Below are 72,089 nucleotides of genomic sequence, written 5' to 3'. Positions count from 1 at the left end.
GTCCGTCTGTCTGTCTGTTTCTACGCAAACTAGTCTCTGAGTTTTAAAGCTATCGAGTTGAAACTTTGCACACACCCTTCTTTCTGTTTCAGGCAGTACATTAGTCGGAACGGCCGGGATCGGTCGACTATATCCTATAGCTGCCATATAACTGATTGATCGGAAATGCTATAACTTCGTTGTTTTCCAAGTTGAAGGACTTTCTATGCATTCTAATTTGGGCAAACTTATACGATCTGCCAAATTTCGTAAGGATCGGCCGTTTATATCCTATAGGTGCCATATAACTGATTGATCGGGAATGCCATAACTTGGTTGGTTTTTAAGTTAGAAGGATGGGAGTTTCAATGGATTCCTCTTCGGGCAAAATAATTCGATATGCCAAATTTCATAAGGATCGGCTCACTATATACGATTCGCTATATATCTAATAATATAAGATGCGTGTCGCCACCTAGCGGACTGCGACTCAACTGCAAGGGTATATAAGCTTCGGCTCCGTCCGAAGTTAGATTTCCCTTCTTGTTTTTATTTAAAAAATCAGGAAATCAGAAATATCAAAAATAATCATTAAAAACTGAGCGTAAAAATAAAAATAAAAAAAATCATTATTTTTGAATTTAATTTTTTTTCGCTCAAAAATATCACTCAACTCATAATTTCGGGCTATGTATTCAATTTTTTGGAAATATGAGTGCATAAATCTATAGACCAGGTATATAGGTCCAAATTAACACCATTTTTCCGCGATCACTTCTCCAAACCATTAACAAATAAGAAAAAACAGAAAATCAAGCAAACTTTTCAAATATATTTTCCAAGTTGAAAAATATATCAACGTCGTGACCAGACCAACTTGATGGCTAGCTTTAGGGTCATAGTCAAACCTATTTTTATACCATTTACCATTTATACTATTTATTCTTGATCAGGATCACCTCCTGAGTCGATATGAGCATGTCCGTCTGTCCGTCTGTCCGTCGGTCCGTCTGTCTGTCGGTTTCTACGCAAACTAGTCTCTCAGTTTTAGAGCTATCGAGTTGAAACTTTGCACACATCCTTCTTTTCCTTGCAGGTAGTACATAAGTCGGAACAGCCGGGATCGGTCGACTATATCCTATAGCTGCCATATAACTGATTGATCGGAAATGCCATAACTTTGGTGTTTTTTAAGTTGGAGGGTTGAGACTTTCCACACATGTTATATTTGACCAACATATCTTATGTAAAAAATTTCATAAGGATCGGCCGACTATATCCTATAGCTGTCATACAACGATCGGAATTGGCATAACTTTGGTGTTTTTTAAGTTAGAAAGATGGGACTTGGTACAGATTCTATTTTGGACAAAATAATCTGATTTGCCAAATTTTATAAGGATCGGCCGACTATATACGATCTTCTATATATCTAATAATATAAGATGCGTGGCGCCACCTAGCGGACTGCGACTGAACTGCAAGGGTATATCAACTTCGGCTCCGCCCGAAGTTAGCTTTCCTTTCTTGTTTTTCCTTTAAACATTTCTTCATTAATTTAGTTAAGGATTTGGGGTGTCTATCGATAGTCCTCAAATGTTAAAAGTTTTCTCAGCATCTGGTAGTTGAACACCACCGTGTGGACACATCGTATACTGGTTGCGGGAGAGATTAATTTTCTATTATATACCTACTGAAAAAATTGAGTCAAATAATTTAACTTATATGTAAGAAGAAGGAATAATTTGATTACTTTGCTTGATTTATCCAAAATCTCTGAGGATTCTATGCTTTGCATGTAATTTTTAATTGCGAGCTTACACACTTTTATGTTTAAAGCAAATCATTGATTTAGTTTTTTCTAATTTTTAGTGGTTTTGAGGAGTGATCGCGGAAAAATCATGGTCTTAATTTGGACCTACATACTTGGTCTATGCAGACATGCACTTATATGTCCAAAAACTTTAATACTTAGCCCGGAATCATGAATTAAGTGATATTTTTGAGCGAAAAAAAAATCAGAAATAATGATTAATAATAATTATTTAATTAAAAATAACGAGTATGTAATGTTAAGGGTTTAAAATACTTAACCTTCTAACATTCCACTGAACTTCATTGGGTATCTTTCTGCAAAATAAATCTTTTCTCATTCTTGAACCGTCCTCAACTATATATATATATATATTTTTTTTTTTTTTGTCTGTACATATATTAATAGCAGCGTTTGATTTGAGTATAAATAGTAGCATCCTCAGTTTGTGGCGAACAGTTTGGTTTCCAACGGGCATGCGTGAAGTACGCTCATATCGGTTCGGAATAAACAGCGCTAATCAAATATTTTTTAAGGAGCTGAGTGAGTGTGAGTGTCAAATGATGGGGCTTAAAGGCGTACGTTCTAGAATTTTGCGGCAGGGTAAAATTACGAAACTTATTTCAAATACACATTAACTTAACTGCTAAGCCCGATCATTGTCACTAATCAATGGGGTTTTGTGTGTGAACGTGAAATGAATAAATAATGCAACTCACTTGAGAATACACAAATCCATTGAAGTTTATGAATTTTTTTTTATTAAATTAAAAAGTCTACACAAGTCTCAGCCAAAAGTGTTTAACCTCGGAGAGTTTTGTATTTATGTATCTTACCAGGGCCAATAAATCTAAAGCGGACGTCGCATTTCTTAACGTGGGAGGAAAGTTTTAAAACCGGCCGCACATATTGAGGACCAGAGTGATAGCAGAGTTCTTAGCGTTCAATGAACTCCTACTAGCTTTGAGAACCCGACCAGTTTCGACAACCCATCCATGTTGAATATTTCTCCACTTGCTCTACAGCTTTAATCACAATTTGCTTTTGTCTGTTTTTGACGGTTACTCTTTGTATACACTTGCAAAATATATAACTTATTTTTAATATAAGCATATATTTCAAAAGGGCGGCAGTTTAATTTTATCTAAGCTATATTTACATATGTCTTATAAAGTTATATAAATTTATATTAAACTTCCCTATAGATGTTTTAAAAGGGTGTATAATATTCAGGTAGGCCTAAAAAAATTCCTTATTCCTTTTGGTTCTTATAATGTTTGCCATGTTACGTATTCTTTATTTTTTGGACAATGACCGGGAAGACTGAAAAATAAAAACCTGTTATCATCAGTATACTCTTAACCCAATTAAAAGAATATTTGCATATTTGTCTTAAGGGTAAAACAAATTTCCAACTGATTCAATAAAACGACTTCTTATTGTGCAAGCTTCTCTTGCGACTTTATATTTGACTTTTTTTTATATTTTATATTAATATTGTAGGAGGAATTATATAAAAGTTTGCAACTTGTAAACTTACACCTTGTAACTTCGTACAGAGATTGCAGAAAACTGTTGCTCATTTCAGAGTGTCCGAAAAATGTACCATGGGCCATTAAAACGTGTTGACGGTTATTTACAAGCTCTAAAAGCTTATTTGCATCGCTAACTGCAAATTATATATATTGTCTTTTAATCTTGTTTTAACAAAAGCTCACAAAAGTATTTAATTGCTCACAAAATGAATTGAATTGACAAATCAGGAGATTTTGTTTCAAAAATTTAAAAGTTGGCAGGAATTTTTTATTGGATTGGCTTTTTTCTAAGCCTGGGAAAGGTAACTTGTTTCTGGGTCTGTGATGTAAATATATATGTGATGTATATATATTTGGTACGAACCAAGTCGCTGCCATAAACCTAATTGATCAGAAATGGCATAACTTTGGGTTGGGACTATATACAGCTTTTTTTTGTTGAAAAACTTTTACCAAATTTCATAAGAATCGACCGACTGTATCCTATAGCTACCATATAACTTAAGGATCGGAAATAACCAACTTTGGTGATTTTGAGGATAGAAAATTGAAACTTTCTAAAGATTCTTTATTGTGTCAATTGATCAATATTTCACATAGATCGGACGACGATCGGAACGCTTGGGACTTTTTGATTAAATAATCTCAAATTTTCTTGTATATATAATAATAATTATATTGCGGTACCGGCCAAATTAATTGATATTTCCGATATACATATTTATTTCATCCGATGTATAAACTGTATAACTATAAAGATAAATCAACTTCGGCTCAAAGCGAAAGGGCGTTCCAAAATTTTGACACAAACTTAATCAGCGTGGGTATTAATTATAGAAGCCTTTGTGTCAAATCCCAATCTCATAAAGTATTTGAAATTCACGCGTTCAAACAGACTGCCAGACACACAGACGGACATGTATATTTAGACTCGGATGTTGATTCTTATCATGAATGTATATACTTCATGAGGTCGGAGATAATTCCTTCTCCCTGTTACATTCATTCGTGTCGATCCTGACGGCATTTTTTCAAAAACTTGTTCGTAACTGGTGATACAGATAAATTTTAGGCATTTTTAAGCAGGGAAGGGGATACAGATTAGTTTTCAGATTTTTACTAGTTTTCAGCAAATCTTTGTTTCTTTCTAAAAATTTTTTAAAAGTATCGATTAAATCAAAAATTATTTCCATAAAAATTGGTGCTTTGTGGATTTAAAAAATCAAATTATAGATTTATTTTTAAGATTGTTTTTAATTTTCTTTACCTTTGAATTTTGTAAGAAAACAAAAATGTTTCGTTTTTATAAAAAGTAAAACATTTTGGCGTTACCTGTTCACCAGTGCTCATCAATAAAATTAAAGTTAATAATAAATTAAATTAAATAAAAATGTAAGCCATTGCTTTTGATTGGTTTTCAGCTTTATTGCCCAGTCCCATTGCTTTTTGATATTGGAGGAGCAAAGTCATATAAGCAACGCATAAACAAAGGCATAAACAAAGGCAAAGGCTGGCTCTATTGCCGAGCTGAACAGCACCACTTCCAGAGTCCCTTTGATTTTTAAGCTAATCGTTTTTTGTTTTCGTTGCAAGCATTATGGTCAGAAAATGTACTTGTGCGCACACAAAATTGATATAATATTTTTGAGTGTATTGAAATGCACACTTATACGGTTGTGTTAAGAAAACAAAATATTTATAAACTTGAATTTATAAAAAAAAACGGTAAAAAAATGTATAACTGTGAATATTTCTTATAACTGTGAATATTTCTTATAACTGTGAATATTTTTTACCTGGGTGATAGATCATATGATTGTTTTGGACTTTGGTTCAGGGGAGCCTAAAAGTTATGGAGCAGGTAAAATTATGCGTGGAGATATTTTGCTGTTGGCCTGTATAATTTATCACATAGTGAAGCTCTCATAAGGATCGGCCTCTCATCTGTTTATTTGTTTAAACAATTTGGCTTCCCACAAGTTCGAAACAATTTTGGATTTTTAATAAAAGTTTGGGCATTTTTATTATTAAAATTTTTAAACTAACCAATTTTCAAAACCTTTGTAAATTAAAAATAGGTGTAACTTCAGAACCCCTGAAGCTATCAAAGACTCTTTACATTTTTGAAAAGATTTTGAATTATTCCACTTTCTTTTATGTCAAAATTTATAGAGTAAAAAAAAAGAGTTTTGGTGTTTATCCTTACTCTTAAAGTATTGCTAACTCTTGATTGGCAGAATTCGAAGCGACAAAATTTAAACACCGTGTGTATGCTTCGGAACTTTATTTGTGACTGAGAAAAAAATATACATATTTTCTTATTCTCTATTTCTTAGAGTGGGACAATTATAACTACTCAAAGATCTCTTTCTCCTTCCTATATCTATAAAAGCGTGCATTGTAACATACCAAACTATACAGGGTACCTTATTTTCTACACTAACTGTGTGAATGCCTGTCCAGAGGATACTTTAATATTCTAAATATTATGTGCTCTTTTTAAAGGTCTATATATACAACAAAAAAAACTGATATCATATAAAAAATCTCTTGACGTGGTAAAACACCGGTGACGAACCTGCATGCTAAGCCCAACATATCTGATACCAATTTTTGTGACGAAATTATGCTATATAGGGGTACAAAATTGCAAATAAAAAATATTCCTATTTGGCACGTTCCTGATATTTTTTTGTTTTTCTTGTTTTCTTTTCTTTTGTCACCAAAATTGTTATAATATATTTTGGATTCGTCACCGGTATTTTACTTCGTCAAGAGTTTTTTTATATGATTTAAATTGGCTCTTAGGTTTTTATTGCATGGGAAAAGTTTTGCGATTTGCTTTTTACAATTTTCTCACAAAAAAATTAAAAAATTAATAGAAAAATTAATTAAATTTACTTTAATTAAATAAGATGTTCTTTGTTAAGAACTGACCAATGGCCGCGACCGCAATACAAAAAAAATATCCCAAGCAACTTTGAGTTCCTTATTTTTACTTGTGGTGGCGCTTTGCCACTGTTCGCTACCGCACTCCGAGAAAAATATCCCAAGCAATTTGCAGTTTCTATTTTCACCGCCAGAGGCGCTTTTCGAAAAATGAACGACTAATGAATCTCGGTTACAAATTTTAATCAATCGACATTTTTTCTCCATAATAAACGGTAACACTCGGAAGCTCTTTCAAAATCGAAATAAATATCTTTCAATGAAAAAAAATATTTTTTCGTTGGAAAAAAATTCCTTTACTAAACCCTCCCCAAAGATGCCGACTGCCGGAAATGTCACTACAGTGCCTGGGGTGGAATGCGGGTTCGCCACCGTTATTTTACCTTACAAGGTATTTTTTATTTGATAAAAATCAATTAAATATAAAAGTCCATCCAATAAATCGAATCAAAATTTTCACCATCGAATAAATTTTCTAATAAAAATGTGGGAAACAGCCCCAAGCATCTTTAGAAATAGCAAGGTTGTGAAATTTCCGATCGTTCTGTTTTTTAGAGGGTTTTGTTATGTTTGCTCAAAATATTTTATGTACAAAATTTCATTGGGATTGGCCAACTTTATCTTATAGCTGTCATATAACTGAACGATCGGAATTGGCTTCGCTTTTCTTTAAGGGCTGTTTCCAACATTTTTATTAGAAAATTTATTCGATGGTGAAATTCTGATGAGGATCGGCCAACTATATACGATCCGATATATATATAATAATATAAGCTGCTATTTAACTGTTTATATTATTACTAATTTTCTTAACTAATTTTTCAAAATGAATATATTAGAACCGAAGATAAAGATTTTAGAATTATTCGGATTAATCTAAATATGTATTTGTCTCACAAATTCATATATGCATATGTCGATTTACCTCAGTCATATTTTCGTCACAGAGTAGTTTGTCAACAATACATTGGCAACAAAAAGGAAAAACAAAAATATTTATTTAACTATTGGTGTTGATAGAGCTTGCTTCAAATTTAACAATTTTAAAGTGTATATATTAATATTTTTGCTAAATAATTTTTAAAATTTTTTTACAGGTTATATACAAAGGCATGTGGGGGCTTACAGCGCTTACTACAACCTGGCGATTGGTAAGTCAAAACTTAAAGGTTTCTCAAATAACTATAAACTTGAAATGTATAATACAGCTGATGCAGCGAATCGCTAATACCGATGTCCTGCATGAACGTTTAAATTTCAGAGACCTAAATGATTTTTTTTTAAACTTCATTTTTTGAACATCAAATATTAAAAGATTTAAGTCGGAGCGCGAATATATATTTCATATAGTTGGCCAATCCTTATGAGAATTTTTTAAATTAATGGATACAAAAAGAGTCCCAAAAATACCAGAGATATGTAATTTCCGACCGTTTTATTATATGGATTATAACATTTTTTAGATGGGATAAGATGGATAAAATAAAATCATTAGAAAGTCCCATTCACCTTACTCAAAAAAACAACAAATCTGTGACATTTCCGAACAAACAGCTATATCGAATGAGGTTGGGAGGCTGACCAAGAATATATATACTGTATATGGTGGGAAGTGATCCCTGCGTTTAATACGTTTTTCTTAACTTAGAATGCGCTTTACAAATGTATACAATTTTCATCAAAATGTTGGTTCTACGAAAACTAGTCTCTCACTTTTTAAGCTATCAAGTTGAAACTTTGCACATATCCTTCTTTCCCTTGCAGGTAGTATATAAGTTGGAACGGGATCGGCCGACTATATCCTATAGCTGTCATAAAACGATCGGAATTGGCATAACTTTTTTTAAGCTAGAATGATGGGATTTTCTACGGTTTCCATTTGAGGCAAAATAATCTGCAAAATAAATTGAAGAAATTTATGTTTACTGTCTGGAAACTGGAGCAGGGCGCCAGCCCTTGTGATAGATTTTCTCTTTGATTTTGAAAGTTGGCATGAATTGGTGAGTTACAACTTTCACACCAAATGACGTCATTTGGAAGCAAGAATTATATCTCCTAATGTTTGATAGAATATGCTTCGATTCAGCAGTGGTTTAAGCGAGCAGAGTTCGCAGTGGCTTTGGTGGTGTTTCAAGTTGAGATAATTTGATTTTTCCGCCAGAACAACACATTCCTTTCGTTTCATTATTGAACTTTAGATCAAGTGCAGACATGGCTCATCTGGCCAATGACGACATGGCGACTGGAGCTATAATCAACAGCTGGATTATATCGAAATGCAAGAAATTGCTGATTTCGATCTACTGTTATCTGTGCACAGAATTCAACAGACCTTGCCCTATCGTGTTCATGTCTTTGCGAGCGAATTAAATCTGTGGCTGCCGAACGCGACTGTCGTGCTCGCAATCGTTGATCCTCAAGCCTGTCTACACGCCTTTCTGCTGGTTCCATCATATTCCTCTGCCTTTGTCTTAACCGATCCGTCTCTTGCACCAATTCCTGCTGTTGCTCAGTCCTAGTAGAAACCTTCCTTCTTATTGTTACTGCGTTGCGAGTAGGACGACCCGAATTCGATTTTTGGGAGGCATTATTTCGTTTGTGACTGAAACTTTAGGACAAAAACTGTCAATAATATTTTTATATATGAAAAGCATTCTGCGGTCGGTGCATAGAGAATCGTAAAAATTATTGTATTCGCGACCGCGGGTATATAATTACCATGAAAATTAGATAAAAACCAAGCCCAACCTGACTCTATAGTGTGTCAAAATTTGAGCTTGAATAGTTCAGTATTTTTTAAATGTATAGAGGTCGGAGATCGGAGGCCGAAGAATCGGCCGACTATATACGATCCGCTATATATCTAATAATATAAGATGCGTGTCGACACCTAGCGGACTGCGACTCAACTGAAAGGGTATATAACTTCGGCTCCCCCCGAAGTTAGCTTTCGTTTCTTGTTATATATATAGATTGATTCGAGGGTGAAATTCTGATAAGGATCGGCCAACTATATACCCAATATATATATAATAATATAAGCTGCTACTTACCTGCAAGGGTATATAAACTTCGGCTCCGCCCGATGTTAGCTTTGCTTTCTTGTTTATTTTTATTCCCTATTGGTCCCTATTGGTTATTCCCCAGGTATCATATAGTCGGAAAAATATACTACAAACGTTCTCTTTTGTTTCACATCTAGGTTTTAAAGAATACTTTTATATATATGACATGGATTTTTGATTTTATCACATAAAAGTAATGCTTTCGTCTCCGTTTAGGTGCTAGGAATATTGTATTTGGCACCAATACTCCAGGCGCATATTCGTTTCGAAGCACCGGAAATTCATGTGGGACCAAAGTTTCAACCAGCGTTCGTTCGATCAGCAGTTGAGAGTATGCCTTTAGAAGAAAACACTGAAGTTCATAGTCGCTTTAGTATTCAACCTGTCCCTGGAAACATGTTCATACCTATTCGAAGCGCTGTAGAGAGTGTGCCAACAGTAAATGAGGAAAACGCGGCGCAGTTAAGAAAAACAAGCGAGCATCGTTTTTTTGTGAGAGACTCGGTTGAAGCACCGCCAAGTGAGGAAGAAGAAGAAAACAAAATTAAAAACTATGTGTCAAATGTAGCAAACCACAATCATATATTTGAGGCAGATCCATGGACCGTTTCCGATAAATATGCCGCCTTTATTGCATCCAAGAAATCTCATAATAACGACCCACAGCCGTACCGAGAGGGCTCTCCCAATCAAGAACTACTTAAAACCGTTGATATCGAACAGTTGGAACACATCGAAGAGTTAGAATCTTATACAGAGCAGAAACCGTATGGCGCACTATCACACCTAGGCCAACAAAATCTTGAACAATCTTATGGAGCTCTATCGCATAAAAATCTTAATTTATCTCCCATGGTTCTCTGTTATATGTCAAATTGGGCTTTTTACCGCAAAGGCGATGGTCATTTTGTGCCCGAGAATATTGACAAAAAGCTTTGTTCAACCATAATTTACTCATTTGCTTCGCTTGACCCTGACCTCTTGACTATTCGCGAGTTTGATCCGTGGGTGGATTTGGAAAACCAGTTATATCGCCGCGTAACTTCACTTGATATTCCTGTTATGATTGCAATGGGGGGCTGGACGGACTCTAGCGGCGACAAGTATTCACGTCTAGCCGGCGACGAAATCAAACGAAAGGTATTTGCCTCTAGTGTGGTAAGTTTTTTGCAGCGTCACGGATTTAGTGGCTTGCACTTTGATTGGAACTATCCAAAGTGTTGGCAAAGCGATTGCGCCAAGGGACCTGCAAGCGATCGTCCAAATTTTACTTTGTTGCTCCGTGAAGTGCGAACTGAATTCCAAAGAGTAAATAAAAAACTAAAACTCGGAGTGGCGATTTCGGGATACAAAGAAATTATTTCGGAAGCCTATGAACTTCCTGTGCTCTCAGACATTGTAGATTACTTGACGGTCATGACTTATGATTACCATGGTTCTTGGGAGCGGCAAACTGGGCATGTTAGTCCGCTATACGGATCTAAATCAGATAAGTACCCACAATACAATACAGACTACACTATGCAGCTATTAATGAAGATGGGCGCAAGCCGTAACAAGTTAATTTTGAGCATACCATTTTATGGACAAAGCTTTACTCTAGAAAAAAGTCACGAAAACCGGGTAGGCGAAGGAATTCCAACAACTGGACCAGGTGAAGCTGGCGAGCTGACAAAACAGCCAGGAATGCTGGCTTATTACGAGATTTGTCAACGTATAAGAAAATCAAAGTGGTTGAGCGGTAGGGACCCCACCAAGAAGTCTGGTCCTTATGCTATGTTCAAAGACCAATGGGTAGGGTATGAGGATCCTTCGAGTATTGAAGCAAAGGCTCGCTATGCCGCCAATAACAATTTTGCTGGTGTAGCAGCCTGGACCATTGACTTAGACGACTTTCACAATCGCTGCTGCAGTGAGTCTTTTCCGCTTTTAAAAGCTATTAATCGTGGTCTAGGTCGATTAGATTCAGAGCCGCCCACTCAAGTTAATTGTGACCGTCCGTCGCCAGTATCAACCCCAAAACCTCCCCAAATGACCACTATTAGTAATGATGGATCAGCTGGTGTAGAACAAAATCACGAACACACTACCACTAGGCCAAGCGGTAATAATAGTACTACGAGGGCTCCAAAAAATACCACTAAAAGACCTACCTCCACCACTAATAATCCCATCCCCACATCTTGGTGGGTGTCTACTACAACTCGTCGGCCTTCCAAGCCAACTAAAACAACCACTATCCCAGTTCATACAACTTTACCATATCCAGCAGTTATTTATCCCATACCGCAGACGTTTGTATGTACTCCCGGTGAATTTTATGCTGACAAAAAGAATTGTAATGCTTATTACCACTGCATAATTTCTGGTGAGCTACGCCAAAAGTTCTGTCCAGGCGGCCTACACTGGAATAACAATACAAAAGCCTGTGACTGGCCGTCCTCAGCCAACTGTTTAATTAAAAGTGAGCAGGAAACAAGTTCCACTCAGCCTAGTTCCAAAACAACAGAAAAGCCCAGCATAAATCTAATAACATCAGCTCAGCCACAAATTAGCACAATTTCTACTAAACGACCAAACCACTCTACTGATCGTCCACATCATCCACGTCCGACCTTATCAAACCAATGTAACGAAGCGGAATACTATACACATAGAAACTGTGGAAAATATTATATTTGTGTAAATGGCGTCCTTGTGCCCAGCGAATGTGGTGGCAATCTTCATTGGGATGCTATTCGCAAAATATGCGACTGGCCAAAAAATGTCCAGTGTGTAACATCTAAAAAATATCTTAAAATAATTCAGGAAAGCCGTGCCAATGAAGAAGATCCGTGCAACGGCGAGGAAAGAGTGCCCTATCCCGGTGACTGCTCAAAGTATCTGTTTTGTCTATGGAACCGCTTGCAAGGCGCAGATTGTCCACCTGGGCTGCACTACAATGAGGCTATTGGTAATTGCGACTGGCCGACTGCTTCAATGTGCCTTCTAAATCAGCAAAGCTCTAAGCCACAGGCTCCCGCTAAACCTGCACCCACCACCCAAAGCCCGATGACAACTACAGCGGCTACTTATCCTACTGATAAACCAGATCTGGACGCCTTAAATGGTTACTTTAAAGTGGTTTGTTACTTTACGAATTGGGCTTGGTACCGTAAGGGACTAGGCCGCTTTACTCCCGATGATATAAACACAGATCTATGTACGCACGTGGTTTACGGATTTGCTGTACTAGACTATTCAGAATTAATTTTGCGCACCCATGACTCCTGGGCAGATATCGACAATAAATTCTATACACGTGTAAGCAGTTTAAAAAAAAAAGGCATCAAAGTGAGTTTGGCACTTGGTGGCTGGAACGATTCACAGGGAGATAAGTATAGTCGACTTGTAAGAAGTCCTTCGGCACGAGCTCGATTTATCAGTCACGCCATCGAGTTCATAGAAAAGTATGGATTCGAAGGACTCGATTTAGACTGGGAATATCCAGTGTGTTGGCAAACCGAATGCAATAAGGGACTCGTAGAAGAAAAGGACGCATTCACTGCGTGGGTTCGGGAACTCTCTGAGGCATTCCACCCACGGGGATTATTGCTGTCTACGGCTGTCTCACCTAGTAAAAAAATAATTGATGCTGGTTATGACGTGCCGCAGATTTCTCGCTACTTTGATTGGATAGCTGTGATGACTTATGACTTCCATGGACAATGGGACAAGAAGACTGGTCATGTAGCACCCCTTTATTATCATCCTGATGATGACGTCGACTATTTTAACGCGGTAGGAATTTGAAAATGAAAATAGTGAATATAATTTAAAGTCTTGTTCTCTAATTTGTAATAGAACTTTTCACTAAACTATTGGATCGAAAAGGGAGCGCCTTCTCGAAAAATCATTATGGGTATGCCTTTATATGGCCAATCCTTCACTCTGGAAAGTGCTAGCAACAACGGCTTAAATGCTAAAGCACCGGGCCCCGGTCAGGCTGGTGAGTTTACGAAAGCTGCAGGATTTCTGGCCTTTTATGAGGTAAGAATTGTGAAATAAATGCATACATCATGTGACTAACAATAGTTTGCGGCTTACTTTTTTTTAGATTTGCGATCGAGTTAAGAATCAAGGTTGGGAAGTTGTTCAAGATAATCTTAAGCGCATGGGCCCGTATGCACGAAAGGGTACTCAATGGGTATCCTACGACGATCCTGCTATGATTCGCAGAAAATCGGAATTAGTAAGAACCTTAAACCTAGGCGGCGGCATGGTATGGGCTCTGGATCTCGATGACTTTCATAATAGATGTGGCTATGGAGTGTATCCTCTTCTACGGGAAATTCACGATGTGCTAAAATATCCTCCAGGGGTCTTCAAGCCATCAGGTAAGTTTCGAGATGTTAAATATAATACTTAATAATTAATTCATTTATAATTTATCCAGAATCTGTGGAAGAAAATATTTCGGATGAAATAGAGACATCATCGAATATCGAATTTTTAGAAGCTCATATTGATGTGCAAGCTCTTGATTGGGAAAGTGAGAATTCAACTGAAGAGGTTTTAAATAACAACGAAGAGGCCTTAGAACACATCGAAGGGGATCCCGATTATGATGTCGAAGAAACCAATTTAGAATTTGGACCGGACGTCCCCCTAACAAATATTAGTGGGAGACCGGACTATAAAATCATTTGTTATTTCACAAATTGGGCGTGGTACCGTCAGGGTGGTGGAAAGTACCTTCCCGAGGATATCGATTCAGACCTGTGTACACATATTATTTATGGTTTCGCAGTACTTAACCGTGACAATCTGACTATTCAGCCCCACGATTCCTGGGCTGACTTGGACAATAAGTTTTACGAGAGAGTTGTGGCCCATCGAAGTAATGGTGTGAAAGTTACAGTTGCCATTGGAGGCTGGAATGAATCGGCAGGTGATAAATACGCCCGTTTAGTGAGAAGTTCGAAGGCGCGAGCCGTGTTTATTGCTCACCTTTTAAAGTTTATTGAACAGTATGGATTTGATGGGTTGGACTTGGACTGGGAATACCCAGTATGCTGGCAGGTTGACTGTAAAAGAGGGACCTCTGATGAAAAACAAGGATTCACTGCCTTAGTGCGAGAACTGTCTCAAGCTTTCCGACCAAGAGGCCTCCTTCTCTCAGCAGCGGTATCCCCAAATAAAAAGATTATTGATTCTGGATATGAAGTGCCTGAACTGTCTAAATATTTTGACTGGATTGCAGTGATGGCTTACGATTATCATGGGCAGTGGGACGGGAAAACCGGTCATGTGGCACCAATGTATGATCATCCTGAGGGTACTTCCACCTTTAACGTCAACTTTTCAATGAATTATTGGATAAGAAGTGGAGCTGACCGAAGAAAACTGGTGATGGGAATGCCAATGTATGGGCAATCTTTCTCTTTAGCTCAAATAAGTGATAATCAACTAAATGCTCCTACTTATGGTGGGGGCGAAGCTGGTATGGCTACAAGAGCCCGGGGATTTCTATCCTATTATGAAATTTGTTCGTATATCCGACAGCGAGGATGGACCGTCGTACGGGACAATCGAGGCCGCATGGGGCCATTTGCTTATTCTCGGGACCAATGGGTTTCTTTTGATGATGCACCTATGATTCGGCATAAAAGCGAGTATGTGAAGGCAATGGGTCTGGGAGGAGCCATGATCTGGGCCCTAGACCTGGACGACTTTGAAAATCGCTGCGATTGTGAATCTTATCCTTTACTTAAAACTATTAATCGTGTACTGCGTGGAAATGGAGGACCGCCAACAAAGTGCACACTTGAAAGGACTGAAAAAACAATGAGTAAGTAATCAATGGCTTTCAAATATTTATACTTTTAGTTATTAGAATTTAAGCTATAGTTAATCAAAGAAAAACCCTCTTGACGAAGTAAATTACCAGTGACTAACCCGCATGGCACGCCCAAAGTATCTTATATCATGACGAAAAGCCTACACCTACACCTTCATTGCATTTTTTGTTATGATGACGACAATAAAGGTGTAGGTGTTTAGGTTATTTACTTTTAAGTAATGAACAAAAAAATTTTTTTTAGAACTAGAGCAAACAAACTAGGATAACAGGACAACTCACACATTTTAATTCATTTGTTAAGAGGAAGAGAAAATCGAATTTCTAGAATATATTATGAACAATGTGTCAGGATGTAAAGTTTACAGTCTCTTTCGAAGTTTGGGCAATAAGCAAAATTACAATAAGTTTTAGCTCAACGTTTTCTTTAATTAGATATTAATTAGAAACAGTTGCAAAATTGAAAATTTCTAATAAAAAAATTAAAATACACACATAGTCTTAAAAAAGATGAAACGTTTTTTTCAGTAAAAGCAAAAAAAAAAATGCTTACAGTTAAGAAGAATCTTATATTATTAGATATATATCACATCGCATATTCTTTGCCGATCCTTATGAAATTAGGACAGCTCCGATAAGTTTTCCAAACTATTATTATCATATAAAAAAACCTCTTGACGAGGTAAAATACCGATGACGAATCTGCATGCGAAAAACCAAAATATTGTGACTATATATGTAGGGGTAAAAAATTGCATATAAAAAATATTCATATAAAATCTATTATTCGGCACGTCCCTGATTTTTTGTTTGTTTTTCTTGCACGTGCCATACAAGAATATTTTTTATGCCATATTACCATATTATATTCACGACCAATTGACAAATAAAGTAAAAGTTGAAAGAATTTACTGCATATTTTTAAGCTTATTGCACACATACATGCACAAGCTCACATAAAATATTCCCCATTAAATATACACATCCATGTATGTATGTACATATGTATGTATCTTTGTGCACGTAACACCCAGCTTTACAGGTGGCTGCACAAAATTGTTAGCTGCACTTATAGGACTACATATATCTTGAGTTAACGAATTTTGCCAGATATATCAAAAGTTGCAATGAGCCAATTTTAAACAAACTAATTTTTTTTCTTAAAAAAATTTGTTTTCAGTGTATTTTTTTCGGTCTACTATTTGGTCACATTTGGTCTTAAAGAAACTGAAATAAATATTTAAAAAAACCTTTTCAACGGTGTAAAGCACCGTGAAATAGTCATTTAATATCTTTTTTGATTATAAAGTTATACATTTTTTAATTAACAAACTTTTTTTAAATTTTTTTACGTTAGCTTAAGGTATTTAAAAAAAAATGCCTTTTTTTGCACGTCGTCACCTCGTGGACTGCCGTCCACAGTGATGTATGTATAATATTATATTTTTATACCCTTGCAGAGGGTATTATAATTTTGGTCAAAATTGTGCAATGCAGTGAAGGAGACATCTCCGACCCTATAAAGTATATATATTCTTGATCACCTCCTGATCGGATTGATCGGAAATGCCACAACTTTGGTTTTTTTTAAGTTAGAGGGTTGGGACTTTCCACACATGTTATATTTATCTTATCCAAAATATCTTATGTACAAAATTTTATAAGGATCGGCCGACTATATCCTATAGCCGCCATATAACTGAACGATCGGAAATGGCACAACTGCAAGGGTATATTAACTTCGGCTCCGCCCGAAGTTAGCTTTCCTTTCTTGTTATATATAATTGTCGCAGCTTGGCCGATCACGGGGAATGCCTTTAAACACTTTAAACACTTTAAACACTAGTGCTGGACAACAGTTGGAGTTCTGTGTTTGTTGATGGTTTTATTCTGGAAAAGTTACATTAATTTCTTATCTTTTACAACTACATATTCTTTAACCTACCGCAGTTTCTCTTCCCTCTTATTGTGATGGCGCAAATCGGTCTAATTCCGCCAAATTGTTTCCCTCTGTTTACACTTTTTTTCGTGGGACCAAATAACCTAAACTTAAATACCAAAGCTATATAATACTGCGGCGCTAAGTTTAAACTTGACTAACTATCGATAACCCTAATCCGTTCCGCGACATCCCCACCACCGTAAAGCAGCCGCATTCACCACATCCAGGACAGCTAACTTCGAAGCGGGACGCATTATAGTCTTGGCTCGATCGTTAGTCCGCACTGCCGCTCGACGAGGTACTCCATCTCTCCCGGTGAACACCTCTTTCACGACGCCTCGTTTCCACTCCCTTCGTGGTATGGCAGGATCACAGATGAACACCAGGTCTCCTCGGCGAATTGGCTTGACGTGCTTGCACCATCTCTCCCTGCGCACAAGTGTAGGCAGGTACTCATGCACCCATCTCTTCCAGAAACGATCCCGCATCATCCTCGCTATGCGCCACTGCTTCCTGATAGCGCATCTCACGAACTCCTGTCTGTCATCCTTGGGAAGGTCTGGAACATCGGGTGCTCCCTTCAGCAAGTCGTTGGGTGTCAGTGGAGCCTCCTGGTCCACCGTCACTGGTAGATGAGTGAGCGGACGAGAGTTCACTATGCTCTCCGCCTCAACGTGCTCCTTGGGCGCAAGTTCTTTCATCGTGTGCGCCAGCACCTTCTTCACACACTGCACCATCCTTTCCCAGGCGCCACCCTCAGCTGGGTTCGCCGGGCAATTGAAGACCCATTGGACTCCTTTGGACGACAGCTCGCCCTGGATCTGTGCAGGCTCCAAGTGGATAGCTCTTCCAAGTGGATAGCTCTTGTGGTTAGACACGTAAACAGTGCCACCCACCTCTTCTCCGTGCGTCGTCCAACCGTCACAAATAGCGGTCCAAAATAGTCCAATCCGGTGAACTTAAAAGGCCATCCGTTGGCCTCCAGCCGGTCCTCTGGTAGGGGATCCATCTCGGGCTGAGTTGGTCGTGCCCTTCGCAGCTTGCAAACGTTGCATTTGCTCACCACCCTTCGTAGCAGCCTCCGTAAGTTCGTAATCCAGAACTTCTGCCGGATCGCTCCGATGGTTGCCTCCGTGTTTTGGTGGCACATCCTCTCGTGGTGATGCTGCACGATCATCTCCGCCAGTGCCTCATCGTGACACAGTATGATCGGTCGACGTGCGCTGTATGGCACACACGTCGCGTCGTCGATCCTTCCGCTGGCTTGCATTACTCCGTCCTCGTCGAAGTATGGGGACAGTCTATGCAATCGGCTGCCCTTGGCGGCCTTTCCTTGGTCGTTCTCAGCAAACGCTTCTCGCTGCGATTGCCGTACTAGTGCGCGCTTAGCTTCAGCGCACTCCATCGACGTCAGTCCGTGATCCTCTCCATCGTATCGTAGTCCACGGCACCGACGAATAAATCTGAGCACCCAGCGGTGCTCCTCAACAGTCGATTGTAGTTGGAGAATCTCTGCAGGGATATGAAATTTACCATGACCAAAGCAAACTCACATTTCATTCCAGCTCTCCTCTGGTCCTTGTAGAAATGGTGGACCGCTTAGCCATCTCGAACCGATGCTCAGGTCCACGGCCTTGCGCGGCCTCGTCGCGTCGTCTGCCACGTTTTCGCCAGACGGAATCCATCTCCACTGGGACGCCTTCGTGGATTCCAAGATCTCCGCCACTCGATTACCGACGAACTGTTTGTATCTCCGGTGGGTGCTGCTTATCCAGTGCAACACAGTCTTAGAGTCCGTCCATAATACGCAGCTGCTGATCGCCACACCGTGCTCGATGCGTCAAATCGTGGCGGTCACACGTCGATCTCCTTTCACCCTGCTCACGCCCCGCGTCAATAACTGCGGCTGACGTTTGACGGCTCCTCTCGTTGGAATCCACTGGTCGTGGCATTCCACTCCGTTTGCTGCTGCTTCTCTGGTCGCTCCTGCAGCCTCCCTCTGCGACGTACGGCTGTCTAGGATGTCCAGGTGACTCGTGGAGAAGGTAGTGATGCCTCATTTGGCATCCGTGGACGTTGCATCCGCGGCTCTTCCTGCAGAACCGGGACATGTGTCCGGGCTCCAGACACGAGAAGCATAGTCTCAACTTCCTCGCTGACTCGATCCGCGTCGTCGTAGAAACGCCGTTGAATTCCTTGCAGTCCCTGATCTGGTGTTGTCCCTCGCATATAGGGCAACATCTGGGGCGGTCGGCATACCGCTCCTTCTCGCGAACACTATTCGCGTGCAGGATCCTTCGCTTCGGTTGCTCCTTGGCTCCAACGTCCGTGACAGTGCACACCAGTCTTGCGAATTCATGAAGCCATTCGCTCAGGTGCACCACTGTCGGATACGGTTGTGTCGTGACCGCGTGCCTCGCCCAGTCCAACCTCTTGCTCAGCGGCAACTTGGCGATCAGCTCCTCCATTAGGGTTGGGTTCCCTAGGTGCTGGCTGCCGATAGTGGTTGACTGCAGGAACGCTGCCAGGTTGCTCACTTTCGTTGCGAACGGGACGATCTTTTCGATGTTGGCCTCCTGAATTGGCTGCACATCGCACACGCTATCCAGTTGGCTACGGATGAGTAGCTCCGGACGTCCATACCGAAATTGAAGCTGCTCCATAACAGCTTCTACGTTGCTGGGATGGATGAGCAACGACTTCACTGTCTCTCGGGCGTCGCCTTTCAGGGCTTTCACTAGCCGCTGGTTGTTTTCCAGTTGTGTACGCCGGTAGGCTGCCGTTGTCTCCGTGAACGCGTACAGGAATATTGGCCATTCCTCTGGCTGACCCTCGAAGTCGGGAAGATCAGGCAATCTACGTGGCGTCCATCCAGGTATGCTCGCCGTCGCCACTTCATATGGCAGGTGCGATGGTGCAGATACCTCCAAATTGTGTGTCGGCTCCCGTGGCGGATGGACATAACCTAGCCCAGGCTGCGCCGTGGCGGTCACACAAAATGGCGTAGAATAGCCCACTGTTGTTGTTGGTGTGTATGTCCGTGTGACAGGTTGCCCGTTTGCATAATGGCCGCCCAGCGTCGGCGCCATGTTTCCACTCAATTGTGGAGGCAAACTTGCACTCAATTGTGCCGGCAACTGCAGCGATAACGTCACTTCAAGCTCCGTTTGCAGGTTTCCACTAAAACTCTGCTGTTTAACCCTAATCCGTTCCGCGACAATAATAATAATATATAATAAGTAAATATATAATATAATTATGTAATTATAATAAAAAAAAAATTTTTATTAATATCAGCATAAGATAATTATCGTATAATTAACACTTACATAAATGGCTTTCACTTTCACTAACCGGTATGCAGATCCCCTAAGTTAACGAAGGGGTCTATCTCGACAGGCGACTAACCTGGCGTAGGAATATCGAATGTAAAAAGGCAAAGGAATGTAAAGACTAGGGGCCTGGGCATCCTCGCATTTAAAGATTAAATCGAAAAGCAAAAAGTGTGCTACAAGTAAAAATTATCTGAGCACCCAAATTCTTTCGCTCGGGGATTTATTTGGGTTTGGGTTTTTATAAAATAATAATACCCCCTGCAAGGGTATAATAATAAAATAGGAGCTGTTGTTTGCACCATATTTGCATCATATTTTTAAAAAGTCATGGCTATCTAAAACTGTTCCTATGTTCAAAATAAATCTCTTGCAAGTTTAACTGGTTTAGTAAAGCATTATAGATTTTGTAGATAGCCTTGACTTTTTGAAAATATGAGATTAAAAACTCCTGTTTAATTTAAAAAAATCTTTTTTAACTAACTATAATACATTCATTAATCATTTTTCGAGTTTTCCCTTCAATCAAAAATTAAAACATGGTATGATCCACTGATTTCGATAAGAAAAAAGAAATCTTCCATAGGAAAATGTTTGAGAAAAAATCATAGAAGCACATAAATAAATCACGAAAATCTGAGATTTTAACTTTGGTTGAGTATTCCAAAGATATGGTAACTGCCAAATGTAATTTTTTTATTTTAGTTGGTATACATACAATTAAAAAATGATACCATGATACCACGATGGATGGATAAACCATGATGGTCAAGGCAAATAGACGGCCTACATAATTCAATATATGGTAAAATTTGATAAATTTATTCTCTTAGGTGTACCGCGGAAACTATGGGTGATGGAAATAATGTTTGTTCTGGACTTTGGTTCTGTGGAGCCCAAAGGCAAAAGGAGCAGTCAGATTGACATGAAACTTTCCCAGGATATTCCTGAGATAATGTTCTATTATATAAAAAATTTCTGAAAAAAAAATTTTTTTTTTTAGTCTCAAAAATTAAAAAATTTGTAACTTAATAATCAAGAAAGATATTAAAACGGTGCTTTACACCGTTGAAAAGGTTTTTTAAATGTCTATTTCACTTTCTTTAAGACCAAACAGCTTAATAGTAGACAAAACAAGAAAGGAAAGCTAACTTCGGGCGGAGCCGAAGTTTATATACCCTTGCAGTTCAGTCGCAGTCCGCTAGGTGGCGCCACGTATCTTATATTATTAAATACATAGCGGATCGTATATAGTCGGCCGATCCTTATGAAATTTTGCATATTGAATTATTTTTCCCAAAGAGTAATCTGTACCAAGTCCCATCTTTCTAACTTAAAAAACACCAAAGTTATGGCATTTCCGATCAATCAGTTATATGGCAGCTATAGGATATAGTCGACCGATCCCGGCCGTTCCGACTTATGTACTACCTGCAAGGAAAAGAAGGATGTGTGCAAAGTTTCAACTCGATAGCTCTAAAACTGAGAGACTAGTTTGCGTAGAAACCGACAGACAGACGGACAGACGGACATGCTCATATCGACTCAGGAGGTGATCCTGATCAAGAATATATATACTTTATAGGGTCGGAGATGTCTCCTTCACTGCGTTGCACACTTTTGACCAAAATTATAATACCCTCTGCAAGGGTATAAAAATACACTAAAAACAATTTTTTTTTTAAGAAAAAAATTATTTATTAAAAATTGGCTCATTTGATCTTAATTATATTGTACCTGGGGACAGCCCTTGAGGTGAAGCAACTTTTTATATATCGCTTATATCTGGCAAAATTCGTTAACTCAAAAAATATGTAGTCCTATAAGTGCAGCTACCAATGTTGTGCAGCCACCTGTGAAACTTGGTGTTAAGTGCACATAGATACATACATATGTACATACATACATGGATGTGTATATTTGATGGGAAATATTTTATTTGAGCTTGTGCATGTATGTGTGCAATAAACTTAAAAATATGGATTAAATTCTTTCAACTTTTACTTTATTTGTCTATCGGTCGACTATATAACTGAACGATCGGAAATGGCACAACCTTGCTATTTTTAAAGATTCTTGGGGCTGTTTCCAAGATTTTTATTAGATAATTTATATGATGGTGAAATTCTCAAAAGAATCGGACAACTATAAACGATCCGATATACATATATAATAATAATATAAGCTGCTGCTTAACTGCAAGGGTATATCAATTTCGCTCAAAGTTTGCTTTCCTTTCTTGTTTTTTTTTGATAATTTATTAAATAGTGAATCTCTCATAAGGATAATCTGTTTATTTGTTTAAACAATTTGGTTTCCCACAATTACGAAACAATTGTAGATTTTTAATAGAATTTTGGGCACATTTTTCATTACAATTTTTTAACTAACCAAATTCCAAAACCTTTTCAAATTAAAAATACGTATAGCTTTAGAACCACTGAAGCTATCGAAACATCTTTGAAAAGGTTTTTAATAATTCCACTTTCTTTAATGTCAAAATCTATGGAGTAAAAAAAAAGAGTTCTGATGTTTATCCTTACATTTAAAGTATCCTTACAGTAAAGTATTGCTAACTGTGTGAATCGCCTGTATTACAAATATTCTTGTACGGCACGTGCAAGAAAAACAAACAAAAAATCAGGTACGTGCCAAATAAGAATATTTTTTATATGCAATTTTGTACACCTATATAGCATATATTCGTCGCAAAAAAATATCAGATATTTTGGGTTTCGCATGCAGGTTCGTCACCGGTATTTTACCTCGTCAAGAGGTTTTTTTATATGATCACTGTGGACGGCAGTCCACGAGGTGACGACCTGCATGCCTTGACGTTCTACATATATGTATAGCCTAAGAATAAACATTTTCTGTGTGCGTTCAATCTGAATCAGTGATTTATTTATTAGATGGATTTTTTTTATTAGATGGATTTTATCCAATTTTTTGCCAAAAGTATTTTGACTTGGGAGAAATTTGAGTAAAGAAAACATTTTAGATTCATCAAATTGGAGAAGAGGGCACATTGGTGTCACCAGACAAAATATATGGTGTCACCAGACAAAATATATTTTTATACCCTTGCAGAGGGTATTATAATTTTGGTCAAAAGTGTGCAACGCAGTGAAGGAGACATTTCCGACCCTATAAAGTATATATATTCTTGATCAGGATCCCCTCCTGAGTCGATATAAGCATGTCCGTCTGTCCGTCTGACCGTCTGTCTGTTTCTACGCAAACTAGTCTCTCAGTTTTAAAGCTATCGAGTTGAAACTTGCACACATCCTTCTTTCCTTTGCAGGCAGTATATAAGTCGGAACGGGGCCGGGATCGGTCGACTATATCCTATAGCTGCCATACAACTGATTGATCGGAGTGCCATAACTTCGTTGTTTTTCAAGTTATATGGATGGGACTTTCTATGCATTCTAATTTGGGCATATGTCTGTCTGTCGGTTTCTACGCAAACTAGTCTCTCAGTTTTGGAGCTATCGAGTTGAAACTTTGCACACATCCTTTTTTTCCTTGCAGGTAGTATATAAGTCGGAACGGCCGGGATCGGTCGACTACATCCTATAGCTGCCATATAACTGATTGATCAGAAATGCCATAACTTTGTTTTTTAAGTAAGAGGGTTGGGACTTTCCACACATGTTATATTTGACCAACATATCTTATGTACAAAATTTCATAAGGATCGGCCGACTCTATCCTATAGCTGTCATAGAACGATTGGAATTGGCATAACTTTGGTGTTTTTTAAGTTAGAAAGATGGAACTTTGTACAGATTACTTTTTGGGCAAAATAATTCAATATGCCAAATTTCATTATGCCAAATTATACGATCCGCTATATATCTAATAATATAAGATGCGTGGCGCCACCTAGCGGACTGCGACTGAACTGCAAGGGTATATCAACTTCGGCTCTGCCCGAAGTTTGATTTCCTTTCTTGTTTCTTTTAAAGTTTTGAAAAAATTAAGTGTGTTTTTTACTATAATTTAATTTAATTTTTTATTTTTAAGCCCGCAATCACGAATGGAGTGATGTGTATTTTTGAGCGAAAAAAATAAAAATCAAAAATAATCATTATCATTAGAGAATAATGAATATTTTTGCTCAGAACTATATTACACAGGCCAACAGCAAAAAATCTCCACGCATAATTTCATCTGCTCCATAACCTTTATGTTCCCCTGAACCAAAGTCCAGAACAAACATGAGCTCCATCACCCACAGTTTCCGCGGGAGAGAAGAAGAATTTGAGAAGAAATTGATCAAATTTTAATATATATTGAATTATTATTTAATTGCTTTGACCATCATTGTTTTTAGTGCATATCATTTTTGAAATGTATGTTTACCAACCACCAACTATTTTACTATGGAAGATTTTTATGTTCTTATTGAAATCAGTTTAAGCATACCATGCTTAAAGCTCCCAAAGGGGCCTCAACCAGAGACAGAGCCTCGTAGAGTATATTGTATTCGTGTGAATGTATGTAAAAGGAAGAAGGAATTATCTCGGACCTCGTGAAGTATATATATTCTTGATCAACAGCCTAGTCGATATAGCGATGTCCGTCTGTCCGTCCGGTTGTTCGTCCGTACGTCGTATCCATCATCCTCCTATGATACCCATGCAGATCAAGTTTGTGTCAAAGTTGTGTCACTAAAAAAAAACATCGTGATGTAGCACAGAAAAGTTTTTGAAAAAACTTTTTATGTCAAATTATTCCAATGCCTAATTCATAGCTACAAAACCAAATCGTACTATTATTTGAGGAGTTAAAGACTTTTCATTCTGCTTGTATGATGTGTTTATTCCAAAACATATAACAGTGTGCAAAAACACTGTTTTTTTGGAGAATATTTACTTTAAAAGGTTAAATAAAGTTTTGGGTGGATAATATGAGTACCGGGTAAACTATAGTCGCAAATTTGACTTCAGCCGTCGTTTCTTTTTATATCTTTTAAAACATTGGACACACAAAATAAATAAAGTTATAAAGATAGAATCTTAAGTGATCAAAACCTTGAAAAGAAGCAATTATGGAGTATATACGTCAGAACGGGCGGGATCGGTTGAGTATGTCCTATAGCTGTCATATTTGTTTTTTAAGTTAGATGAATGGGACTAAGGATTATATTTTGGAACAACTATTTCGCTCTACAAAATATCATAAGGATCATCTCTTTTGTAGCTTTCATATAACTGCACAATTGGAAATGACCTAACTTTGATGTTTTTGAATATAGAAGCGTGGGACTTTGATTATTACTAGAAAATTAATTCAATAAAACCGAACAACTATATCCAATGTATAACCGCTCCGATGTTTATCTTATAATTTAAATTGTCACTTAACTGCAAACATATATAAAAAAGTTCAGCCAACCACTCTAACCTAGATTAATCGTAGTTATTTTTGTCTTTTTTATATAAAGGTTTATCAAGATATAATGGATATGAAAACTTAAGAAGGCAGGATGGTTTGAGACTTTGTTTTTTGACAAACTTTTTTGACAGACTTTGAAAAATTTGTTTTCAAAAATTGTTTATATAATAGAACATTATCTCAGGAATATCCTGTTTCATGTCAATCGGACTAAAACTTGCTGAGATACCGATTTTCTAGTTTCTTCTATCCATATACTTTCAATTGCTTTTAAAACTTTAGACGCGTTTTTCTTAAAACAACTTTTTGAAGTCGGTGCGTAACGTAACTCAAAAAGTAATGCTCGGATCTAAATACAATTTTTCCCACATCTTTAATACAATAAATACTTGCGGATGAACGAACGCTTTTTTTTTTAATTTTTTTTACCATTTTTACGGGCAATATAGGCTCATTATACCCTTGCAGAGGGTGTTATAATTTTGGTCAAAAGTGTGCAACGCAGTGAAGGAGACATCTCCGACCCTATAAAGTATATATATTCTTGATCAGGATCACCTCCTGAGTCGATATGAGCATGTCCGTCTGTCCGTCTGTCTGTCTGTCTGTCTGTCGGTTTCTACGCAAACTAGTCTCTCAGTTTTGGAGCTATCGAGTTGAAACTTTGCACACATCCTTTTTTTCCTTGCAGGTAGTATATAAGTCGGAACGACCGGGATCGGTCGACTATATCCTATAGCTGCCATATAACTGATTGATCGGAAATGCCATAACTTTGGTGTTTTTTAAGTTAGAGGGTTGGGACTTGGTACAGATTACTCTTTGGGAAAACTAATTAGATATGCCAAATTTTATAAGGATCGGCCGACTATATACGATCCGCTATATATCTAATAATATAAGATGCGTGGCGTCACCTAGCGGCCTGCGACTCAACTGCAAGGGTATATGAACTTCGGCTCCGCCCGAAGTTAGCTTTCCTTTCTTGTTTTTGTGTAAAAATAGTACCTCCGACTTTACAATCGCGCAAAAATTCAAAATCGCATATTTTTTAAAATGGTTTCGTTCATCAGCACAAAAAACTAATATTTTAAGTAAATCAATTCAATTTTTTTATTTCCGATAACTCTGTAAGGCCAGACTTTACGCACCGCGTAATAATTAATATAATAATAATTTTTTGAAGCGACTCCGGGCGACTGCCCGTCCTGGGATATATAATGACTATTTCTTAAAAATAAAAATTCCTAGGTACTCTCCAAATATAGCCATTTATCGTGTTAAAAAAATTGAATATATTTATACTCTCAGAAATTAAACCATCCTGCCCCCTTAATGCGTCCGTTTCCTGTATTTTTTTTTTCATGTAAAGAAAAAGACTATAAAATAATCAGAAAATCAATTCCGTAGTTGCTGGACACAACCCATCAAAAAGGCCCTCATCAAGCACAGTTCCAAGTAATAATGCAGCTTTCCAAGTTAATGTTGCTGATTTATCAAATATCGTGCAACCAAACCACAACATCGACTGTGAAAAAAATAACTATTTTATCCATAATCAAGACTGTAATAAGTATTACATATGCCATCATGGGGAGCTCGTAGAACAACGGTAAGTAAAGTTTTAAATGATAACTTGGCATGGGAACAAACAAAAAACATATAACATATACATATTTGGGGATTAGGGTATTTCATAAACTTCAAAGTTACAAAATTTAGTAAATGAAACAATTAGTATGGGGAAAAATTATAAGAAGTAAAAGAGTTCATCAGAATATTGGGTACTAATAATTGAATACAGATGCGTGGTCGATTCAAGTCGGTGGATCTAAATTACTTCAAAAAGTGATATAATGATTGAAAACATAACGAGGAAGATACTTTGTGCTCTCGTAATAAATTTAGAATATATGTTTTTATATTTATCGAACCCGAAATCGATAGGACGCGATAGAGAGCATTATAATTCCAACATAAAACCCTAAGAGGAACCTTAGGAGGATGGTCGACATATTTCGTACTACAATTGCTTTCGTAAAACAGTGTGCATCAGATAAGCTTTGGGACAGAAGTTTTATCAAAAGCTCCCAAAGGCGCATGCGCTACAAATAACATCCAAGAGCATGCAAAACGGAGAGAGATAGACAACAATAGATGATTATAATAAGCCGCTGCTGCTAAATATATTATAAATATTTTAAGCCGTTTTGTTTGTAGCTGATTGACCCAACATAATATAAGGGTCCTTAAATTCTTTTTACCACCATTCAATAAAGCCAAGAACACTTAGCTTCATTAGCTTCATTAGCCATTGAGAAGATATGGTCGGAAAATCAAAGTGTAAAGTCTAATAGGACACCAAGATCATTAACCTTACTCTTTCTAAGGCCATCCCATAGACAAATTCCTAGCCAGCAGTGGTTTAGAACGATAGAAAGTCATAACTTTAAAATTAATTACTTTTAAATCATTTGCTAAAAGATTTTTGAAAATTTTTTAAATCTGCATTGGGCAGAGAAGGATTTGTGTTGCACGTAAAGCTTAACATCGTCTGCGAATAAGTACACAGAGCCCTGGCGCAGTATTTTAGCACACAGCTCGGTACTCTATGGTTCTCATGGGGCCTGGCGAATAAACGGGATTAACCCTTTGCAGATCCAACAATAAATTACTTTCTGAAAGTAATTTATAATTTAGTAATTTAGTTTCTATGTCTAATATTTAAGAAAACATTAAATATGCAAATTATTATTTTTAGCTATATTGAAACATATTTTACGTTTAAAAATCGCGATTATTATAGCAATAAAAGACTTCTTAAAGTCCTTCTTAGAAACTTTAAGTCTAAGATCAATAGTTAATAAGCAATTTAAAACAAAAAGAGTTTTTTTAAGTTAGGGGCTGTCCATATATTACGTAATCATTTATGGGGAGGGGAGGGGTCAAGGAAATGATTATGTTTGATTACATGAGGAGGGAGGGATTTTGGACAATAATTACGTAATGATTTTATAAAAATTTTGTAAAATATTTTTTTTTATTTTATATTTTTCTTTTTTTGTGATTACGTAATCATTGTTAGGGGGGAGGGTGTTCATAAAATGATTACTTTTGATTACCAGGGGGGGAGGGGTTAAAAAATCGCAGAAAATTACGTGATTACGTAATATATGGACGGCCCCTTAACTGGTTAATGGAGTCTAATATTAAATTCTGCTTAAGGGGAGGTTCATACCCTTGAAAAGGGTATTAGAATTTTAGTCAAAAGCGTGCAACGCAGTAAAGAAGACATCTCCGACCCTATAAAGTATATATGTATATTATTAAACAGGATCACTGCGTTGCACACTTTTGACCAAGATATCTTATCTACAAAATTTCATGAAGATCTGCCGACTGTATCCTATCATATAACTGAAATATCGGAATTGGTACAACTTTGTTGTTCTTTAACCTAGATGGATGGGACATTCTTCGGATTCAATTTTGAACAACCTAATTTGATTTCCAAATTTCATAAGGATCGGCCGACTATATCCCATAGCTGCCATATAACTGAACGATCGAAAAGGTATTTTTAAAAATGCTTGGGGCTGTCTGCTACATTCTGATTAGAAAACTGATTCGATGGTGACATTATCATAAGGATCGGGCAACAATATACGATCCGATATATATATAATAATATATAAGCTGCTACTTAACTGCGACTGCATATCAACTACTGATTCACCCGAAGTTGGCTTTTCTTTCTTGTAAAATATCAATTCAAAATTGTTTTAAATATAAATACAAGTAGACAATGTTTAATTTACAAAAGAATAAAATAAAAACACAGTGCGCAAAACAAACGATGGAATTCCGTCCGAATTGAGCGAAGAGTTCGGGTGTTATAGTCATGAAACCTTCCTTTCTTGTTATACCTGTTACTTGTTGAGTACAATCAGCACATTTCAGCTGAATCTGCCGATTTTTAGAGGAGTTATAGACATTTCTCTATTCTGATAGCTCCAAGTCTGATAGCTCTATTTCAAATAGTCTCTGAGATCCGCGCATTAAAAAATAATGCAAGCCAATATGGGAATCATAACATTTCTGTCTGTATAAAAACGTGAATTTCAGAAACTTTAAAAGCCATAAAAAAAAGCATATTTTTAAACCGTTAGTTAGAAAATGTTTAATGCCAAACTATTTTTTACGTAGATAATTTATATCCAACCAATTTAGCTAAATTTTTAGAGAAGTTATAGAAATTTTTATATTCTGTATCCCACATTGGCTTGCTCAATATTTTAACTCGTGGATCTCATATGATCATAGGATATAGGATAGGATTCCTATATGAGATAAACCTATCAGATTTGGCACATAGACTCCTTCATACTCCAGAAGATCAAGCCTGTGTCAAAAAAATCTTGATGATATGCCTAAAAAAAAATCTTGAAGGAGCGCCAGCTCAAAAAAGTTTTTTGAAATGTTTTAAAGCCAAATTATTCCAATGCCTAATTTATGACAACAAAGCAAAATTCAGCCGAATCGGTTTATTTTTAGATGAGTTTAGATTTTACATTTGCTTCTGGTAACATAAAGTTTGTGTAAAGTATGAGTTCCGGGTGTCATATAGTCCGGAAGGTTATAACCGACCTTTTCTGTTTTTTACTAATTATTTAAGCCAATTAATCTATTTTATTTAATTTTATTAATTCTATTAACAGTTGCCCTTCGGGTTTGCATTGGAACGAAAACCACTGCGACTGGCCTGCAAATTCAAACTGCTCAGTGCGTTCGGACCAAACTACCAAGGCGCCAATTTTGAACCATTCCACATCCCCTCATGACAATGTGAAACCTGATCCTACAAAGCCGCTGAACCCTCCCAATAAAAACCCCAAACCTCAAAATAAGCCCACAACAGATGCATCAGTTTATAAAGTTGTTTGCTATTTTACTAATTGGGCCTGGTATCGACCCGGGCAGGGAAAATTTTTGCCGGAGGACATCGACTCCAACCTGTGCACTCACATTGTCTATGGCTTTATAGTCCTTGACAGCAATACATTGACCGTAAAAACTCATGATTCCTGGGCGGACATAGACAATAGATTCTATGAACGCGTTTTAGAATACAAAAAGAAAGGAATACGGGTGACGGTAGCCATTGGAGGTTGGAATGATTCATTGGGTAGTAAGTATGCACGTTTAGTGCTAAACCCTTCATCTCGGAAGCGATTTATTGCAAGCGTCTTAAGCTTTCTTGAAAAATACGGCTTCGAGGGATTAGACCTGGATTGGGAGTACCCAGTATGCTGGCAAGTTGACTGTTCCAAAGGCTCCTCTGCGGAGAAGCAAGGTTTCACAAATTTAGTTATGGAACTATCGATTGCCTTTAAAGCCAAAAACCTCCTTCTCTCTGCTGCAGTTTCACCAAGTAAGTTGGTGATCGATACAGGCTACGATATACCACAGCTGTCGCGGTATTTTGATTGGATTGCTGTTATGACGTATGACTTCCACGGGCACTGGGACAAGCAAACGGGTCACGTAGCACCACTTTACTATTTGGATACTGACACCAACCCATATTTTAACAGTAATTTTAGCATCCACTATTGGTTAAATAATGGCGCACCTGCATCAAAGATTGTTATGGGTATGCCGCTTTACGGTCAGTCCTTTTCTCTGGCAAACCAAAAACAAAAGTCGTTAAATGACAAAACTATCGGACCCGGAAAAGCGGGTACCTACACACGTGCTGGTGGATTCTTAGCCTACTACGAAATATGTGAAAATATCAACAATGGGGGATGGAATGTGATTAAAGATCCCATTGGTCGCATCGGTCCCTATGCCTACAGTGGCAACCAGTGGGTATCCTACGACGATGTAATGGACATTCGGCGCAAAGCACAGTACGTGAAACACATGAAATTGGGTGGAGGAATGGTGTGGGCCGTTGATTTGGACGATTTTCATGGACGCTGTGGATGCGGAAAACATCCATTGCTAAGGACTCTTAATCAAGAACTACGAGACATACCCGGACAGCGGACCAACGATTGCACTTAAACATCGTTCATGACTACCGGAAAACTAGGTCATAAGTAGTTGTGTAATTTCAATTCTTTTAAAAAACTGTACTTTTGATGATTTTAAGTACTCTCTTTTAATTTTAGGCCAATAATTACGTCACTGTCATTATAAGTCAATACTAATTAAATTTTTTTATCAATAAATTAAACTACGGATTTTATTATATATTCATCAGTGTCATGTTTGTCTGTCTGTGTGAACTCGTGGATCTCCGAGGCTATAACCGATAGAGGTATAGGATAATATATATAAGAGATATCATTCTTGTAGACTTCTATAATTCCCAGGCCGGTCAACTTTATTTAAAATTTTTCCACGACCCCTACCGCTCCGTGTTATAGAAAATTAAAGGAGTCATAGGATTTATATTCAGAGTCCCATATTGGCTTACCATATTGGCACAAATATCTTTGAACGCGAGACTTTACGAGATCAGAGACTATGCGAAACAAAGCTTTTAGATTTATACCATAAACTCCTATGGTACGCAGGGATATTGAAAATGTATTCTTGATGCAGCGCCAGCTCAGAAAAGTGAAAAAGTTTAAATACCTAACTATTTCAATGCGTATTTTATAAATAAAAAATTAAAGACTTTGAATTTAGCAATGATTTTTTGGAAATTGCCCCAAAAACGGTTATCCTTGTGGCAAGACAAGAGTTGTACAGTTACTAATACTTTAAATACTTAAATACTTTAATTCTCAGTTTTTAAATTAAATTATTTCGAGTTTTCCCTTAAATCCAAAACTATAACATAGTATGATCTACTGATTTCAATAAGACAAAAAAATCTTCCAATGGAAAATGTTTGAAGATAAATCACAAAAAAAAAATTTAGAAAATCTGAGATTTCATTTTTTTTCAGAAAATTTTTTTGTTATAGTTGGTACACATACATTTTAAATATGATATGTACTACAAACAATGATCGTCAACCCAATTACAAAGCCTACATAATTAACTATATGATAAAATTTGATGAATTTCTTTTCTTAGGTGTACCGCGGAATCTGTGGGTGATGGAACCTATGTTTATTCTGGACTTCAGGGGAGCATAAAGGTTATTGAGCATTTGAAATTGTGCATGGAGAAAAAAAAATTGGAAATTGTCGGCCTGTGTAATTGAACGGTCGGAATTGGCTTAACATTGTTCTTTTTGAATCTAGAAAGATAGCGCTTTCTACGGATTCTTTTTTGGAAAATCTAATCCGATCTGTCAAACTTTATGAGGATCGGCCGACTCTATCCTATACCTGCCATATAACTAAACGATAGGAAATGGCACAACCTTGCTATTTTTAAAGATGCTTGGGGCTGTTTCCAACATTTATATTAGAAAATTGATTCAATTGTGAAATTCTCATAAGGATCCGACAACTATATACGATCCGATATATATATGTCGGAGAGGAGGTAATTCAGTCTCTCGTTAGACATTAGACTTTAAGGTATGACCATTGGTCGTGCTGGAATATACCAGTCCTGGTATGATGAGGACTCAGTTTGCGAACTAAGGCCGTGTGTGGCTTCGTTGTGTTGCTAGATCTGGTCCTTCTTTCTTTTTCTTCTATGCTTCGTACTGAGCTTGGTGTGTTGTGTTAACTGCAAACTTTATTGACCAAAGATGAGCAACAAAGGCAACGAGGACTCGCTGCATCAACCAGAACATGACATGGAACACCACCAGGGGAACGAACAAACAAATCCCGAGATCCCGCGAAGAGAAGGCTTTACTTATCCGACGTATAATAATAATATAATCTGCTGCTTAATTGCGAGGGTATTTCACCTTCGACTCCGCTCAAAATTAACTTTTATTTCTTGTTTAAATTGCTTCTTGTTTTCTTCTTTTATTTAATAATTATTCAAGGGAATTTTCAGCGCTTGTCTGAATCAGCAGTGCAAGCTCACATCGATGCTCGCTCACCAACAGTGTAAACAAACTTCACATTTAGCCTGCACTGTGAGACAGTGTTAATCTAGCAGAAAAACCCCAGGACAGGATGCAGGGCGTAGGTCACATTGCCGCATTTGCTGGTATTTATACCAATGTTCCAATTTTTGGTGTTCAAATCTTTGACGATTCTCTTGTAGCGTATTCGTTGAGAATGCATTTAATTTGTTTACCAGAATGGCAGTGCAATTTGTTAAGGATGTTTTTATTCAATTTGACTATCTGGACTCGCTGGCACGTCTTGCTTGTATAACGTGTAAATTAATGTGGACAGGGCGCTACCCTGAGGGACTGCCGCACGGATTTCCACCACTTTGAACGGTCTCTGTGAAAAGCCTCGAAAAAGTTGAGGTGGAAGAAGAGTCTTCAGTTTCTATAGCAGCCCCGAAAACTCTGTTGAAGACGTGCTTGATGTGAAGGTATGCAGCCACCACATACTTGTCCTCAAATCTTCCCAAAATAAAGTTTATCTATTGGGACGCTGTGTTCGCTTTAGAAGTTCAGTCTTCCAATACGTCAATGTATTCTAATTCAGTAATATTATTCGAAGAAAAAAAATTTCTTTTCAAACACCTTATTTAATAATTCAACAATCTGCGTCCGTCAAATTGTATAAATTTTATCAAACAGCCGTTGACGTAAAGCGTTTTATTTCACATAAAAAAAATTTAAATAAATAAAATTAAAGTAAATCATGAATCGAAAAAAATTAGTAAGATTACGAAAATAGCTGGTAGTATTGCTGAAAAGATTACTTGTTGACAAAAAAAGTTGCACATTCAGGTTATTTGTTTTTATTTTTTATTTATTTATTGAATGTAAGTAGTGTATCTGCAAATACACTTAATGTTTCTGCAAATACCCTAGATAACGAATCCTCCATAAAACCAGTATTCCCTGCCATACCTATCAAATCATATATAAACAACATTCCAGAGCCTACTGTGGGAATAATTCAAATAGGCTAGACACAAACCCTTTCCCATAGCATTTTCATTGGCATCCAGACATAAACATAGACATAAACCATTCACACGCCTTTATCGACGACAGTAGACGTAAACATCAAACCCCTTTTTCTCCAAATTCATAAACAAGTGCCCATCATGGGAACTTACATGTCAGCATAAAACTCTGACCAAACAAAACTCACCGATAAAAGCTATAGTTATAAGAAAATTGAATTTGTAAAATCAGTTTATAATCAACGATCAATCCAATAGGATATCTTTATAACTCATTCTTGATATTTAAAAATAAAATTTAATCTTTATATTTTTATTTTTTTATTTTAAATCGGGAATTAAAACATATAATTGGCGCAGTCGGTAGGATATAATTATCCTCGCGTGTTTTAAGTATCGAACTAAATACAACGCGAATTTATTGTATCCGCAAAACGAATCTATAAACATTTCTAAACATTAGTGAAATCACGAATGAGGATTTCTGTGAGAATGAGAATTACTTTAAAATGGAATCTGAACAAGCATCCACATCAGCTGCAGCAAGGCACATCCTTTCTGACAGCAATATGAATCATTTATTCATGCAACTAAAAGAAATTGATAAATTTAATGGTGATACAATGTATTTAGCACTATTTATAAAAAGTGTTGATAACTTGATTACCCAATACAAAACAACATCGTCTACTCAGAATGAAATCATTCAAGGAGCTATCCTGAACATCATCGTTGGACCTGCACGTACAATTCTTCTTAGGAATTCAACCCAGGACTTGAATAAATTAAGAACGTTACTCATCAGCGAATTCAACTCATCAAAACCCCCACATCTCATGATCATGGATTTAAATAAAATAAATATCAAAATAGTTTACGTAAGTTTATTGATGAATTAGATAAACAGACAAGCAAAATTTTTAATAAGTTCAGTTGCTTTTTGGAGTCTGCATATATTTGGTCAATACCCTAAAAAATATGGAGTATATCTTTTCAGATTTTAATTTATTTATTTAAAAATAAAATCCAAATAAAAAAGGGCTTTAAAAAGTAAAACGTAAACATTGACTCAACTTGGACTCGAGCCCAGGCCCTCCCGTGTTAGGAACCACGACGCTTGATGGCAACTTTTGATGTAATTCTGCTTTGTGTTTCAGTGTCTCATGTCTTAATGAGAAGAATGCAAAATTTTATGAGTAGAAAGCTTTATATGCATATGCCCCCACTTAGCATATAATGCATATAAATAAAACTCTGTTTTTCTTAAATTACAGCCACCATCGTTTTGGGCCAAATCATGAATTAAAAGCTCAAAAAAAAAACCAGGCAAACCTTTTTATTTTTATTTTATTGAAGTAACAATTATCTGTTATTTATATATACAATTTTAAAATTAATTAATTATAATTAAGAATTAGGAAAAATTAATCTAAAAGTGTCGCCGCTTGGCCGATTACGGGGAATGCCCTTAAACAAACACTCTAGTGTTGGACAATAGTTGTTTTATTTTGGAAGAGTTACATTGATTACTTAGCTTTTACAACTACTTAGTCTTTAACCTACCGCAGTTTCTATTCCCTCTTGTTGTGATGGCGCAAATCGGTCTAATTCCGCCAAATTGTTTTCCTCTGTTTACTCTATTTAGTGGGACCGAATAACCAGAACTTAAATACCAAAACTATCGATACATATAATACTGCGGCGCTAAGTCTTAAGCTTGACTAACTATCGATAACCCTAATCCGTTCCGCGACATCCCCACCCCCGTGAAGCAGCCGCATTCACCACATCCAAGACAGCTAACTTCGAAGCGGGACGCATTATCGTCTTGGCTCGATCGTTAGTCCGCACTGCCGCTCGACGAGGTACTCCATCTCTCCCGGTGAACACCTCTTCCACGACGCCTTTCACTCCTTTCGTGGTATGGCAGGATCACAGAAGAACACCTGGTCTCGACGTGCTTGCACCATCTCTCCATGCGCACAAGTGTAGGCAGGTACTTATGCACCCATCTCTTCCAGAATCGATCCCGCATCATCCTCGCTATGCGCCACTGCTTTCTGGTAGCGCATCTCACGAACTCCTGTCCGTCATCCTTGGGAAGATTTGGGACATCGGGTGCTCCCTTCAGCAAATCGTTGGGTGTCAGTGGAGCATCCTAGTCCACCGTCACTGGTAGATGAGTGAGCGGGCGAGAGTTTACTATGCTCTCCGCCTCAATCAGCAGGTTCTCCAGTACGTGCTCCTTGGGCGCAAGTTCCTTCATCGTGTGCGTCAGCACCTTCTTCACGCACTGCACCATCCTTTCCCAGGCGCCACCCTCAGCTGGGTTCGCCGGGAAATTGAAGATCTATTCGACTCCTTTGGACGACAGCTCGCCCTGGATCTGTGTAGGCTCGAACACTTCGCTGAACCTCCTGGCTTCGCGGTCGGCTCCAACAAAGTTCTGTCCATTGTCGCTCCTAATCCTGACGACGGGTCCACGTCGGCACATAAAGTTCCTCATAGCGATTATGCAGGAATCGGTGGACAAATCGTGAGCCATCTCCAAGTGGATAGCTCTTGTGGTTATACATGTAAACAGTGCCACCCACTTGTGATCGTGCCACCCATCGTGAGCACCACCCACCTCTTCTCCATGCGTCGTCCAACCGTCACAAATAGCGGTCCAAAATAGTCCAATCCGGTAAGCTTAAAGGGCCATCCGTTGGCCTCCAGCCGGTCCTTTGGTAGGGGACCCATCCCATGAGTTAGTCCCATGAGTTGGTCGTGCCCTTCGCAGCTTGCAAACGTTGCATTTGCTCACCACCCTGCGTAGCAGCCTCCGTAAATTCGTAGTCCAGAACTTCTGCCGGATCGCTCCGATGGTTGCCTCCGTGTTTTGGTGGCACATCCTCTCGTGGTGATGCTGCACGATCATCTCCGCCAGTGCCTCATCGTGACACAGTAAGATCGGTCGACGTGCGCTGCATGGCACACACGTCGCGTCGTCAATCCTTCCGCTGGCTCGCATTACTCCGTCCTCGTCGAAGTATGGGGACAGCCCATGCAATCGGCTGCCCTTGGCGACTTTCCCTTGGTTGTTCTCAGCAAACGCTTCTCGCTGCGATTGCCGTACTAGTGCGCTCAGCTTCAGCGCACTCCATCGACGTCAGTCCGTGATCCTCTCCATCGTATCGTAGTCCACGGCACCTTCGAATAAATCTGAGCACCCATGCGGTGCTCCTCAACAGTCGATTGTAGTTCGAGAATCTCTGCAAGGATATGAAGTTTACCATGACCAAGGCAAACTCACATTTCATTTCCTCTTCGTCGGGCGTCGGAGGGATCCATCCCTCGCTCGACCTTGGCCAGCTTTCCTCAGCTTTCCTCATCGGAGCGCATTTCGTTTTGGAGCTTATGAAATGCGCGTGCACGTCTCCGTTCTCGTAAGTGGCCCGCCAATAGGCCGCTGCCGCGAACGCCGACTGACTGGAGTCCACGAAGATGTGCAGCTGTGGCATCCGTACGCGTCCACCGCCGAAGTAGTAGCGTGGGCATCGGAACTCTTCGATCTTGCTCATTTCTTACCCCCAATCCTCAAAGGCTGCGGCCAAATCATCTGGTAGCGGCTCGTCCCAGTTGACTCCTTTCCGCCAAATCTCTCTCATTAACAATTTGGCAGTCACCATGTAGCAGTTCAGGAATCCAATCGAGTCAAACGTGGACATGACCAAGCGAAGGAACTCCCTCTTGGTAGGGACGCGTTCCCCTGTGTTCACGATTCTCGGGACTCGATGATATTTGATGCCAAACTTGAAGTCATCTGTAGCCGGCTGCCAGTACATTTCTAGTACCTTCTCCTCAGCTTCGGTCCGTCTGACGCTAGCGATGGATTCAAGTGGGTTCAACGCTTTGACCACACTTGCCGAACTGGAAGTAAATCGACAAAAGTGAAATCCTGCATCTGCATGAATTTCTCTCACCCGTGTTGAAACGGCGATATATTCTTCTTCACTGGTGAAACTGTCGACGTAGTCGTCCACGTAGTGGTATTCCTTGATGGCCAGGGCTGCTCGCGGGTTCGTGCTGCTGTACTGCGAGGCATTCACGGTCTTCACATAGTCCGCTGAACATGGTGAGCAAGCTGCTCCGAACGTCATCACTTGCATCTCGTATACGTCCGGCTCCCGCTGGTCATCACCGTTTCTCCACAGGAACCTCTGGGAACCTGTATCCTGTGGCTGCATCAGTACCTGATGAAACATCTCCTTGATGTCTGCACAAACCCCAACTGTTCCTTCCCGAAAATGGAAGAGCACTGCTGGGAGTGGCTTGTAGCGCTGTGGGCCTTTCAGTAGCGCTGAATTGAGGGACACGCTGTTCACCTTGGCAGCCGCGTCGAAGACCAGCCGGTTTTTTTCAGGTTTGTTCGGGATTTCCACCCCGAAATGCGGCAGGTACCATAACTTGCCTTCCTGGAACCTCTGGACTTCCTGGGGCTTCAGTCGTCGTGCATACCCCTTCTTGACGTAATCATCAATTAATCCCTTATAGGCCCGCGCGAAGTCCACGTCGCGCCTCATTTTTTTTTCGATGTTGACGAGTCTCTTGTAGCTCTCCGGCAGGCTCACCTCGTCGTCTCTCCATAACAGCCCGGTTTCATATCGTCGACCTACTCGCTTAGTCGTCTCCTCCAGGATTCTCATGGCCCGTGCGTCGCCGCCATGTGTGACTGACGGCGCCAGCTCCACTCCGCCAGCTGCGACTGGCTGTGCCGGCTTTACTCCGAAATTCTCGATCTCGAAATAATCGCTGACCATCTTCTCCAGAAGATAATCCTGGGGCACGGGGCAAGTGCGGTGGCTGCTGCAAATGGTCCTCCAGATCCATAGCTTCTTGTTTTGAGGGGTATTCCAAGATGCGCATGATCCAGTCCAATTAGGATCCTCGGTGACGCATTGTTGTACGGCTTCACAGGCAGGCGCGCATTCGCCTTCACTGCCTGTACATCATCCCAACGCAGGCTCTGCATCGGAAGGTTCAAATTGGCTACTCCGTACACGTTCTTCAGCTCATGGCGCTTTGGCTTGCCCGCTGCACTGATCTGCAGGTTGACCACTTTCGTGTGCTCTTTGGCAGATTTCCCACCAAACCATTGCACGTTCAGTTGGCGACTCTCGACTTTCAGGTTCAGGTTGCGGATGAGTTCGTCGTCGATGTGCGTGACAGACGATCCTTCATCCAGCAATGCATAGGTGTCGACATGCGTATTCTCCCCGTACAACGTCACGGGTAGAATCCGGAATGGTAGGTGGCATCCAATCGAATCAACGCATGAAGGTTCCGATGCGTCAATTCCTGGCGGTCACACGTCGATCGCCTTTCAACCTGCTCACGCACCGCGTCTATAACTGCGGCTGACGTGGGACGGCTCCTCTCGTTGGAATCCACTGGTCGTGGAATTCCACTCCGTTTGCTGCTGTCTCTGAATAGCCGTCGGTCCTGACTGCTCCTCTGCGACGTACGGCCGTCTAGGATGTCCAGGTGACTCGTGGAGAAGGTAGTGATGCCTGATTTGGCATCCGTAAACGTTGCATCCGCGGCTCTTCCTGCAGAACCGAGACATGTTTCCGGGATCCAGACACGAGAAGCATAGCCTCAACTTCCTCGCAGACTCCATCCGCGTCGTCGTAGAAACGCCGTTGAATTCTTTGCAGTCCCTGATCTGGTGTTGGCCCTCGCATATAGGGCAAAATCTGGGGCGGTCGGCATACCGCTCCTCCTCGCGAACACTATTCGCGTGCAGGATCCTTCGCTTCGGTTGCTCCTTGGCTCCAACGTCCGTGATAGTGCACACTAGTCTTGCGAATTCATGAAGCCATTCGCTCAGATGCACTACTGTCGAATACGGTTGTATCGTGACCGCGTGTTTCGCCCAGTCCAACCTCTTGCTCAGCGGTAACTTGGCGATCAGCTCCTCCATAAGGGTTGGGTTCCCTAGGTGCTGGCTGCCGATCGTGGTTGACTGCAGGAACGCTGCCAGGTTGCTCACCTTCGTCGCGAACGGCACGATCCTTGCGATGGTGGCCTCTTGAATTGGCTGCACATGATAAGTAGCTCCGGACGTCCATACTGGAATTGAAGCTGCTCCATAACAGCTTCTACGTTACTGGGATGGATGAGCAACGACTTCACTGTCTCGCGGGGGTCGCCTTTCAGGGCTTTCACTAGCCGCTGGTTGTTTTCCAGTTGTGAACACTGGTAGGCTGCCGTTGTCTCCGTGAACGCGCACAGGAATATTGGCCATTCCTCTGGCTGACTCTCGAAATCGGGAAGATCAGGCAATCTACGTGGCGTCCATCCAGGTATTCTCGCCGTCGCCACTTCATATGACACGGGCGATGGTGCAGAAACCTCCAAGCTGTGTGTCGGCTCCCCTGGCGGATGAACATAACCTAGCCCAGGCGGAGAATAGCCCACTGTTTTTGTTGGTGTGTGTGTCCGTGGGACAGGTTGCCCGTTCGCACAATGGCTGCCGAGCGTCGACGCCAAATTTTCACTCAATTGTGGCGACAAACTTGCACTCAATTGTGCCGTCAACTGTAGCGATAACATCACTCCAAGCTCCGTTTGCAGGTTGTCACTCATCTGCCTGGGCAGGTTTCTACTAAAACTCTGCTGTTGCGCTGCTCCCTGGCGTGGCAGCATTCCACTCAAACATGACTCCAACGCCGCGTGTCCCGATTCCAACGGAATCCCTGGCGGCCTCTGCTTGTCCTCCACTTGCCCTTGCCTTTTCCAGTTCCGACTCTAGACGTGCGATCCTTTCCATTAGGGCCGCCACTTGTACAATTGTGGGGTCCGTAATCTGTCCCGTTGCTTCGGGCTGCAGGTTACTTGCCGCTTTTCTGACGGCTGTTCCACTTTCCTTCGGAGTCTGTGGCCGCTGCCGATCACCAGCCACACTCGCAGAGCTTGCCGGGGTGCAAGTTGCTGTGGCCATGGTGGTCGCAGTTGCGGGAACACCCGAGGCTTCCAGCCTGGGGCTCCGCCGGGGCGAATGTTTCGTTGGCATCATCTTGCAGAGTGCGAATAAAAGATAATGTCGCCGCTCGGCCGATCACGGGGAATGCCTTTAAACAAACACTCTAGTGTTGGACAATAGTTGGAGTTCTGTGTTGTTGATGGTTTTATTCTGGAAGAGTTACATTAATTACTTATCTTTACAACTACTTAGTCTTTAACCTACCGCAGTTTCTCATCCCTCTTATCGTGATGGCGCAAATCGGTCTAGATTTTATTACATCAAGGGATAATTCAGGGGAAAATAAATGGTCGGAAGGACCTGGTTGACCTATTTGGAACAGAAAATTTTATTTTTTCAAGTAAAAGATTAGAGTCAACTTGACCAAGAATGAGTTTATGAAGGAGCATGGCCCCAGCACAAGTACGACGTACCTGCAATGGTGGCAGGTCTAATAACTTTAGCCGACAACGATATGGTGGAAGAAGACCATCTGAGTCCCAGTTTAAATATTTTAAGGCAAATAAAAGAAACTGCTTTTGCACTGATTCAATACTTCTTTGATGAACCATATACTGCGGACTCCAAACGCATGAACAGTATTCAAGGATCGGACGAACCAAAGAGATATACAACGTTTTAGTGGTAAAGGGATCATCAAACTCTTTTGACCAGCGCTTGATAAATGCAAGTACTCCTCTGGCTTTATTAACTGTTAGAGAAATATGTTCATTAAACGACAGCTTGTGATCGAAAAGAACTCCAAGATCATTCATTAAGGAAACACGATCTAAAAAGTGATTCCCAAGTGAGTACGAGATGACATGAGGCGTGCTACGGTTAAACGTCATAACCTTGCATTTTGAGCAGTTTAGTGAGAGGAGATTATTAGAGCACCACACGAATACTTCGTCAACGTCAAACTGTAGATGTCTATGAAGAAAGTGGTCAGAGTAAGAAAAACAGAGCTTCACATCATCAGCATACATAAGTGTAATAGCATAGCTCACGACACTAGGCAAGTCGTTAACAAAGAGGATAAACAGAAGAGGTCCTAAGTGACTGCCTTGCGGAACACCAGATCTTACTTTTATAACTTGAGATGTGATGTTCTTGAACAAAAGCAAATTGCATATAAAAAATATTCTTGTTCGGCACGTGACTGATTTTTTTTTTCGGCACGTGCCGAACAAAAATATTTTTTATATGCTTTTTGTATGATTTATATGATTGCAATTTTGTACACCTATATAGCATATTTTCGTCACTAAAATAGATCTGGACAGGCGATTCACACAGTTAGGAATACTGTAATTGTAAGGATAAACACCAAAACTATTTTTTTCAGCTCCATAGATTTTGACATTCAAGAAGGTGGAATAATTAAAAACCTTTTCAAAGACGTAAAGAATTTTTCGATAGCAAAGGTTTTGGAATTTGGTTAGTTTAAAAATGTAGGGTTATAATGAATATTCCCCGAAGAAGAACACCTTTGCCGACTATATTTCGCTTTGTTTTATTTATTAAAATATGTCCGCTTCGGATCGCTGCTGGTGTTCGACTGACTCCGCTCTCATCCCACGCGATCTGCATCAACCCTCATAATTCGCTGAAAGAACAATGAGAGCGATGAGAGCACAAGAGAGAGAGAGAGCCAGAACCGAAAACAAGCAACAACACCGACTTATACTAACAACCGTTTACCGTTATACACTTATACACTTATATACACTTCTCGTTAATAGTAATACATACATATATACATTCTGTAGCAATCCTGCTACAATTCGGCCGTCCTGACATTTAAAGATCCCCTGATCTTGTGATATTTTACAATTGAATCTTACATCTATTTGACTTAGATACTATTAGTTATTTATTTACAATAATTTACATAATATTTGAGCTTCATCTTCGTTTACCTATCCAATGTTTAATGTTCTGACTACTCCAAACACCTTGATATGGAATACGTGACAACTGAAAACCTTCAACATCTTTAATTAAATACCTATCATTTCCTAAAATTTTGTCTATTACGAATGGACCCTTATGTTTGGGTATTAACTTTCTTGCAACGCCAACAGTACAATCAAAATTCTTAACCACGATATAGTCACCTACCTTATATTCTGAACTTGCTTTCTTTTTCTCATTGTAATTTCTTTCATTGTCTTTCTGCAACTTTGTTTGACACTCTGTTCCTTTTGTCCTAATTTCATCTAAATTCCTAACATTATCGGTATCATCTAATTCTTCTAACTTTTGCCTTAATTCATCTATAATTTTTCCTTTTTGTGCGATTCCAAATAACATTTTGCTCGGCATTTGCGCAATGCTTCTCTGCTTTGTATTGTTTAATGAAAACTCAACATCTTCAATAACTGTATCCCAATGCAATCCCTTTTCTGAGTCTGCCAATTTCGCTATCATTGGTCCTATTATTCGATTGATTCTTTCCACTTGACCATTAGCTTGAGGTGACCCTGTTGCTATTTTTACGTGCTTAACATTATAATCTTCGAGAAATTTCTGAAAATCTTCAGATGTAAAACAACTGCCCCTATCCGAAACGATACAAGTCGGTCTACTATACGATCTAAAATAGTCTTTCAATGCTATAATAACTTCCTTTGTGTTTGTTGTTTTTGTTGCATATAACCTAACATATTTTGTAAACCCATCTATGACAACAAAAAGATGTTTATTTGACCTTCCCTTATCCACTGGCCCGTAGTGATCAATATGTATAATCTCGAATGGTACACTCCCTTTTGGAATGCTGTGTAAAAATCCTTCTTCTTTTCCTGATTTCGGTGAAAACGCTACACACCTCAAACAGTTATCAATATGTCTAACAACTTTCTCTTTCATATTTGCAAACCAATATGTCCTAACAATTGCATCCATAACCTTATCTCTACCTAAATGACCTAACTCATTGTGATATTTATACAGTATCTTGTCTTCCATTTCCTCTGGAACATAAAACAACAATTTTCCATCATTCGCTTTCCTATAAATTACTCCATTTCTCATCTCAAACATTTTATCATCTTCTTTTTCTAACCTCATTCTAATTTTCTTTAACTTTTCATCTTTCGCTTGACATATAACTAAATTGTCTTCAAAACTCACTGTTTCTACTACACATATGTTAGTATTCCTACTTAAGGCATCTACATGTTGCATAAGCTTTCCCGACTTATGAACTAACTCAAAGTCATACTCGAGTAACTCTAACGCCCACCTCGCAATACGCGGGTTAAGTTCTATTCTGTTCAACGTCAACGTCAATGAATTACAATCAGTAACAATTCTAAACCGTCTACCTTGCACATATATTCGGAATCTTCGTAGAGCATAAATAATGGCTAACGTTTCAAGCTCAAAGCTATGATATTTTGCCTCATCTTTCGTTGTAGCTTTCGAAAAATAAAATATAGGATGCAATTTCTTATCCTCTTTCCTCTGTAATAATACCGCACCAAAACCATGTGCACTTGCGTCTGTATGTAGTTCCACCTCATCCTTATAATAATATAAACCTAGTACCGGTGCTTCTATGAGCTTCTTTTTTAGCATTTCAAAACAATCTAACTCTTTTTCTCCAAACACAAATTCGCTATCTTTTTTCAACAATTCATATAATGGTTTTGCAATCCTCGAAAAATCCTTTATAAATCTTCTAAAATATGAACACAATCCTAAAAAGCTTCTAACTCCATGCACTTTGTTGGGGACTGGAAAATCTCTGATGGCTTCGATTCCTTTATCATTTGCTTGTATTCCTTCACTCGACACCAAAAAGCCTAAGTATTGAACACTCGTTTGTAGAAACTCGCATTTATCCATTCTTAGTTCTAATTTGTTTCTTGCTAATCTTTCAAAAACTTCTTTAAGTACACTCAAATGTTCTTCAATTTCTTTACTCGCGATCATAATATCGTCCATGTATATAACCACTTTTCCTTCTCTTATCATGTCTGCAAAAATTTTATTGATAAATCTTTGAAACACCGCCGGTGCGTTTTTTAAGCCCATTGGCATCCGCATGAATTCAAACTGCCCTAGCGGCGTCATAAATGAAGTATATTTAATTGATTCCTTCTCAAGAAACACATGAAAGTATCCATGTTTAAGATCTAATTTGGAGAATATAGTCTTATTTACTAATGTGTCCAATAAATCATCAATTAAGGGTAATGGATAATTATCTTTAATCATTGTCTTATTAAGCTTCCTGTAATCCACACATAATCGCAAATCACCTGTTTTTTTCTTAACTAACACTATTGGAGATGCATATTCTGACTCACTCGGCCTAATAATTCCCTCTTTTAAGTACTCGTCTAATATGCTCTGTAACTTTTCTTTCTCTGTATAAGCTAACCGTCTCGGAGAACTGCTAAAAGGTTTCGAATCATCCAACCTCAGCTTTATTTCACACTTAACCTCTGGTTCCTTTGGTCTTTGTTTATTAACATAAAAATTTTCTATAATTTTCATAAATTGCTGTCTAACCTTATAATCCACTTGTTCACCAATTTTGTATTCTACAGATTCATCTTCAATATCAATATTCATCAGTTCCTTTTCCACTATGTTTATGTCTACTTCCGTTGCTTCTTGAAACCTAACTGCATTTCTAATCTTTGGTTCATGACTAACTAATACTTCTTTGCTTATTATCCGACTTTCACCACTAACCTTATTAACATCAACATCACTAATTATTTTCTCTTCATTACTAACATCATTACTGTTTTTAACATTCTCTAAGTTTTCTACCGTAACCAACTTCAAGGTGTCAAGGTTCAGATTTAGATCACATGCTTCCATAAAGTCCCTTCCAAGAACTACATCATGACTCATAGATTTGTTTGCCACAACAACTAAATGAAAATGTATTTTATTGACTTTTTTCTTAATATAACATAATATTCTACCATAAGTTTCTAAACAACTTTCATTTATTCCATGATATGAACTTAAAACTGGTATTTTACAAGCATCTTCGGGTACTTTAGAAATTTTAATAAAAGAAATTGGGCTTCCTGTATCTATGAGGCATTCTGTAATTAACTTGGTATTAGTATTATCCTTAAAGTAAATTTCAAAATATCTTACATAATTGTTCTTGCCCTCGTTCTTAATTTTGTTTTTCTGACACTTCGCCACAAAATGTCCCATTTCGCCGCATGCATAGCACGAACCTTTCTCACGTCTTGGCTTCCTGCACTCCTGCGCCCAATGTCCTTTAGCATTGCAATTATAGCAACGCGTGTCCTTGCTGTCCTTCTCGTCCTTGTTCACTGCTGTCTCCTTCCTGTCACCATAAGACTTAGGCAACTCCACTTCCGCAAATGCACGTCTGATAAGTGCAACATTTTCAAAGCACTGAATATGTGCTTGATTTCGCAGCCCTTGATTCGGAATTCCTTCAATGATGCGATTTATCATTTCTTCTGAATCTATGTTGATTTTCTGACCAAGCATCACCTTGTCATCCACGTAGCTTCCAAAACTTTCACCGGAACTCCATTTACGGTTCTCGAATTGACGCCTTGCCTCTAACTTCGAGACTTTATCCGAAAACATTGAAATTAGCTCAGCGGTTAACTCCTCCAACGGTAGCATGATGCGCTCAGGGTTTGCATGTAGCCACACGTTTGCTTTTCCCTTGATTTTGCTAATCATCAACATCTTAATATATTGTCCACCAATTCCATAAATGGTTGCAATATTCTTCATTTGCGTAATCCATTTTCGTGCGCAAGTTTCACCCGAAAATTCAGGCACAACTTGTGTTGCCATGCCCAACGAAACGTCGATGCTTGGGTTGCAAAATTCCAAGAACTTCGACTTCTCAGCATTGCCTTTTTCCACCTCTTCTTTGGCGCCTGCTTTTGCGTTGCTGCTGCCGGCTTTATTCCTGTCCTTGCATGCACACTTTTCAACTTTGTCTTCTCCCTCGCCGCCGTCGTCGTTGTTGTTTTCGCCGCCGTCTTTGCTGCTGCTCCCGTCTCCATCTTTGTTGCTCCTTTTGTCTCCGTCTTTTCTGCTTTGATCGCCGCCAACTTTGCTCTCATTTTTACCGCCAATTTTTCCTTCACCTCCAGCTTTGTCGTTTCCTTCACCTCCAGCTTCGTCGTCATTATCGTTTTCATTTCCGTTGTTTTCTAAGTCCAAATCTTCCTCATCTTCGTCTTCAACGTTGCTTCCATCGCCGTCTTCGTCTTGATGATTAACTAATTCCAGATAATTACTCGACTCCGTTGACATTTTGCTTAAACGCAATATTAATTCGCGCTTTGTTCCTGTTGTTGGTAGTTGTAACACACTCAACCACTTTTTTAATTGTGCAATTGATGCGTTGCTAACGTCCATTTTCGTTTTATTTAATTGTTTTTAATTGTTTATTTGGCACAAGATCGGCCCACTTCTGATTTTGTAGGGTTATAATGAATATTCCCCGAAGAAGAACACCTTTGCCGACTATATTTCGCTTTGTTTTATTTATTAAAATATGTCCGCTTCGGATCGCTGCTGGTGTTCGACTGACTCCGCTCTCATCCCACGCGATCTGCATCAACCCTCATAATTCGCTGAAAGAACAATGAGAGCGATGAGAGCACAAGAGAGAGAGAGAGCCAGAACCGAAAACAAGCAACAACACCGACTTATACTAACAACCGTTTACCGTTATACACTTATACACTTATATACACTTCTCGTTAATAGTAATACATACATATATACATTCTGTAGCAATCCTGCTACAAAAATTTTAATTAAAAATTTGCCCAAAATTCTATGTAAAATCCAAAATTGTTTCGTAATTGTGGGAAACCCAATTGTTTAAACAAATTAACAGATGGGAGGCCTATGCTTATGAGAGTTTCTCTATATAATAAATTATCAGAAAACAAGAAAGGAAAGCTAATTTTGGGCGGAGCCGAAGTTGATATAACCTTGCAGTTAAGCAGAAGCTCATATTATTATTTTATATATATCGATTCGTATATAGTTGTCCGATCCTTATAAGAATTTCACCACAAAAAAATTTCTAATAAAAATATTGGAAAAAGCCCCAAGCAGCTTTAAAAATTGCAAGGTTATGCCATTTTCGATCGTTCAGTTATATGGCAGGTATAGGATATAGTCGGACGATCCTTATGAAACATAGGATTAGATTGCCCAGAACGGAAACCGTAGATAGTCCCATCATTCTAGCTTCAAAAACAACAAAGTTAAGCCAATTATCCTAATAAAATTTTGCAAATCGGATAAGATTGCCCAAAATGCAATCTGTAGTAAGTCCCATCGTTCTAACTTAAAAAACATGCCACATCATAAATATATGACAGCTATAGGATATAGTCGGCCGATCCTTATAAATTTTTCCCATAAGACGTTTTGACCAAATATAATATGTGTGGAAAGTCCCAACCCTCCAACTCCAAAAAACACCAAAGTTATGGGATTTCCGATCAATCAGTATATGGTAGCTATAGGATATAGTCGTCCGATAGACAAATAAAGTAAGAGTTGAAAGAATTTACTCTATATTTTCAAGTTTATTGCTCACATACATGAACCAGCTCAAAAAACCCAGCAGTACTGAAATTCCTGTCACCGCCTTTTCCGGCCGTGATGTAAAATTTCAATAAGGTTTGCCCTTCGAACGTCAAAGCAAAGTAGGCGAAGTAATTCTCCGGCCCTCTGCTGCTGCTAGAGTTCGAGATTCGACGCATATTCATTCATTGTCATTCTAAATATTTTACTCGAAGAACTTTAACCCCATGGTTCAATGATTAGGGTATCTGTCTGTTAAACGTAAGGTCGTCGATTTCATAAGGTAATCGACTCCAAGCAGAAAAATCTTTATTATGGGTGTTGAGCTATTAATGGTTTTTAATAGCGGCCAAACGAATTAAATTCCACAGTTCAATTTTCAAGGCAATTTCAATATTTTTATTTCTCGAGGGTTCAACTCTAACCCAACTTGCAGCTGTTCCAATCAATACAATAATACAAGTACCCAAGCTTAGCAATACGAACTTAGCAATACGAACGCACACAAATGCACGATTTGCTGGTGTGCAGCAGCTCTCCAAAAAAGCTCCCCAAAGCGCATGCGCTACAAATACCAGCAAAGCGCATGCGAACGGGGAGATGTAAACAAAAACCAGAACTGCCGATAACCCGCCGCTGCTACTCAGATTTATAACATATGTGACTTATTTAGCAGCTTCGCCCTTGTCTGCTTGGCTCAACATCCTCCCCCCGTTGAAGGCTGAATCTTCAACCGAATCCTTGACAGGCAGCAGACACAGCCGTGACACCGCACGCTTAGTCACTCCCACCGCTGTTTTGAGAACGGCCACACGGTGCACTCCGTCACGCCCAGGAACCAGCTCCAGTATCCTGGCCAGAGGCCACTTCATTGGGGGTAGATTTTCATCCTTCACCAGGACTATGTCTCCAACAGCAATTACAGGGCCAGGGGTGCGCCATTTGGAACGCTGCTGCAACAGCGTAAGGTACTCCTCCTTCCAACGAGCCCAGAAAACCTGCTGCAGGAAGGAGACTCTCTGCCACCCATCCAGCCGATTAAAGTTTAGCGCAGTAAGGTCCGGCTCGATGAATGTTGAAGGCGGTCCGCCATTTAAAAAATGAGCCGGCGTCAGGACATCTAGATCCGCAGGATTCTCTGAAATCGACACAAGGGGCCGAGAATTAATAATTGAGGCGATGCGGCACAACAAAGTCCTTAATTCTTCAAAGCCAAGAACTGCGGGACCAACTGCACGATAAAGATGGTGCTTAGCCGTTTTCACTGCTGCTTCCCATAGACCACCAAAATGAGGAGAGCGTGGAGGAATAAATCGCCACTCGATAGACTCAGACAGGCAAAAATCGTGCAGAGAAGCCTGGTGCTCCTGGCTGAGGAATCTTTGCTTCAACTCCATAAGCTCATTCTTGGCACCCACAAAGTTGGTGGCATTATCCGACCATATCTGTCTGGGTTTACGTCGCGTACAAATAAACCGTTGGAGGGCGCTCAGAAACGAAGCGGTGGAAAGGTCCTTAACTAACTCCAAATGGATTGCCTTCGTACTGAAGCAGATGAATACGCTTACATAACATTTAATAGGGCCCTTATTCCGAGTCTCTGCCTTGTAGAAAAACGGTCCGCAAAAATCCACACCAGTGACATCAAAACATTGGAATCCTGCAACTCTCTCGGTCGGAAGATCGGCCATAACATGCTCCAGTAGACGAGGCTTTGCGCGAAAACAACGTACGCATTTGTTCACAACCCTTGAAACGGTCTTCCTCCCCCCAATGGGCCAGTATTGAGAACGGATTTTCGCCACTAGTGCCCGAGGACCAGAATGCAGGTTCTTCTCGTGAAAGTGAGTCACTATGGCCGAAGTGACGGGATGGCCTCTGGGAAGGATGATCGGATGACGTCCGTCAAAATCCAACGCAGAGTTCCGCAATCGCCCGTCAACACGAAGCAAACCATCATTATCCACAAAGGGAGCAAGCGAGGCCAGAGGGTTTGAGGGCGGAACCAATCTGCGTGACTTTAGTAAGCTTATCTCTTCCTTAAACTCGGCAAGCTGGACGGCGCGCAACAGTAGATGGGTTCCTCCTTTGAGATCCTGAACAGAAATCCCTTCGTGACGGATGCGGCGGCAAAACTTGAAGACGTAGGCGAACACTCTCTGTAGGGAGGGAAACGAGTTGGCAAACTTTGACAATGCGGCGATATCCCTGGGTGGAGCCGTAGCCAATAAAGTCCTGGCGCGAAGTTCGATGGCTGCCTTTTCGGCCACAACAGCAATGGGCCAATCATCCTTGGAACCACGAAGAAATGGAGGGCCTTGGGACCAAAGCTGGGAGTTTAATAGCTCAGTGGGAAAAGAACCTCTGGACAGTAGATCGGCTGGGTTGACGGCAGTAGGAACATAAAGCCATTTCATTGCCTTGGTGAGCTCCTGAATGGAAGAAACGCGATTAGAAACAAACACGTTAAATCGAGCAGGTTCATCTTGAATCCAGGATAGGGCAACCAAGGAGTCACACCAACAATAATAATCTCCTTTATATGTCCCAAGATCAGCAACTTCAGCCATTAGTCTTGCTAGCAACTCAGCTCCACATAACTCTAGCTTCGGTATTGTCTGAGTTTTAATGGGTGCCACTCGACTCTTTGAGCATAACAGCCGACAATCAGAACCTGACAATACATACACGCACGCTCCATACGCATCTAAACTAGCGTCGCAAAATCCGTGGACCTCCAGCCTTTCTTGACAGGGAATGACTAACCGAGGAAACTTAATTCGCTGAATTTGGTCAAAACTGGAACAGAACTGTAACCACTCGGAGAGAAGGGATTGAGGAAGGCTTTCATCCCATGACAAATTTTCTCGGCACAGCTTCTGCAACAGGATCTTTGCCCTGGTGACTACAGGACCTACCAAGCCCATTGGGTCATAAAACCGAGCGACGGAAGATAGTATAGATCTCCTGGTGGGTTTGGCGGTGGGCTGAAGAGCTTCAAAGGAAAAAAGCAGCAGGTCAGCTGAAGGATCCCATGGTAATCCAAGAGTCTTTGTGAACGGACTGCCATCGTCAAATTTCAAGTAAGACTCTCTATCACTTTCGGGCACGCCTTCCAAAACCTCTGGGATGTTGGAGCACCATTTCCTTAATTGAAACTGACCCTTGTTCAACAGGCTCGATGTCTGAGCTATTATCTCAAGCGCTTCAGTCTTCGTTGGGGCACCAGATATAAGGTCGTCCACATAAAAATCCTGGAGGACAACACGAGAGCCAACGGGAAAACCGGCACCTTCATCCTTAGCCAGCTGGTGCATTGAGCGAATAGATAAAAAAGACGCTGGCTTTGTGCCATACGTCACGGTGTCGAGCTTAAAAACCTTCACGTCATCGTGGATAGAATCTCTCCAGAGGATGCACTGCAGCAAACTATCATCCGGAAAGACCCTTACGCAGCGGTACATCTTGCAAATGTCCCCAGTCAAAGCTACAAGGTGGGACCGAAACCGAAGCAATGTATGAAAAAGCTTAGGCTGAATCACGGGGCCGGACATCAGGACATCATTGAGGGAATAGCCGGAAGCCGTAGCAGCCGAACCATCGAACACAACTCTCAGCTTAGTGGTGGAACTTTCTTCCTTCAGGACGCAGTGGTGGGGAAGGAAATACTGGCACTTACCTCGCAATTCCTGCGGCACCAGAGACATGTGACCCAGATCCAAGTATTCCTTGATGAAAGACGAATATTGGGTCCTTAAATTCGGATGACGATCCAGCTTGCGCTCAAGTGAATGGAACCGCCGCAAAGCCTGTGCGTAGGATTCCCCTAACAGATCCACACTGTGCTTGATTGGCAGGCGAACGGAATAGGCACCTGATTCAAGGCGGACGTGGTGCATGACGAAGTGGGCCTCGCAATCGAGCTCCTCCTTAGTGGCCTGAACGATAGGCGCAGTGCAGGCATCCACTTCCCAGAATTGGCGGAGAAGATAATCGAGGCGATCGTCAAACGAGGTTGCTGAGTCAGCAGAAATCATCTTACATGATGCGGCCAAGCGAGGGTTTCCCGGGGTGCAACCTCCTCCAGAAACTACCCATCCAAAACGTGTCTTCTGCAACAGAGGCAGACCGTCTCCTAGCTGGATTTGCCCGACTGAGAGCAGATCAAAAAACAGGCTCGCTCCAATCAGCAGATCCACACGCTGAGCTCTGTGGAAGTCCGGGTCAGCTAGCACCACATTGGCGGGAACCTTCCAATTGGACACATCTAAGTTCAGGCCAGGTTGACGCTCTATGATGTGAGACGCCACAATTGCCTCAATGTAAACGGAATACGTGGATAGGCGAGACTTCAGGCAAACGTTAACCGATGCCCGATCCGTAATAAACTCAGCGTCTCCAAGGCCAGTCACTGCTACAGAGTATTTGGACCGATGAATCTGAAGTTGGCTGGCCAGCCGGGATGTGATGAGATGAACTTGGGAGCCGGAGTCAAGTAGCGCTCGACAAGGAAGAAAGGCTCCTGATCTGCCACGGACGAGAATGTTGGCGGTGGGCAAGAACACTATTTCAGCGCTGCGATCCTGTGCAATAAGAGCATTAGCAGGAGGAGCCTGAGAGGTCGCAACCCCTGATACATTGGCCGGATTTGATCCAGAAGCAGGAACGGAAGTGGCGCTGGCTAAACGCTCGCAAGGATGCAATAGCGCATGGTGTCGGCGATGGCAAGTTGGGCAGCGGGAGGATGAGCATCCGCGGGCTAAATGATCAGACTTGAGGCACACAAAGCAGAGGGCAAGACGTCGAACCTCATCGTATCGTTCCTCAACTGACAAGGCGAGAAACCTTGGGCAAGAAGGCACAGCGTGTGCCAGGTTGCCGCACAGGGCACACGAAGCAGGCGGAGCATTCAGGAGCATGCAGGATCGGTTGTTAAATGGCCTACGACGGCCCGCTTGATTCGCTGACAAATGCGGAGCTAAGGCCAAATCCACCGTCTCCAGGGTACGGCACCTTTGCTCCAGAAACCGGGCCATAGATTCCCAAGTTGGCAGGCTATCATCAGTGTTTCCTGCCAGCGAGTCTTCCCATTTGGCCTTTGTGGCAGGGTCCAGCTTTTGAAAGATGATCTGGATGAGGAGGCACCCTTGAATTTCAGCCGACGTCCCGGAACTCATAAGGGCCCGCATATGTCCATTAAATCGGTCGGATAATTCTCGAAGAGTAGCAACGGATCCTGGCTCAACCGCCCTTAACTGCAAGATCTCGTTGATGTGAGACTGGAAGATTAAGCGACGGTTGCTGAAACGGTTGCGCAAAAGGTCGAGGGCAACCTCATAGTTCGCGTCGGTAATCTCAAGCGCCCTCACAGTCTCCAGGGCTGAGTCCCGCAGGCAGGAAATGAGCCACCTGAGCTTCTCCATGTTGGTCAAGTGCGGGTGGCTGTCAATTGTTGTCCTAAATAGGGCGCAGAAATCCGGCCACTCAGCATAGCCGCCGCTAAATGTTGGCATTGGCAACGGGGGCAATGAGGGAGCAGGCCTATATGGAGCGTTTGAAATCCCAGCACCATTGGTAGCATCTAACAGAGTAGAGTCAGCAGCAACCCGCATAGAACGCTTGGCCACCTCCACCTGGATGTCAACGTGCACGTCTGTAGCCAGCTGAGAGAATCGCCAATATAAATCGCTCCCGATCTCGCTGTAATTTAACTCCTCCAATTCCTCCTGCAGCGTGGTGAAACGGTCGCGCAGACGCTTCTCCATAGACTCGAGGGTCAGAATGGTTGAATCTTCAGTTTGCATCGCAGCCTTGACCTTCCGATGCAGTACCTCCATTTCCTGGCATGTTTCCTCTGCGCGTCTCCGCAGCATCCTTTCACGGCTTGACGCAGCAGATGCAGTGGCTTCAGCTCCAGATTCCATTGAATTATTCCAATTAAGATGCCAATTAAATTAAAATGCGACAACAAAACCAACCACGGTGTTTTAGTGGCACTTTTAATGCTGATCGCGTTAATTGAACGGATGATAATCACGTCGGGGTCACCAAAATGTTGAGCTGTTAATGGTTTTTAATAGCGGCCAAACGAATTAAATTCCACAGTTCAATTTTCAAGGCAATTTCAATATTTTTATTTCTCGAGGGTTCAACTCTAACCCAACTTGCAGCTGTTCCAATCAATACAATAATACAAGTACCCAAGCTTAGCAATACGAACTTAGCAATACGAACGCACACAAATGCACGATTTGCTGGTGTGCAGCAGCTCTCCAAAAAAGCTCCCCAAAGCGCATGCGCTACAAATACCAGCAAAGCGCATGCGAACGGGGAGATGTAAACAAAAACCAGAACTGCCGATAACCCGCCGCTGCTACTCAGATTTATAACATATGTGACTTATTTAGCAGCTTCGCCCTTGTCTGCTTGGCTCAACAATGGGTTTATTTTTGTTTACTTTCATTTTTTTTTAATATCGCAGTCTAAAAATAAACAGTTATATTCAATTTTTTTTATTATCTAATTGAATACAATACAATTTAATATCTAATTGAAACAATAACTTTCATTTAGATCGGTTGCCTACAGAAAATCTTTAAATTTAAAATATTAAAAAAAAGGTTTTTCTAGTTTTTATAGTTAAACAAATTGTTGAATGTAACACTTTATTTTACTATTAACACCATCAAACAACAAAGTTCGAGGTTGGCCGAGTGGAGAGCGTCGTGGTTCCTAACACTAGTTGAGTCAATGTTTATGTTTTACTTTTTAAGCCCTTTTTTATTTGAATTTTATTTTTAAATAAATAAACTAAAATCTGAAAAGATATACTCCATATTTTTTAGGGTATTGACCAAATATATGCAGACTCCAAAAAGCAAAGTTGCCAATCAAATACACACACATGGGCTGCACAAAATTGGTAGCTCCATTTACAGGACTATATCTTGAGTTAACGAATTTTGCCAGATATGAGTGATATATAAAGTTGCGTCATCTCAAAAGCTATCTCCACGTGCAATATAAAAAGGATCAATTGAGCAAACTTTGAAAAACATTTATTTTCGGTGTATTTTTTTATGTGTACTATATAGACGTTTGGTCTCAAAGAAAGTTAAATAGATATTTAAAAAACCCTTTCAACGGTTTAAAGCTCTTTTTAATATCTTTCTTAATTATAAAGTTATGAATTTTTTCATTAACAACGATTTTTTAATTTTTTGACGTAAGTTTAAGGTATTTCAAAAAGTTTTAAAACAATAGTTGCTCATATAATAGTAACAAACATTTTCCAATTTTTTTTCAGGATTTTTAAGAAAAAAATAGTGCAAACAGACAAACCGACAACTGGCTTCATTTTGAAGAAGAAAAAATCGAATTTTTCGAATAACTTCTGAATGAAATGTCGGATCGGGTCGATTGAGGTACCAATCGACGCGTATTTAGCTCTAGAATGCGAATGTATTCTATCTGGGGACTAAAATGTGTCCACCATCCCCACTTTAGTGATTAAAAATTTTTTTACTTTCACCCTAATTTCTCCCAAACCAAATAACATGTTTCGACAAATATGTTTCGACAAAAATTATCTAATTACAACAATACCTTAAGATTGATATATAATTCATTTAGATCGGTTGCCTACAGAACATTTTTAATTCTTCGGCTATATATAGAGTTTCCTCGCGCACGCCAAGGCATGCAGTTCGTCACCTCGTGGACTTCCGTCCACAGTGATGATATTATTATATTTTGAACCTCCTTACAAGAACATATTCAATCCCTTCAAAAAGTCTTCGTCCGATTAAGAAAATCCAACCTTAAACTTCAATTAGATAAATGCGAATTCATGAAAAGAGAAACAAAATTTTTAGGCCATATAATTACTACTGAAAGAATTAAAACAAACCCAAATGAAATTCAAGCTATTCACGATTTTAAAATTCCAAGTACTCCTAAACAAATTAAATCATTTATTGGTCTTTGTGGATTTTACCGAAAGTTTGTTAGAGAATTTGCAAAAATTGCTAAACCAATGACCCAGTGCCTTAAGGGTTCAAAAATAAATGTCAAAGATACTAATTACGTTGAAGCATTTGAAAAATTAAAAACACTAATAACACAGGCCGAGAATTTCCAACTTTTTTTTCCTCCACGAATAATTTTAATTTGGTTAAACAAAATTTTTTTCAATTAAATTGGAGTTTTTAATCTCATATTTTCAAAAAGTCATGGCTATCTAAAACTGTTTCTTTGTTCAAAACGTATCTATTGCAGGTTCAGCTTGTTTCGTAAAGCTTTACAGACGTTGTAGATAGCCATGACTTTTTAAAAATATGAGATTAAAAACTCCAATTTAATTGAAGAAAATATTGTTTAACCACCTATAATAAATTCAATAAAATTATTTCGAGTTTTTCCTTAAACCCAAAATTAAAACATAGTATCTACTGATTTCAATAAGAAAATAAAAATCTTCCATAGAAAAATGTTTGGCAAAAAATCATAGAAGACCAAAAATTAATGTAGAAAATCTGAGATTTCGACTTTGGATGAGTATTCCAAAGATATGGTAACTGCTAGATACCAATTTTTAATTTTAGTTGGTACACATACATTTCAAAAATGATATGTTCTAGAAATAATGATGGTCATGCCATTACATGGCCTACATAATTCAATATATGGTAAAATTTGTTTGAATTCTTCTCTTAGGTGTACCGCGGAAACTGTGGGTGATAGAACCTATGTTTGTTCTGGACTTTGATTCAGGGGAGCTTAAAGGTTATGGAGCAGGTGAAATTATGCGTGGAGATTTTTTGCTGTTGGCCTGTGTAACAAATGATTCAATCCTTAGATATCCAGATTTTGAAAAAACATTTGAATTAACTGCTGATGCTTTAGGAGCTGTCTTAGTTCAAGAAAGTAGACCAGTTTGCTATGCAAGTAGAACATTAAATGATCATGAAATAAATTATTCAACTATCGAAAAAGAGTTATTAGCCGTAGTCTGGGCAACTAAGTACTTCCGACTCTATGTATTTGGAAGAAAATTTAAAATTACATCCGATCATAAACCACTAGTTTGGTTACACAATATTAAAGAACCTAATATGAAATTGCAAAAATGGAAAATATATCTTAGTCAATATGATTGTGGTATGAATTACATTAAAGGAAAGGAAAATTATGTAGCAGACGCCTTATCTAGGCTACCTAAAAAAGAATCAAATAATGAACAACTAGAAGAAACATTTCAAAACGAACATATTTACAAAGTAAAGGAGCTACTATATATAACGCCCAAGAAGACAATGGCAATTGTATTCAGATTACAGAGCGTCCAATTAATGTTTTCAGTCACCAATTAATATTTGAAAACGGAAATGAAGATAGTAATGAATTAGTCCGGTATTTTAATAAAACAATTAATACATTAAAATATAGTAACATGACGGAACGCACAGCAAAAGACATTATTCTTAAATTTGTATGTGGACACAATTTTGAAATGTACATAAATAATGAAGAGGATTTCGCAATATTTCAAAGGGCTTTCATGGAACTAATTAAACCAAATTTGGGAACAAAATTAATGAAAACATCAGTAATACTTCCTAATATATCTACCTACGCAGATTTTCACGAGAAGATAATTAATATTCATGAGAAAACTATTCATCAAGGTATTAAAAAAACATATGACGATTTTAAAGCTAAATACTATTTTCCAGATGCACAAAAATTAATCCAAAATATAATTAATAAATGCGATATTTGTAATTTATGCAAGGCGGAACATAGAAAAGTACCATTGACATTTGAAAAAACCCCTGAAAGTAAAAATATTCGTGAGAAATATGTAATTTACTATTATTTTATTGATCAATGAAAATTTTTAACTTATATTGATATTTATTCAAAATTTGTTTCAATTATAGAAACTCATACCACAGATTGGATCGAAAGTAATAAAGCATTACTTAAAATATTTAATATGTTAGGTAAACCAAAAATAATAAAAATGGATCAAGATCCCGGATTAGTATGCAAATCATTACAAAATTGGTTAGAAAAAGAAAATATTGAGATCGAAATTACTAGTAGCAAGAAACAATTAATGAAAAATTACGAATCATAAAAACACTTAATGATGCTGAAGACAAGCTCATGAATATCGAAAAAGCTACATATGTTTATAATCATGAAATAACACATGACACTACAAGTTCCTGCTGAAATATTTATTTTCGGTTTGGAACCTAATAAAAATGTCCAAAAAATAAAAGAATCAAAAATTGATAAAATTAATGAAAAACGGGAAGAATATGAGGTAAATTTAAATTATGCAAAAGATGAAAAATATATGAAACGTAAGCCGAAACTTGTTAATCCATTTAAGAAAACAGGAAAAATTATACAAAAAGATGAGAAACACTGGTAGGAAATAAATAGGGGTCACAAAGTAATAAAACACAAAAGTAAATTTAAAAAACTTAAAAAACGCAATTTTTCTCGTTCTTCCAGAAATGTTGAAAATTCTGACTGTGATATTGAAAGTGATTGTTTATCGAGATTATTTTATCTCGTCGCGAAAAACGAAAGGAAAAAATTGGTGGCTGTAGAAATAATTAAATTGCGAAAAAAACGACCGAAAACAAAAATGCGTGCACTCTTCGACGTTATAAATTCGGTTATATTCATATTAACAAAACCTTAAGCCTAGCTTATCTAGTGCGGCGAAGCGGGGCAAATTCATGGGAGAGCGCAAGTGAGAGCTTCACTTGCGCTCCCGCTCCGCCCTAAACTAACTTATACTAGACTTCATAAAATTCTACTTATTATCTACATCTAATTATACACCGGCCCCGTTGAAGGCCTTCCTTAGGCTTCAACTATTGGCAGCCTTGCCAGCTTGTGGACTGCTCTCCGAAACAATGCTCCTCTACTCGTCCTGACGTCGGCGACCCTGACCCTTCCGTCCGCGCCGGCGTGAGTCTCGACGACCCTGGCGGTGATCCACTGCTGGGGCGGCTGGTCGTCCTCGGCGACCAGGACCAGATCGCCCTTCCTGGCGTCCTCCTGCTCCCGCTGCCACTGCGACCGCGCCTGTAGGCCCAAGACGTACTCCCGGGACCAACGCTGCCAAAACATTTGCTTGATTGACGAGACAAGCCGCCATCGCCGCAAGCACGTTAGACCCTGCTGGTCCGGGGTCCGCGGTGCTGGTGGGGCGATGAGCGGCCCGCCTGTCAACAGGTGCCCGGGAGTCAGCGCCTCGCCGTCGCTTGGGTCCTGACTGAGGGCGCCCAGGGGCCTCGAGTTCAGGACGGCCTCGACTCCAACGAGGACGGTCTGCAGCTCCTCTGCGGTCAACTTCGCGCTGCCCACCGCTCGTAGGAGTAGGTTCTTTGCAGACTTCACACCTGCCTCCCATAGTCCGCCCATGTGCGGAGCCCGCGGCGGTATGAACGCAAATACGCATCCTTTTTTTGATGCGTATTGCCGCAGCTCGTCCGCTTCGCTCTCGATCTGGTGCCGCAGTGCCGCGAAGTGGCGACTCGCTCCGACGAAGTTCGTCGCGTTGTCGCAGTGCACGGTCTGCGGACATCCTCGGCGCCCAACGAACCTTTGAAAAGCCAATAGAAAGGAATCAGTTGACAGATCGGAAACTACTTCTAAATGTACTGCTTTAGACGAAAAACAAACAAACAGGGCAATGTAGGACTTGTATGGTGGCCTACCACGAATTTTCAAGGTCGTCTCAATAGGGCCACAGAAATCCACGCCACATATGGAAAATGGGCGGAGAGCACGAACTCGATCTAAGGGTAAATCTCCCATGATTTGAGTCATCAGATGAGGCTTGCATTTAAAACAGCGTATGCATGACCGCACTATCTGACTGCAGACTTCCTGCGCGTTTACTATCCAAACGCGCTGTCGCAAGAGACTCACTAGTGCTCGTGGACCCACATGAAAATTCGACTCGTGCAAGTATCGGACGTAGCTCTGAACAAATTGAGAGCACTTCGTCAACAATACTGGAAACTTGGCATCGTACGAAATAGGAGCATTAGCTAGTCGCCCCCCGACCCGCAACAACGAAAAGGTAAGCCCACCCTGAGAGGTTTCATGGACAAACGGACTTAGCTTCTGTAGGCTTGGGCTAACAACAAGATTTTTTCTAACATTTTTAATTTCCTCTTGATACTCGTGCTCTTGGACTATCTGGACAATTTTATTAAACGCGTTTCGATATTCGACAGGGGAAGGTACATTATCAGAAGGAACTACTAATTTTTTACATTTCTTTATAAAGCGGACCATGTAAAAGAACACTCGCAGCAGTTTTAAGTGAGAGGAAAATCCTTCTATCACTTCCAACAAATATGAGGTAGAGACCATTGCAGTCAGTCCGACCGCACTCTTCTTTGCTTCCATCTGCAAAATCTCTGGTGACGGATCAAACCGAGGGCTCGTTGGCCACTTATCTTCCGGCTCCGTTAAAAACGATGGACCTGTGAACCAAATTGATTCTATCGTTTCCTTTACGTCTCCACCTCTTGACACAATATCTGCCGGGTTCTGTTTAGTTGGTACATGCCGCCACGTGCTATCCTCTGACCACTCTTGAATCTCAGCAACTCTATTTGATACGAACGTTGACAACGACGATGGATGGGAACGAATCCAATGAAGACAAACTTCCGAATCTGACCAATATACACTTCGTTCGATCGGTGCTTTGATAAGAGGTTTTATTTTGCGACAGAGGTCCGCGAGAAGGTGAGCGGCACATAACTCAAGACGGGGAGCGTCTTTGTCTTGAGCGGCGCTACTTTCGACTTTGCTGTCAACAATGAGACTTTACTACCTTCTGCAGATTTGCAACGGATATAGACGCAGGCTCCATAGGCTCTCATCGATGCGTCAGAAAAGGCATGAATTTCAATTGGTGACATTGGCTCACTCATCACAAATCTCGGTATTGAGATCTCTTCTAACTGTGACAAGGCAAGCTGAATCTTGTTCCATGCGGTTTCCAAGTGCAGTGGAATGGACTCATCCCAATCTAGCTTATTGAGCCAAAGTTCCTGTAATAGGATCTTTCCTTTAATAAGGATCGGGCTTAATAAGCCAAGAGGGTCGAAAAGCTTTGACGTCACCGAAAGAATATTCCGCTTAGTCGCCCTTTGACCCATGACTGACATATCAATTTCGAATTTAAATACATCATCTTTAGGAACCCAAACGATTCCTAATGTTTTTGTCAGCTCTGAGTCCGAAAGTGTTATTGGCTTAACCGTGCTCTCGGATGCAGTAACTTCAGGCGAGTTTGAAAACCACTTGCTCAATTCAAACCCAGCGTTTTGAAGAACCTGAGTTACTTCAGACTTAATTGTCTTTAGCTCCTCCACGCAACCAGCACCCGTTAACATGTCGTCGACGTAAAAGTCAGACCCAATAACTTTAGCAGCTCGAGGGAATGTATTTTTCGCGGATTCACTCAACCTCTTCTAACACCTTATGGCCAGGAATGGGGCTGGTGCAGTGCCATAAGTAACGGTGTTGAGCTTGCACAATTTCAAGGACTCAGACGGGTCTTTTCTCCACACTATCAACTGGTATCGTCGATCTGCTTCATTTAACATCACTTGACGGTGTTAGCAAGAACGTCATTGCTTGCAGGGGACATATGGCCTAGGGATTCGTATTCTTCCATAAATTCCAAATACATTTTCTTTAAGTTCGGATCTCGAGATAATCTTCTCTCGAGCGACAGGAATCGGCGTTTGGCTATCTCGAATGAATTGCCCAAAACGCTTGGATCCGACTTAAATGGAAGTTTAACTTCAAATAGACCTGAAGGCAGTATTCTTGTAGTCTTCCGAAAATGTTCCTCACATAGCTCTTGTTCTGGCGACAACATCTTTTTAGAAGAAGGAACTTCTTCCAACGACCAGAATTTTTTCAAGTTTTTGTCTATTGACTCTAATATTTCCCCTTGGCAATTCAGACTAGAGACCGGCTGTGGAGGAGTTGAGGAATTTGCCAGATATTTTCCCGATACTATCCACCCAAGGAGAGTTTTTGAAGGATGGGATGGTTCGGACCTTGTTTTATTTGGCCAACGGACAACAGTTCGAAAAATGACTCAGCTCCAATTAGCATATCTATCCGCTGAGGTTTGTAAAAATATGGATCTGCTAACGGCAAGTTCTTTGGTAGGGTCCAATCTTTCACGTTCACTGACTGGTCAGGGTGATAGCCTGAAATGGTTTTCAAAACCCATAAGTCGAACGGAAACTCGCTACCATTGACTCTCGACTTCACCACGGTGTGTATCTTTTTCTTGACTTGTGAATTAGTTTGACCAATTCCAAGCAAGTTGATGCACGATTCCTCCCTACGGATCTGTAAGCGTTGAGCAAGATCTTCTGTAATAAAATTCATTTGTGACCCTGAGTCAAGTAATGCTCGGGCCAAGATGTGCTCACCATTTTTTGTGCGAACGCTTACGATTGACGTTGCAAACAAAACCCTTTCTACAGACGACGCATGCAAAGCAAGTGATGTAGAAGGGCCATCATTCGTTAACTCTGGAGGAGGATTTTGTGTGGGTGGTGGTAATGCTAAGCTATTTTCGGTCACTGTAAATCGGTGCAGAAGTTTATGGTGCGATCTTGAACAGATTTGGCACCTGGTCGATTTACAATTCGCTACCGTGTGACCTTTTCGCAGACAATTCAAACATAGGGAGGCTGACTTAACAAACTCAAACCTTTGCATTACAGCAAGGCGAGCGAACGGACTACACTGGGCCAAAAAATGGTTGTTCGCGTTACAATAACTGCAAGCTGGTTTGGCGTTGGTAGAAGAACAAGCCAACGAAGTTCTATTTAGTTGCTTGCCGAACCCAGTTCTTTCTTGTTTTGGTTTGCCAGTCTCTTCAGCGGACAGATGCTGGTATCTACGATTTAGTATTTTTTCGAAATCGGACCACAGCGGCAATTCCTCATAATCCAGTGACTCTTCCCATTTTTGCTTGGTCACTGGATCCACTCTACTCAAAACTAAATGAATAATCATTGAGTTTGCAATTTTAGTATCATCTCCTATGGATAATAGTGATCCATAAATGGATGATACAGTGTCGATGAGACCCCTCAACGACGACGCAGACGGCTGGGAAATTTTCGGAAGGCTGAACAGTTGACGTATTTGGTTCGCAAAGATGAGACATTCGTTATCATAAACTCTTTTTAGACTAGAGATAGCTTTGTCGAAATTACTCTCGGTGACCTGGAATGCCTTGACAGTTCCTAAGGCTTCACCAGAGAGGAAAGAAATTAAATGATTAAATTTCTCGATAACTGGAATGTTCACATCTTTGTCAACTAATGTCTCGAAAAGACTTATGAAATTTTTGAAATCCGAATAATTTCCACTGAATTTTGGCAATGCCAAACTAGGAAGTCGAGCTCGAGTTGGGGCTGCAGAAATTGCAGTAGCTGAACGGGAGTCTTCAGCTGAATTCAAGGCATTACATAAGGACATAATCCTTGCCTTCGTAGTTATTCCTAATTCTTCCAACTCGGCTCCGAAATCATCCATTTCATCTATTTGCTCGATCTGGTCTTGCAACTCATTTGCTTTAGAAATTGCCTCATCTAAAACCTGAAGCCTGCATTCTAGCTCGGTTTTGTTTAGAGGAAGTGATCCATCTTCCAAACGTTCCTCCAACCGGCGAATGCTTTTAACTTTGACATTTAATCTTTTTTTTAAGTCAATAAGAGTCGTGGAATTAAGTTTTTGTTTAGTACTTTCCATTTTAAAAAAATTTGTTTTTTCAATACAAAAACGAAAACGATGCAAATTTAAGATTTAATAATTTATTTAAAATTTTTTATTAATTTTAAAATATTAATATTAAAAATTTATTAATAAATAAATTTTTGGAAATTTATTTAAAATTTTATTGAATTTAATTCAACAACAAGAAAATGCGAAAACTAAACTAATTAATTAATCTTATTTAAATATAATAAATAATTTATTAAATTTAACCAAATCTAAATTGATAACGAATTATTGATAGTCGAGGCACAGAGTATCCAAAAATATAGTTGGTCGCCAATAACACCGAAACCAATATGCTTGACCAAATTGTAGGGGAGCGCGTCACTTGGCAGACCGGTAAACTATACGCGCCAAAAAGTGCATATACATACATACATACAGCAGCGGATAACGGTGGGAAACGAAAACGAGAATATTATCGCTGCATCTATTTGTATGTATGTAAACCAAATATATATGCACCTTTATTTTATCTGAAATAATTAAAATAATTTTTGGCTGCACTTTAGTATTTATTTGGAAGATTTGTAAATTCGAGAACGAGGGGTAGGGGGCGACAGTGATTGCAAATAATATAAATATTCTCTTTTTTATTTTATCCACAGGCAGTACATTTAGGTTAGCACATATATTTATAATTAAAATTTTAGAATTTTTATATATGTTGTTATTTATTTTTGCTCTACTATTTTTTCTACGTACGTATGCACCAAGAATTGAAAGGAGGGTGCAATATTCCAGCACAAGACGGATTTTAATTTGTCTTATCGCAACTTTCAATTTTTTGCACAAATACCTGGGTTTCTGCTTTCGGATCCTTTAATCCTGCGGCCACTTTCCTTTCACAATTGATGCAGGTGCAGTGCATGGGGACGACGAATCCTTCCAGTAGCAGCTATGTAGAAGTTTGTTTCGCGACGCGGAGAATTCTTTAATTTGTGTTTTGAATTCACTGGCACAACCGTCGCGAGCAACTCTTTCTGTTTTTGAATATATGTATGTAAATATGAAATATATATATTATATATGTTATGTGTCACTGTCACTATTTTTTGTTGCTTTTTTATTTATTTAATTATACTACAGTCCACCCGGGGGCGCCAAAATGTTTATCGAGATTATTTTATCTCGTCGCGAAAAAACGAAAGGAAAAAATTGGTGGCTGTAGAAATAATTAAATTGCGAAAAAAACGACCGAAAACAAAAATGCGTGCACTCTTCGACGTTATAAATTCGGTTATATTCATATTAACAAAACCTTAAGCCTAGCTTATCTAGTGCGGCGAAGCGGGGCGAATTCATGGGAGAGCGCAAGTAAGAGCTTCACTTGCGCTCCCGCTCCGCCCTAAACTAACTTATACTAGACTTCATAAAATTCTACTTATTATCTACATCTAATTATACAGTGATAATAATAGTACCATGGACAACGTTACCCTTAATAACGGCTTAACAAATTAGTATTGTCCCAATTACTTCAAAAAATGGCTATTTACTATTGAATAGAGGAACTACAAATATACCTCTTGTATAATTAATGTAGATAATTAAGTGGAATTTTATGAAGTCTAGTATAAGTTAGTTTAGGGCGGAGCGGGAGCGCAAGTGAAGCTCTCACTTGCGCTCTCCCATGAATTCGCCCGCTTCGCCGCACTAGATAAGCTAGGCTTAAGTTTTTTTTTATTGAATATAATCGAATTTATAACGTTGGAAAGAGTGCACGCATTTTCGTTTTCGAACGTTTTTTTTGCAATTTAATTTAATAATAATTTAATTAATTCCGGGTGGACTGTAATATAATTAATTAAAAAAACAACAAAAAATAGTGACAGTGACACATAACATATATAAACAATATATATAACATATATATATTCAAAAAAAAAGAGTTGCTCGCGACGGTTGTGTTAGTGAATTCACAAATAAAAATTAAAGAATTCTCCGCGTCGCGAAAGAAACTTCTCCAATCGAGCTGCTACTGGAAGGATTTGTCGTCCCCATGCCCTGCACCTGCATCGATTGTGAAAGGAAAGTGGCCGCAGGATTAAAGGATCCGAAAGCAGAACCCCAGGTATTTGCGCAAAAAATTGAAAGTTGAGATAAGACAAATTAAAATCCGTCTTGTGCTGGAATATTGCACCCTCCTTTCAATTCTTGGCGCATACGTACGTAGAAAAAATAGTAGAGCAAAAATATATAACAACATAAATAAAAATTCTAAAAATTTAATTATAAATATATGTGCTAGCCTAAATGTACTGCCTGTGGAGAAAATAAAAAAGAGAATATTTATATTATTTGCAATCACTGTCGCGCCTACCCCTCGTTCTCGAATTTACAAATCTTCCAAATAAATACTAAAGTGCCGCCAAAAATTATTTATTTATTACAGATAAAATAAAGGTGCATATATATTTGGTTTACATACATACAAATAGATGCAGCGATAATATTCTCGTTTTCGTTTCCCACCGTTATCCGCTGCTGTATGTATGTATGTATATGCACTTTTTGGCGCGTATAGTTTACCGGTCCGCCAAGTGACGCGCTCCCCTACAATTTGGTCGGGCATATTGGTTTCAGTGTCATTGGCGACCAACTATTTTTTTGGATACTCTGTGCCTCGACTATCAATAATTCGTTATCAATTAATTAATCAAATTAGATTTGGTTAAATTTAATAAATTATTTATTATATTTAAATAAGATTGATTAATTATTTTCGTTTTCGCATTTTCTTGTTGTTGAATTAAATTCAATAAATTTTTAAATAAATTTTAGAAAAATTTTATAAATAAAAATTTAATAAATTTTTAATATTAATATTTTAAAATTAATACAAAATTTTAAATAAATTATTAAATCTTAAATTTGCATTGCTTTCGTTTTTGTATTGAAAAAACAATTTTTTTTTTAAATGGAAAGTACTAAACAAAAACTTAATTCCACGACTCTTATTGACTTAAAAAGAAGATTAAATGTCAAAGTTAAAAGCATTCGCCGGTTGGAGGAACGTTTGGAAGATGGATCACTTCCTCTAAATAAAACCGAGCTAGAGTGCAGGCTTCAGGTTTTAGATGAGGCAATTTCTAAAGCAAATGAGTTGCAAGACCAGATCGAGCAAATAGATGAATTAGATGATTTCGGAGCCGATTTGGAAGAATTAGGAAGAACTACCAAGGCAAGGATCATGTCCTTATGTAATGCCTTTAATTCAGCTGAAGACTCCCGTTCAGCTACTGCAATTTCTGCAGCCCCAACTCGAGCTCGACTTCCTAGTTTGGCATTGCCAAAATTCAGTGGAAATTATTCGGATTTCAAAAATTTCATAAGTCTTTTCGAGACATTAGTTGACAAAGATGTGAACATTCCAGTTATCGAGAAATTTAATCATTTAATTTCTTGCCTCTCTGGTGAAGCCTTAGGAACTGTCAAGGCATTCCAGGTCACCGAGAGTAATTACGACAAAGCTATCGCTAGTCTAAAAAGAGTTTAAGATAACGAATGTGTGATCTTTGCGAAGCAAATACGTCAACTGTTCAGCCTTCCGAAAATTTCCCAGCCGTCTGCGTCGTCGTTGAGGGGTCTCATCGACACTGTGTCATCAATTTATGGATCACTATTATCCATAGGAGATGATACTAAAATTGCAAACTCAATGATTATTCATTTAGTTTTGAGTAGAGTGGATCCAGTGACCAAGCAAAAATGGGAAGAGTCACTGGATTATGAGGAATTGCCGCTGTGGTCCGATTTCAAAAAAATACTACTTCGTAGATACCAGCATCTGTCCGCTGAAGAGACTGGCAAACCAAAACAAGAAAGAACTGGGTTTGGCAAGAAACTGAATATAACTTCATTGGTTTGTTCTTCTACCAACGCCAACAATTGTAACGCTAACAACCATTTTTTGGCCCAGTGCAGTCCGTTCGCTCGCCTTGCTGTAATGCAAAGGTTTGAGTTTGTTAAGTCAGCCTCTCTATGTTTGAATTGTCTGCGAAAAGGTCACACGGTAGCGAATTGTAAATCGACCAGGTGCCAAATCTGTTCAAGATCGCACCATAAACTTCTGCACCGATTTACAGTGACCGAAAATAGCTTAGCATTACCACCACCCACACAAAATCCTCCTCCAGAGTTAACGAATGATGGCCCTTCTACTTCACATGCATTGCATGCGTCGTCTGTAGAAAGGGTTTTGTTAGCAACGTCGATCGTAAGCGTTCGCACAAAAAATGGTGAGCATATATTGGCCCGACCATTACTTGACTCAGGGTCACAAAAGAATTTTATTACAGAAGATCTTGCTCAACGCTTACAGATCCGTAGGGAGGAATCGTGCATCAACTTGCTTGGAATTGGTCAAACTAATTCACAAGTTAAGAAAAAGATACACACCGTGGTGAAGTCGAGAGTCAATGGTAGCGAGTTTCCGTTCGACTTTTGGGTTTTGAAAACCATTTCAGGCTATCACCCTGACCAGTCAGTGAACGTAAAAGATTGGACCCTACAAAAGAACTTTCCGTTAGCAGACCCATATTTTTACAAACCTCAGCGGATAGATATGCTAATTGGAGCTGAGTCATTTTTCGAACTGTTGTCCGTTGGCCAAATAAAACAAGGTCCGAACCATCCCATCCTTCAAAAAACTCTCCTTGGGTGGATAGTATCGCGAAAATATCTGGCAAATTCCTCTACTCCTCCACAGCCGGTCTCTAGTCTGAATTGCCAAGAGGAAATATTAGAGTCAATAGACAAAAACTTGAAGAAATTCTGGTCGTTGGAAGAAGTTCCATCTTCTAAAAAGATGTTGTCGCCAGAACAAGAGCTATGTGAGGAACATTATCGGAAGACTACAAGAATACTGCCATCAGGTCGATTTGAAGTTAAACTTCCATTTAAGTCGGATCCAAGCGTTTTGGGCAATTCATTCGAGATAGCCAAACGCCGATTCCTGTCGCTCGAGAAGATTATCTCGAGATCCGAACTTAAAGAAAATGTATTTGGAATTTATGGAAGAATACGAATCCCTAGGCCATATGTCCCCTGCAAGCAATGACGTTCTTGCTTCTCCACACTACGTTATACCCCACCAGTGTGTCTTGCGGCCGCAAAGTACAACGACCAAACTTCGAGTCGTTTTCGATGCGTCCTGCAAGACAACCACACAGAAGTGTTTAAATGAGTTGTTGATGGTGGGTCCAACAATTCAGGAAGAGCTTTACTCAACTCTTCTTAGATTTCGGCTAAACAAATTCGCTCTGGTAGCCGACATAAAAAAGATGTATCGTCAAGTGATGGTAAATGAAGCAGATCGACGATACCAGTTGATAGTGTGGAGAAAAGACCCGTCTGAGTCCTTGAAATTGTGCAAGCTCAACACCGTTACTTATGGCACTGCACCAGCCCCATTCCTGGCCATAAGGTGTTAGAAGAGCTTGAGTGAATCCGCGAAAAATACATTCCCTCGAGCTGCTAAAGTTATTGGGTCTGACTTTTACGTCGACGACATGTTAACGGGTGCTGGTTGCGTGGAGGAGCTAAAGACAATTAAGTCTGAAGTAACTCAGGTTCTTCAAAACGCTGGGTTTGAATTGAGCAAGTGGTTTTCAAACTCGCCTGAGGTTACTGCATCCGAGAGCACGGTTAAGCCAATAACACTTTCGGACTCAGAGCTGACAAAAACATTAGGAATCGTTTGGGTTCCTTAAGATGATGTATTTAAATTCGAAATTGATATGTCAGTCATGGGTCAAAGGGCGACTAAGCGGAATATTCTTTCGGTGACGTCAAAGCTTTTCGACCCTCTTGGCTTATTAAGCCCGATCCTTATTAAAGGAAAGATCCTGTTACAGGAACTTTGGCTCAATAAGCTAGATTGGGATGAGTCCATTCCACTGCACTTGGAAACCGCATGGAACAAGATTCAGCTTGCCTTGTCACAGTTAGAAGAGATCTCAATACCGAGATTTGTGATGAGTGAGCCAATGTCACCAATTGAAATTCATGCCTTTTCTGACGCATCGATGAGAGCCTATGGAGCCTGCGTCTATATCCGTTGCAAATCTGCAGAAGGTAGTAAAGTCTCATTGTTGACAGCAAAGTCGAAAGTAGCGCCGCTCAAGACAAAGACGCTCCCCGTCTTGAGTTATGTGCCGCTCACCTTCTCGCGGACCTCTGTCGCAAAATAAAACCTCTTATCAAAGCACCGATCGAACGAAGTGTATGTTGGTCAGATTCGGAAGTTTGTCTTCATTGGATTCGTTCCCATCCATCGTCGTTGTCAACGTTCGTATCAAATAGAGTTGCTGAGATTCAAGAGTGGTCAGAGGATAGCACGTGGCGGCATGTACCAACTAAACAGAACCCGGCAGATATTGTGTCAAGAGGTGGAGACGTAAAGGAAACGATAGAATCAATTTGGTTCACAGGTCCATCGTTTTTAACGGAGCCGGAAGATAAGTGGCCAACGAGCCCTCGGTTTGATCCGTCACCAGAGATTTTGCAGATGGAAGCAAAGAAGAGTGCGGTCGGACTGACTGCAATGGTCTCTACCTCATATTTGTTGGAAGTGATAGAAGGATTTTCCTCTCACTTAAAACTGCTGCGAGTGTTCGTTTACATGGTCCGCTTTATAAAGAAATGTAAAAAATTAGTAGTTCCTTCTGATAATGTACCTTCCCCTGTCGAATATCGAGACGCGTTTAATAAAATTGTCCAGATAGTCCAAGAGCACGAGTATCAAGAGGAAATTAAAAATGTTAGAAAA

General features: G+C 39.7%; 3 protein-coding genes across 8 annotated transcripts; 1 reads left to right on the top strand and 2 right to left on the bottom strand.

The window, feature by feature from the left end:
* Positions 1-2,226: 2,226 nt before the first annotated feature.
* On the top strand, positions 2,227-32,115 carry LOC6505403 (probable chitinase 10). Of its 6 annotated transcripts, none has more exons than XM_044716031.1 (8): positions 2,227-2,335; positions 7,374-7,427; positions 9,558-13,121; positions 13,185-13,370; positions 13,438-13,717; positions 13,777-15,171; positions 27,268-27,469; positions 30,576-32,115. In XM_044716031.1, the coding sequence occupies exons 2-8, from the start codon at positions 7,389-7,391 to the stop codon at positions 31,924-31,926; spliced, it is 7,017 nt and encodes a 2,338-aa protein (XP_044571966.1). In that variant the 5' UTR covers positions 2,227-2,335; positions 7,374-7,388; the 3' UTR covers positions 31,927-32,115. The 6 variants fall into 6 exon arrangements, with proteins under 6 accessions (XP_044571966.1, XP_001966895.3, XP_044571965.1 ...); XM_001966859.4 differs by having other exon boundaries at positions 2,227-2,341; XM_044716030.1 differs by having other exon boundaries at positions 2,227-2,370.
* A 6,323-nt stretch (positions 32,116-38,438) lies between these two features.
* On the bottom strand, positions 38,439-41,502 carry LOC123257370. Its single transcript, XM_044716187.1, has 4 exons — positions 41,050-41,502; positions 40,277-40,954; positions 39,810-40,126; positions 38,439-39,720 (listed from the first exon to the last, which is right to left on the bottom strand). The coding sequence occupies exons 1-4, from the start codon at positions 41,500-41,502 to the stop codon at positions 38,439-38,441; spliced, it is 2,730 nt and encodes a 909-aa protein (XP_044572122.1).
* A 1,876-nt stretch (positions 41,503-43,378) lies between these two features.
* Positions 43,379-48,651, bottom strand: LOC116655392. The gene is made up of 2 exons (XM_032453257.1): positions 47,009-48,651; positions 43,379-46,953 (listed from the first exon to the last, which is right to left on the bottom strand). The coding sequence occupies exons 1-2, from the start codon at positions 48,266-48,268 to the stop codon at positions 46,942-46,944; spliced, it is 1,272 nt and encodes a 423-aa protein (XP_032309148.1). The 5' UTR covers positions 48,269-48,651; the 3' UTR covers positions 43,379-46,941.
* Positions 48,652-72,089: the final 23,438 nt, after the last annotated feature.

Source organism: Drosophila ananassae, chromosome 3R (genome assembly GCF_017639315.1).
Source record: "Drosophila ananassae strain 14024-0371.13 chromosome 3R, ASM1763931v2, whole genome shotgun sequence".
Classification (NCBI taxonomy): Eukaryota; Metazoa; Arthropoda; class Insecta; order Diptera; family Drosophilidae; genus Drosophila; species Drosophila ananassae.
This window is presented reverse-complemented; position numbering and strand designations above follow the sequence as displayed.

Coding starts and splice junctions, on each gene's coding strand:
- LOC123257370 (XM_044716187.1), bottom strand. CDS start 41,502: ATGAGTGACAACCTGCAAACGGAGCTTGGAGTGATGTTATCGCTACAG. Junction 40,127..40,276: donor AACGAGAGGAGCCGTCCCAC/GTCAGCCGCAGT, acceptor TTGTACGGGGAG/AATACGCATGTCGACACCTA. Junction 39,721..39,809: donor GTGAAGCCGTACAACAATGC/GTCACCGAGGAT, acceptor GACCATTTGCAG/CAGCCACCGCACTTGCCCCG.
- LOC6505403 (XM_044716030.1), top strand. CDS start 2,269: ATGCGTGAAGTACGCTCATATCGGTTCGGAATAAACAGCGCTAATCAA. Junction 13,718..13,776: donor AGGGGTCTTCAAGCCATCAG/GTAAGTTTCGAG, acceptor TAATTTATCCAG/AATCTGTGGAAGAAAATATT. Junction 15,172..27,267: donor AAGGACTGAAAAAACAATGA/GTAAGTAATCAA, acceptor TCAATTCCGTAG/TTGCTGGACACAACCCATCA.
- LOC116655392 (XM_032453257.1), bottom strand. CDS start 48,268: ATGGACGTTAGCAACGCATCAATTGCACAATTAAAAAAGTGGTTGAGT.